This window comes from Paramisgurnus dabryanus, chromosome 3 (genome assembly GCF_030506205.2).
Source record: "Paramisgurnus dabryanus chromosome 3, PD_genome_1.1, whole genome shotgun sequence".
NCBI classification, from domain to species: domain Eukaryota; kingdom Metazoa; phylum Chordata; class Actinopteri; order Cypriniformes; family Cobitidae; genus Paramisgurnus; species Paramisgurnus dabryanus.
The window spans coordinates 5467651-5539739 of NC_133339.1; the positions used below are offsets into that span (position 1 = coordinate 5467651).

General features: G+C 39.3%; 1 protein-coding gene and 2 long non-coding RNA genes across 4 annotated transcripts; 1 reads left to right on the forward strand and 2 right to left on the reverse strand.

Moving 5' to 3' along the window:
- The first annotated feature begins 48262 nt into the window (after positions 1-48262).
- Positions 48263-49836, forward strand: LOC135733836 (uncharacterized). Its single transcript, XR_010527030.2, has 3 exons — positions 48263-48777; positions 49204-49261; positions 49658-49836. It is a non-coding gene; the product is annotated as an uncharacterized lncRNA (long non-coding RNA).
- LOC135733837 (uncharacterized) lies at positions 49703-51004 on the reverse strand. Of its 2 annotated transcripts, XR_012336431.1 has the most exons (5): positions 50978-51004; positions 50368-50461; positions 50137-50269; positions 49954-50054; positions 49703-49843 (listed from the first exon to the last, which is right to left on the reverse strand). It is a non-coding gene; the product is annotated as an uncharacterized lncRNA (long non-coding RNA). The 2 variants fall into 2 exon arrangements; XR_010527031.2 differs by lacking the exon at positions 50978-51004 and having other exon boundaries at positions 50368-50951.
- Positions 51005-51740: 736 nt separating this feature from the next.
- Positions 51741-52142, reverse strand: LOC141281948 (early activation antigen CD69-like). The gene has a single exon (XM_073814090.1). The coding sequence runs from the start codon at positions 52140-52142 to the stop codon at positions 51741-51743; it is 402 nt and encodes a 133-aa protein (XP_073670191.1).
- Positions 52143-72089: the final 19947 nt, after the last annotated feature.

The window sequence follows — 72089 nt, forward strand, 5'->3', positions numbered from 1 at the left end:
TTTTTTTTTGAGCCTTGAACATACTCCACATACATATAAGTATACTTTAGGTGTAAAGAAATAATAAACCCAAACTGAGAGTCTTTTAGTTAGACTTTTATTGTCAAATCTCCAGATTTGTTTTTGGGTTCCTTTCGGTCATATTTTTGAATTATTTGTTTGCTCAGGGAGAAGGACATGTAGGACGAACATATCATGATTTTCTTAAAGCCCTGACTACATTCCGATTTGCATTCCAAGCAATGACAACATCTTATGCAGAGGCGGTTCTGGGATTTCATTCTTAAGTGGCTTAGCCTTCAGTGATGATGTGACAAAAGCATTGTGATGCATTTTTGTTAATTAGGACCAGTATTATTTGTGTATTAAATTCATATACATATATTACTCGCCTCAAAATGCATCACAATGCTTTTGTCACATCATCACTGAAGGCTAAGCCACTTAAGAATGAAATCCCAGAACCGCCTCTGCTGAAGATGTTGTCATTGCTTGGAATGCAAATCGGAATGTAGTCAGGGCTTTAAGAAAATCACTTTGATATGTTCGTCCTACATGTCCTTCTCCCTGAGCAAACAAATAATTCAAAAATATGACCGAAAGGAACCCAAAAACAAATCTGGAGATTTGACAATAAAAGTCTAACGAAAAGACTCTCAATTTGGGTTTGTTATTTCTTTACACCTAAAGTATACTTATATGTATGTGGAGTATGTTCAAGGCTTAAAAGAAAAAAACAACGTTTTTACATATTTTACTATGTTACCTCAACTTAGACGAATTAATACATACCTATCTTTTTTCAATGCGTGCCCTTAATCTTTATACAACGCCTTGTGAATATGTTAGCATTTAGCCTAGCCGCATTCATTCCTATGGCTCCAAACAGGGATGAATTTAGAAGCCACCAAAGACTTCCATGTTTTCCCTATCTAAAGACTGTGACACGAGTAAGTATGGTGGCACAAAATAAAACTTTTGTTTGAAGCCATAGGAATGAATGGGGCTAGGCTAAATGCTAACACATTCAAGAAGTGTTCACATTGTTTCCTCATTCCTTTTTGTTAGGGAACTACTTTCTTCCACCTCGGATTTGAAGGCCAGAATGACAGTTAACCCTTTCGGCTGTTTTGAATCTCATAACAACTCAATAGCCGTTTCTTAATATTACAGTTTCTTGGTCACAAAGTGTAGTTTTAAGATCAGTTAAATCAAGAATATACAATCACCTAAATGATTATTAGGAACACCATAATACTGTGTTTGACTCCTTTTCGCCTTCAAAACTGCCTAAATTCTACGTGGCATTGATTCAACAAGGTGCTGAAAGCATTCTTTAGAAATTTTGGCCCATATTGATAGGATAGCATCTTGCAGTTGATGGAGATTTGTGGGTTGCACATGCAGGACACGAAGCTTCCGTTCCACCACATCCCAAAGATGCTCTATTGGGTTGAGTTCTGGTGACTGTGGGGGCCATTTTAGTACAATGAACCCATTGTCATGTTCAAGAAAACAATTTGAAATGATTTGAGGTTTGTGACATGGTGCATTATCCTGCTGGAAGTAGCCATCAGAGGATGGGAACATGGTGGTCATAAAGGGATGGACATGGTCAGAAACAATGCTCAGGTAGGCCGTGACATTTAATTGATGCCCAATTGGCACTAAGGGGCCTAAAGTGTGCCAAGAAAACATCCCCCACACCATTACACCACCACCAGCAGCCTGCACAATGGTAAAAAGGCATGATGGATCCATGTTCTCATTCTGTTTATGCCAAATTCTGACTCTTATCATCGGAATGTCTCAACAGAAATCGAGACTCATCAGACCAGGCAACATTTTTCAAGTCTTCAACTGTCCAATTTTGGTGAGCTTGTGCAAATTGTAGCCTCTTTTTCATATTTGTAGTGGAGATTAGTGGTACCCGGTGGGGTCTTCTGCTGTTGTAGCCCATCTGCCTTAAGGTTGTGCGTGTTGTGGCTTCACAAATGCTTTGCTGCATACCTCGGTTGTAACAAGTGATTATTTCAGTTGCTCTTCTATCAGCTTGAATCAGTTGGCCCATTCTCCTCTGACCTCTAGCATTAACAAGGTATTTTCTCCCACAGGACTGCCGCATACTGGATGTTTTTCCCTTTTCACACCAGTCTTTGTAAACCCTAGAAATGGTTGTGCATGAAAATCAGTATGAGCAGATTGTGAAATACTCAGACCGGCCTGTCTGGCCCAGGACCACACCCCTAAATGCATTGAAGCAACTGCCATGTGATTGGTTGATTAGATAATTGCATTTATGAGAAATTGAACAGGTGTTCCTAATAATCCTTAGGAACACCTGTTCAAAATGAGTAGACTATTCCTTTAAATCAAATTTTGCATGCAAGTCATGTCAACATGTTACACTAGTTAATATTGGAAGTGGATCAGATTTTTTTTACAGTGTACATTTCTAAAGCAATGATTAAATTAAATTACAAGTTGTCTTTCTAATTTTATGTCACATTAATTTTCATTCTCTATTCACCTTATTCCGCCACACCCCTTTTCAATTCTTCGGTCTTCCGCATTTTGTCAACCGACTTCCGCTGCTAATATGGCACAGTGCATTCGGTAGCTAGTTTGGTGGTTAGAAGATTGTTTGTAGTTCACTATAACTTTAGCGAAATGACAAATATCGCAACTGCTGTAAATGTTTTAAATTAGGAGCACAGAGAAAACTTCATACGACGCTCGGATAGTCTTATAATGTCCCATCAATCGTCTCGTGGTTAGACGATATGAAGCAGCCGCGGCAAGTAACCTATTGGACATATTTAATTATCTCGTCGTGTCAGAAGGAGCAGCATTGAAAATTATTAAAGTACTTATGCCTACAAATATTTACACAGTGATTTCTTCTTTTTTAAAGCAAATGTGCACCTTAGCCAGTCCAATAACTATTTCGTTTTTATGTGGTAATGTACCATGATAGAATTCATTTGCAAACTTGCCAACACTTATTCCTTCAAATCAGGAGACTTAAATCCTTTTAAGTGGAATCTACAAAGCTCACATATGGTTAAAGAAATTCCTTACAGATAATATCCGATCACACTGTAAAGGTTTAATATAAATGCATGACAGGTAACATCTGATCACATTGTAAATATTTTATATAACCGCACAACATCTGATCACATTGTAAAGGTGTAATATAAATGCATGACAGGTAATATCTGATCACATTGTAAAGGTTTAATATAAATGCACAACAGATCACATTTAAATGTTTAATATCACTGCATGACATCTGATCACATATGAAGGTTTAATGTAACTTTACAACAGGTAAAATCAGGTCACATTGTAAAGGTTTATAAAAATAACTATGGACTAAGAAACAACTAACTTTTCAGCAAGACCACCCTGCAATGAATTTAGACGCAGCTTTATCAGAGTCATCAGGAGCTGATCCCAAGTGTTTATCTGGAAGCTGTTGGTGTATGTACTGGTAAAGTGGCGACTGTGTAATGGATGCAATCTCAACCCTGTGTAAAGCTGACAAAGATGGTTGTTTCTCAGCAGAGATATGTACATTTGTGCCAGCTCAACACATGAAGCAGAAGCATTGAAGCAGTTTCTCAGACAGGGTTTACAGGACTAGGCCTTAATTATATTAGGACATTTTAGTTTTTACAGACAAACCACATCTTGTGACAAAACATTGGCACTCATATATGTTGAGGTATGTCAGTACAAGTTGTTTTTAAATTATCGAAGCTCAAATTAGCATTTAGCCTGGGACCAGCATAAGCCCTGTCTGGGAAACCGCAAGGTTGTTTTCCCATATCAGATGTAGGTTGCTTCAGGTTGAGTTGTGATTTTAAAGTGTAGTTGTGTTCAGAGACGGATGGATCCTCTCATTGTGTTTCTGCATCACAGTTTAGGAACATGTTGATTGTATATCATCCTCACAGTTGTCCATTGCATCACTAAACATCATTGCATCTGTGAAAATAATATAACCATAAACATTTTTATGTTAGCATTTAAAATAAACTTGCATCATGAGAATTAATATATAAATGGCACTACTTAAACAGAACAGTGTGTAAGAGAGAGATGCATTAAAAAGAGACAGTAACGTTATACACACAACCTCTAACTTAAGTGTTAAATAATATGTTGTTTAATAGGTCATTATCATCAATATCTGAATGAGAAATTAACTGACCTTCTAGCATCTGAAATATCGGTAACTTGTATGAATCACGTGAGCTACTGTAAGAATGTAATGTATTATAATATATTGTTGTCTTATCTTAAATATAAAAATATAGGTGGGCAATGAAAATCATTCAAAATAATTGCATTTTATAAACTAACGTTACTGATCTTAAGTTTATTCGTAGAACGGACATCACAAATCTAACGTTAGGCAAAAGAGCACATTTAGCTAAGATAGCTTACCTGAAACTGACCACCTTTTCAACACCCGGCATGGCTTCAAGTTACCGGAACATCGTAGTCGAACCATTACTTGGGATTAGGGTGTTCCTCAGTCGGCTTCCCGTCCGTTAAAATTGGTAAGAAACAAACATAAAGGCGCTTGAGTGAGCTTTTTAAGTAGAACGCGTCGCCTTCAGCCACTGCCTCAGCTGCTCATCATATGCAGCCGGAAGTACGTTGACAAAATGAGCGCAATGGCGCCGCCCTTGTTGTCGTGAAAAATAAGGTGAATAGGTGCTGTAGCACATCCTAAAGATCATCTGTTTTCAGAGTTCCTGTTGGGACAAAAGTAGCACTTGTTCCGTTTGTCCCGCTGCTATGGTGACTGCTTTCTCTGTGTTGCAGCATTTATTCAAACATTTCTTAAAGCCATATTTAAGCTTTTCCACATCCTCCTCCTATGAATTCAACATTTTTAATTTATGCATAAAAACTGCTGGATTACTGTTACATTATTTTGAGGAACTATATTATGCTAATTTCGTGTAATTTTCGTATTGTTCACACAGTTAAAACTATATTATAAAATGGACTGACAAAAGTTTTGAACATCTGATTAAACAGAAATTTTTAATGAACATGCAAATCAAATATTTTTGCAAATAGAAAGGAAAAAATATGTGAAGTTACATATTTACAAGGACATAGTCGTGTATATTTACTAAAAACAAGAGTAATCAAAAATTTGGCATGCACTGTTGTTACTTTTGACACGCCTTTGTGTTACTCTCGTCTCTACTGACGGGATTTAGTTGCATTCATTTGCAGCTTATGGTCAAAGTGAAAGTGGACAAAAAAGGAAACAGTAAGTAGTACAGCGCTCAAAATGTTAACAGCATCTGTGCGCTTTTGTAACGGAGTGACTTTCTAAAGGGCGGAACCGAAAGTGGTGGAGAGAATTCTGCCCGGACTATGATTCTCAAACACCAGTCACTTCCTCAAACTCTGGGCAACCCAAATTTGGGTTTTATTAACAGCAGGTGCGCAGATAAGCGTGGCGATTGTTGATTGGGCAATACAATGAAGTGGAGGTGTCACGGAGTAACTAGACGGGGCGGAACCGAAAGGAGAGTGAAGAGGTTCCGCCCGGACCGGTTTGTACAGACACCGGCACTTCCGGGTTTCCCGGGAATCCCCGCAATCGCTGAAACAAGGCACAGCTGTGTGAGCGACGTGGCGAGCGATGATTGGGCTCGCCACGCTATGGAGGAGGATATAAAGAGAGAAAGTAGAAGTTACTTTTGTTGAGTTCGGTTGTGTTGGACGGACGCTGCGAGTGCCTGCTGGGTTGAGTCATTTAGGCGCTGGAGTAAACCACGGTTGACACATTCTGGGTTCTGTGGAGAGAGAGAGAGAACCGTTCAAAGCCAAGTGAGGGTGAGCATTGGAGTTGAACGAACACATTGACACCTTTGTTATTGTTGTGTCTGCATGAAGGACTGGGTGAGCCGCATTGAAGACGTTGTTTACATTGGAGTATGCCCTGGAAAAGGAGGAAATAAGAAGAGAGAGATTGATTAGAGACTTTCCAGCCGTGAGTAACAGCAAATCAGTGATGAATGTTGAATACTTACATTATTAAAGGAGAGTGTAACTTGTTTATGAGCGGCCCCACCAGGTGTGTAGTAGGTGGGCAAGCTGAAAGATGTGCATTGTGCCGACGCTGGACAGCGAGGGTTTCGAACCCGGTTGAGACACCGCACGGCGTAGCAAAGTATGATCACACTCCCCTATTCAGGCATAGTCCCGCCAGGAGAGGAGTACGGACCCTAACCTATTCACTGGAGTGTGTGCTGTGCAACGTGTGAGTGATCTATTTGACGTGAGTACACAAAGCTTTTGTAGTGTTGTGCCGTGTCCTTGTTGTTCGTACTCACCTCAGGAGGGATTGAACCCCTGTGGAGACTATCGGGAGCCCCTACGACGGTGGATGCCCAGCCAAACAAATTACGCCCTGTAACTGTGCCTAGCAGGAGCTCGACGGAACCGGCAAGTAAGGTACTGTGAGGAATCCCGTAGCTACACCGTGCCGCCTAGCAGCAGAGGAAGTGCTAAGGGTGGCTACACGTACGTTGTGTGTGAGACAAATGTATACTAAATACTGCCTTTTCGTCTAGATCTTCGCCTGCCTTAGGGAAGAGGACGTGTGGTCATTGGCCGCCTGAAATACAATCAACGGGACGTTGTTGTGTCAGCCCCAGCCGAGTGCCGGAAAAGGCCCTTCCCGCCCCCCTGCTGAAATAGATGGTGATGGTGACGTATGGGTTTCAGTTTCTGTTGTACTCCTGTGCCTAGTTGACGATTCGCTGACTCACAGCCCTAGAGGGCCCGTATAGAGAGAGATACTTATGTCATCACGAGCTAAAGCTAACTTACCCAGCAACGACTCTCAGCCGTAGAAGGGCTGTATAAAGAAAGATACTTACGTCATCACGAGCTAAAGCTAACTTACCCAGCAACGACTCACAGCCCTAGAAGGCTTGAATAGAAAAAGATACTTACGTCATCACGAGCTAAAGCTAACTTACCCAGCAACGACTCACAGCCCTAGAAGGCCTGAATAGAGAAAGATACTTACGTCATCACGAGTTAAAGCTAACTTACCCAGCAACGACTCTCAGCCCTAGAACGCCTGTGTAGAGAAAGATACTTACGTCATTACGAGCTAAAGCTAACTTACCCAGCAACGACTCACAGCCCTAGAAGGCCTGTATAGAGAAAGATAGGTACGTCATCACGAGCTAAAGCTAACTTACCCAGCAACGACTCACAGCCCTAGAAGGCCTGTATAGAGAAAGAGCTAGAGTTGATTTACGCAGTGACGACTCGAAATCCTAGAAACCTGTAGAGGAAGAAAATACTCACCTGTGTGCGAACCGAAGTTAAAGTCCCTTGACCCGCTCCAGAGGCTTAGTGAGAAAGAGATACGTACCTTGCCTCGAGTCCCGGCCAAATCCACTCCATACAATCCAGGCACCTAGAAGGAAGGAGTTGTTCGAATCTCGTCCAACGTAGAACTTACTTTGTGTTTATTCTGCCCTCAGGAGCAACGAGGCGCGCCACGGGAAGCCTTTCCACGCAGGAGGTGGGCCGTGGACGAAGGAGCTCCGCCAAGCCCTTGCACTGCTATCACCTGGTCCCGCAGAGAAGACTTCTCCCCTCCAACGTCCCTGGCCCCGTAGTGTTCCCCCTGAGGGCGAGAAGTGATATTTTAGATTCCCTTTCCCCACTCCCCATTATCTTTTAAATAATTTAAATAAAGTTTACTGTTTTATTGTACTTATCTCTCGTTGTTTGGTCATTGGGGTGCTTTTGGGACCTCCTCGAGGTGGAACTTGGGAAGGAGCGAGACGCACACAGTCGGTGGTCCGCTCCGACCTGTGACAGAGGCATATAAATAAGTGCAGTGAGAAACCAGAAGGCGTGGTTGACTTGGGGCTAACTTATTTCCGAACGGATTAAATGCATGCCTTCTAAAGAGTCGGAAGGCCCTGTTGATCCGGCGATCACATGGGCTGAAGGAGACGAACGGAAGGAAGTTGTTTTTCCACAGAACACCATGGGTGAGACGGAGTGTTTGGGCGTTTGGACCAGCAAGTGGATATATGCATCTTGTGAATTCGCTAAGCGAACTAGACAATCCGGATACAACTACCTGATCAGGTTTGCAAGTACGAAGTCTTTCAGGAGAAAGTTATACTTACCAGTGTCAGTACCCGATCCGTGCCGGCTGCCCAATCCGCAGAAGCTCAACGTGTTTTACGACAGTTTACAACCCTACCTGATCTGTTCTACGCATGTGCGACAACCGGAGTTTAAAAATAGTGAAGAAATGCGTCATATAACAACACCGGCGAACATATGGAGGCTAAGGTAAGTGACGGAAATGTTCGTTCAAAAGTTTTTAATGCAGATATACAGGCGTCTTTATGCATAAACAAGGTCACTAAGACAAAATATACAGTTGTAGTAACCTGGAGTATCCACTAGGGGTCAGTGTTAGTTTAATCCCAAGAGAAAAACGGAAAATGACATTTGGAAGAGCAAAATGATGATAACTACTTTACGAGGAGAAGAAGAGTCTAAAACACAGGTAGAAGAGTAACCATGGCTATAGGAATGATTGGCTCATTAGTAGCATTTAAATTTGATTCAAGAACAAAGAAGCCAACAGAGACTGTAACTGAGTATGTGGCAGAGTTAAGACGTTTAGCACAAGATTGTAATTACGGCACAACATTAGATCAAATGCTGAGAGACCGCCTTGTTTGTGGCATAGAGGAGGATCGAATTCAAAGACGATTACTTTCAGAGCCTAATCTGACATTTGAAACTGCTTTTAAAATTGCATTAGCCTCCGAAGCAGCTAACAAAATGTGCTAGATTTACAAAGTAAATCCAACATGCAAACATGCAACAGCGTCAGGTTTAAGGCAAGGAAACCAGGTCATGAAATAAGAGAGGAGACAGGTGAACAAAAAGAAACTAAAGCATGCTACAGGTGCCATGGAAAAGGTCACATGCCCAATGAATGTAGATTTAAAAAGGACACATGTTATGTTTGCGGTAAAATTGGTCATATCGCCAGGGCCTGTCGTAATAAAGGTAAACACAGAGGGGACGAGATGTCACCGAAAAGAGAGGAAAAAGTATGTGGCCGTATAAAGCATTTAATGTCAGTGAAAGTAATTAAGAAAGTGACGAAGCAGAGGAAACGTTCACTTTGGCATGTGTTAAAACTGATTCAGGAAAAAAAGTCAAGCCTTTTACTGTTGAATTACAAGTGGAGGACAGACCTGTAAATTTTGAAATTGATACAGGATGCAGCGTAAGTCTGATGAATGAAGGAATGTTCAAAGACATTTGGAAAAACTCAAAAGCTCCTAAACTAAGATCTTCAAAAATCAAGTTAAGAACGTATACAGGAGAAGCACTAGAGATAGTGGGTGTGGCTGATGTTCATGTACAGTATCAAGAGCACAAGAAGAAAATGCCACTTGTTATAGTGAAAGGATCAGGACCATGCTTACTGGGTACAGCCTGGCTGGAAGAAATTCAGCTACCATGGAGTGAGATAAAATTGGTACAGTCTGATGTCACGGCCAGGGGCGGACCCAAATATACTAAAGGTCACACCCCTCTCAACTCTTCCACCTCGAGGAGTTTCCCAAGACCACCCCAATGACCAGACAGACGAGTATACTACGTTTAAAATAAACTTTATTTAAATATTTAAAAAGGGGAAAGGGAAAGGGCAAGGTTAAAAACTAATGGGGCTTCTTCTGCCCTCCAGGGCCACTCGAGACAAGGACCGGGGACAGGGGCTCCTTATGGCACTGGTCCTAGAACCCGTGGCGCACTCCGCTTCTTCCTGGAGGCAGAATCAAGAACAGAAAGGTTATCACAATGTGCTTCGATGCGAATTTTACTGCTGCTCTAATCCCCCGTCTTCTCTCTCTCTCCTCTGGCTTAGGTTCGTTGTTCTGCGGACGCTACTGAAGCAGAGATCGTTAGTGGAGCGTGCAGGGAAACAACTCACAACACTGGGGTTTCTCATTCACAAGGGCATTCGTCGAGACACAGGCACGTGGTTGCTGTAGACACCGGTCAATAACACTTCACAAAGGTAGGTTACTCACAACACTGGAGGTCTTCGTTCACACAGAGCTTTCCTTGAGACACAGGTAAGTGGTTGCTGTAAGCACAGGTCAATAATACTTCACAGAGGTAAGTTACTCACAACACTGGGGATCTTCGTTCACACAGAGCTTTCCTTGAGACACAGGTAAGTGGTTGCTGTAAGCACAGGTCAATAATACTTCACAGAGGTAAGTTACTCACAACACTGGGGATCTTCGTTCACACAGAGCTTTCCTTGAGACACAGGTAAGTGGTTGCTGTAAGCACAGGTCAATAATACTTCACAGAGGTAAGTTACTCACAACACTGGGGATCTTCGTTCACACAGAGCTTTCCTTGAGACACAGGTAAGTGGTTGCTGTAAGCACAGGTCAAAAATACTTCAGAGGTAAGTTACTCACAACACTGGGGATCTTCGTTCACACAGAGCTTTCCTTGAGACACAGGTAAGTGGTTGCTGTAAGCACAGGTCAATAATACTTCACAGAGGTAAGTTACTCACAACACTGGGGATCTTCGTTCACACAGAGCTTTCCTTGAGACACAGGTAAGTGGTTGCTGTAAGCACAGGTCAAAAATACTTCAGAGGTAAGTTACTCACAACACTGGGGATCTTCGTTCACACAGAGCTTTCCTTGAGACACAGGTAAGTGGTTGCTGTAAGCACAGGTCAATAATACTTCACAGAGGTAAGTTACTCACAACACTGGGGATCTTCGTTCACACAGAGCTTTCCTTGAGACACAGGTAAGGGGTTGCTGTAAGCACAGGTCAATAATACTTCACAGAGGTAAGTTACTCACAACACTGGGGATCTTCGTTCACACAGAGCTTTCCTTGAGACACAGGTAAGTGGTTGAAACAGTGGGCTTTCGCTACAACGTCGGTGCACCGTGTTCCTTCACCCGTCCACTCAACTTATCGGGCGTCGTAGGGACTGATGGGTCCAGTGGCACGGAGCCGAACGCTTCCCGAACTCCCCCTCTTGGTTCCACGACCGGGGTCCCGAGTTGGGGCGAACTTTCGTTGAGGCTCCGCCACCACGAGCTTCTGTTGGATAGGTCGAACACACACACAACTATGACCCTCAGTCCACACAGTGTACTTCCAAAAATACTCACTCCTATCCACCACTGGGTTTCACCACTGCCGCTCTGTCGAAGAGTGAAGCTCTCTCAAACACCCGGGGCCAAGGCCGAATTTCACTCTCTCCGTAGGACTCGGGCCACAACAGATGTAAACCTCTCACAATTCGTCCGAGGCCGGGTGGTTTGGTCGCTACAAGCACAGCATACACACAGCAATCACGGCACAGCACCAAGTAATAAGTGTAACTCACCCACGACACTCTTCTACACACTTCACGTGAATATTAAATATGGACTTAGCCACCAGGCTTCGATTCCCTCGAGAGGATAGCGGAGCGTTGTTTTGGTCACCGGTTGAGAGTAGGCTTATAATACTCACAGCCCCGATGTGTTGTTGGTTATTTCTCTGGCTCACCCACGCTTTCTTGTCCCGCAGGGCCACTGAACGATGCGTAGACGGCGCTTCCTATACAAAGGTTTCGTCCGTGTTTCCGTCAACCCACGGCTCGCCCACTCTTCCCTCTCCGGTGGGGCCAGGGACCTCAAACACAAGAAAGACACACACCAAGCAACTCCTCTTCGGAATATCACACGATGAACCCAAAGGTAGTTACTCACTCTTTGTTGTCAATTGCCTCCTGTATCTATAATCCCGTTGGCTCTGTATCTTGTTCACTCACGAGTGTAAAACTCTCCCAATCTTCTTTCGCTAGCTGTCTCTCCTTCCTTTACTTCCCCGAAGGCACGATTAAGTCAGCACAAGCGTCTGCAAAGCAGCAACACAACGCACACAAAGTACATACCAAGCACACGTTTGATGTCTTCAAAGGTCTTTATATTCTCTACCTCTTCTCCTCATCAGCCTATCAGCAACCGCTGTGTAAATTATCCCCACCTGGGCGAAATCAGGCTTGATTTCGTCTTCGGGGAAACCCCGGAATTCCGGTGTTCAGAGTAAAGCGTCCGGGCGGAACCATCGTCTTCCACGCTTTTGGTTCCGCCCTTACAAACCGTCACCTGTGACACTGATGTGAAGACATTACAAGAAGTACTGTCTAAGCATGATGAAGTATTTAAAGAGGAGCTAGGAACTTTAAAGGGTACTACTGCTACACTTCATGTGCCGGCTGATGCTAGCCCAAGATTTTTTAGACCTAGATCTGTACCATACCCCTTAAAAACTAAGGTGGAAGAAGAAATTAAGCGACTGCTGCAAAACAAAATTATCTCACCGGTAAATATGCAGAATGGGCCGCTTCATCTCGTTCCTATCCTAAAACCAGATGGCAATATAAGATTATGTGGTGACTTTAAACTTAAAGTCAATAGAGTGTCAACCTTAGAACAATTTCCTATACCAAGAGTGGAAGATCTGTCTGCTCGATTGGATGGAGGTAAGCAGTTTACAAAGTTGGACATGAGTCACGCATACCAACAAATTGTTATGGATGACAACTCTAAGAAGTATCTGCCTGTAAACACTTTTAACTCCTTATTCCAGTTGTCTTGCCAGATATTTATAACAGATTTCCTTATAATGCACTTAGCTTCAGCTTTGCTTATGGAATCTTTATGTCAACTTCATCCTTATTTAATCCAGTCTTTGCCAGTTTATCCACGATCTCATTTCCCTCAACTCCAACATGAGCTGGTACCCATAAAAAAGTTATATTTTTGTCTAGTGGATTTATTCTGTACAAAATTTGTAATATGTCATGTAAGATATCTTGTCTTGTATCTGACTTTCCACTTTTCAAGCTGCACAAAGCTGAGAATGAATCAGAGCATATAACTATATCCTTAATATTAGAGTCTTCCACCCATATAATTGCTATGAATATTGCCATGAGTTCTGTTGTAAATACTGATATGTCATTAGATAGCCTTTTAACAGTACTCTGCTCAATATGAGGTATATATATGTGACCAGTCACGGAAAGTAGGGACACAAGTCGGATCTGGGCATTTTGAGTTATTCACAGATTCTGAAAGTGCAGTTTCTAAGCTTTCCAACGATGTGTAACACATGGAAATCTGATAAGATTTGGAGAAGTTGTGGCCATTTGAATATAGGAACTAAGAAATACTCAAACCGAGAAAATCGAGACGAAAGGGACTCTTCTTTCCAGCTGGGGGAGACAATAGGGCTCATTTACATCTCATTTAGCTAAGCCATACCCCCTGTAAAGCCGTTTTGAGATGTTCTAGCATCATATGTAGTATTTTATGACCAAATGACAACATGCAAAAATAAACATGACTCTTTTTACCTTTGTGGGGATCACAAGTCGAATCTAGTCTGTTTTAGATTATCCAATGACCATTTTTCTCCACAAATGCGTATAATCCGTGAAATATAGATTGTTTACATCAGATTTCGCATGAATGTCTGGTAATACAATATAATATACAATCTGAAGACTATTTAAATCGTAACATGTAAGGGTATATGAGCTCACACTCCGTTAAACACATGAACCCGCCTTCAAAGTTTGTATTTAAAATAGGGAAGCAGTATAATAGATCATCCAAACAGCGCCGTCGAAAACGTGACAATAGGCTTGTTTGAGATGCAGCTTGCCTCGCCTGAAATATAGGCGAGAGTAGCCGGCTGCAGTGAGGGGAGGAGTAAAAAAAGTGGAGGCAAGCCGGACGCTTCATGAATCTCGCAGTGTTGTTGACTGCAAACGTCAGCAATGGAAGAGATCGCGTTCGCGTATTTTATCGCGGATTAAATAGATGCAACTGAAAAACCAACAAATGCATTTACATTAAGATGTTTATAAGGAGAATCAACAAAGCTGAACTGTTCATTATTGGAAAAGGCTTCTTAGTAAATGTTAGGATGTAATCTAAGTCTAGACGTAATACAAATTCGTTTCTGTGTGAAATATAAACAGCACACTGTACAAATAATACAACACCAATACAAAAGTTTAGAGGAATTTATTAATAATATAAATGTCATAAGTCAAGAACAAGTTGAATAAATATAAAAACTACTGCAGGAAGTGGAGTTTTTAGAATTAAAAAGTCATCAGCTGACATTCCCGGGCAAATCAGCATTAAGCTATGTCGTCAGCAAGTCTTTTCCCATCGTGCTTTTCGTCAACGCAGTCGGTGGAGAGCAACTGCGCTCGGCTGTAGAATCCGACGAGCCCGCCTCTCCATCGCGAGAGTTATTTTGTACACGTCAGCGTGACATCAGAGCAAGTCGGACGTAAGTCGGACACTTTTCTAACCGGAATGCATCTTGCGCTGATCACCGGTGATCGATTCTGCGCAGAATTTGCTCATCTCAAACAAGCCTATCCTTTAGAGAGGTTACCAATGGCTCGCTCGTTCCTCCATCAGCCAATGACTTCATGGAAAATATTGATAGACAAAACATGTAGCCAATTATATGAAGAATACAACTATATCTGTGTAACTTCTGTGTGTTTGGACTCATGCTGCGCTGCAAGAACTGAAATACAGATGACGTCAAAGTACCGCGAGAGCGAGTCGAAATTAAACTACTCCGTAAGATTTCTTGAAAAGCTCTCGCGGTACTTTGACGTCATCCGACTGCGGCGCCGCATAAAGTCAGTGACGCGGCTGACGTACGATGCGGCTGACTGTTATTTGTTCCGCCCCAGCTTCTTTTATTTTTCTTTTGTTTTGTGCGCCCGAGCTTTACAGTCTGGGGAGACGCAGGCTATAAGTTTGAAAAAAAAAAAAAACTTAGCAAACATGTCTGAGGAACAGGGCAGCGCGTCACTACAGTCACGTGACTTCACGCTCGAGCCGGAAGAGAAGACAATGCTGAATAAAGTCGTAATTCTGCTATTTTTGGACCAAACTGTATTTTCGATGCATCAACACAATCTTACTGACCCACTGATGTCACATGGACTACTTTGATGATGTTTTTATTAACTTTCTGGACATGGAAACCATACATAGATTTTCAATGAAGGGGAAAGCTCTCGGACTAAATCTAACGATAAAACATCTTAAACTGTGTTCCGAAGATGAACGGAGGTCTTCCGAGTTTAGAATGACATAAGGGTGAGTCATTAATTACATTATTTTCATTTTTGGGCGAACTATCCTTATTTAGTAGTCACGCTGTTCCCTTTGGGGGCGGAGGCGAAAACAAAAGCTTATACAGTATGTAAATATACACACAGACAATGACGCCCCCCGCTGCACGCTAGAATCTCCGGAAAAACAAGCCTATTTTAGCCGCAAAATGTACGCTTTTAAATATACAAAAACTGCTATCTTAAACATGGAGAGGCTTCTTCGTGATCTCAACTAACAGATTCTGCAATAAAACGAAAATCACAAATTTCGAAAAAAAAACTTTGTTTCTCATTTTCTCGAAACTTGTGCTGCCGACTTGAGTCCCTGGTTTCCGTGACGGGTCACATATTGCTGCTGCTGTATACCCAGATTGAGGATTCTTAGACCCATATGTGAATATCTGAACACTATTGTTATAGTTTTGATTCAAATAATTTGCCACTGTTATATCCATAGGTAGATACCTATCCTTTTCATTCTTTATAATGTTTAATTATAGATCCACTAATGGCATTCCATACAGCCAAGGGGGTAAAATTGGTAGACTTACTGTATGGCTCATGACTATACCATCTATTCCAATATCTTTGGCAACTTGATCAGCCTTCCATCCAAAACTATTTAAACTTGCATACTAATGCTCCCAACATTCTTTTAATACATCTTTTACTGGATGAGCATCTGTATGTCCCTTTACGGAGCACCAATATGCCATTTTCAGCTTAATTTTCCTAATTTCTAACGGCATTTCTGCCATTTCAACCTGCAGAGCAGAAATTGGAGATGTTCTAAATGCCCCACATGCTATTCTCAGTGCCTGGGATTGTACTCCATTTACTTTCTTTAGCATGGAAGGCGCTGCTGAACTGTATACTATGCCACCATAATCAATAATTGGCCTTATCACTGCACAGTAAATTCTCTTTAAAGAATAACGAGTTGCCCCCCAGTCTACTCCTGCCAGACACCTGAGAACATTAACTCCCTTTTTACATTTTTCAACTACTTTCTTGATGTGTGACGCAAAAGTAAGTCTAGAATCCATCCATATCCCAAGGAACCTAAGTTCTAAGACCTGTTCTAATACCTTATCATATAACTTGAGTTTAGTACTTGGTAATTTCTTTTTCTTAGAGGACATATTACTTTTGTTTTTTCCACAGACATTCTTAAGCTCCAGCTATTAGCCTATTTTTCCACTTCTATGATGGCTTTCTGCATACAGCTTGACACATTTCTTCCCCGTTTCCACAATGCACCATCATATTCATACAGAGATTTTCCAATACCTTGTCCAACTTTGGAAAAGATATCATTAATCATGATATTAAACAATACTGGACTTCACAAACTTCCTTGTGGTGTGCCATTATCAATTGAAACAATCCTAGAGTAACTTGTCCCAACCCTTACTTGAATGGTCCTTTTTAGCAGAAAATCCATTATCCAATTATATATTTTTCCTTTAATGCCCATCTTTTCTAATTTAATTAAAAGTCCTCTCTCCATAACATGTCGTAAGCCTTTTCAACATCAAAAAATACTCCAACTAATACTTCTTTATTTACCATTGCCTTTCTGATTTCAGATTCTAAACATATAACTGAATCCATAGTACTACGTCCTTTTCTAAATCCGCTCTGATGTGGGAACACAGAAGATTTCCCTTTTTCTATAACATAATTTAATCTGCCTATTACCATCCTTTCCATTAACTTACACATATTTGATGTCGAAGCAATGGGTCTATAACTAGATGCTAACGAATGATTCTTCCCAGGTTATGCAATTGGAATTATTACACCATGTTTCCATGAAGAGGGAAGTTTACCCATTTCCCATATCTTATTGAACAGTAGTAACATAAAATTCAGGGACACATCTGAAAGATGTTTGATCATTTCATAACATATATCGTCCTTTCATGGGGATGTATGCCTGATCCCTTGTAGTACCTGTTTTAACTCATATAAGGTAAACCCTTCGTCCATTACATCACCATCAGGCACTCTTTGAACCATTATATTGGGATTTTCACTCATGATTTGCTCTTTATACATTCTCATATCATCTGATATGTTACTATCACTGTGAACCTTGACAAAAGCTTCTACAAGCTCCTCTGCCTTTTCTTCATTAAATGGAATATATTTATCATCTTTGATTAACACTGGGACACCTTTATGCATTTGGATCCCTCCCATCTTTCTTATCATATTCCACATTTCACTGATATCTGTACTCTCACCTATTTCATCACAAAAAGTCCTCCAATACCTCCTTTTATTCAGCCTTATTACTTTTTTACATCTCTTATATGCTATCAAGTCATCAAATAAATATGTTTTTTTTTTCACTTTTCTCAACGCTTTGTTCTGAATTTTAATTACTTCACTACATTTGTCTGTCCACCAAGGTACTGCCTTTTTAACCCTAATACCTTTATTTTTTCCTATAACCTCATTAGCTGTATCACACAGAATATTATTCATTGTATTATTCATTTCCTCTATGTCTCCTAAATTTACTTTCATAACTGCCATTTTACTTTCACTTATTTCTTTGAACTCTTCCCAGTTAGCTTTTTTAAATCTCCACCTTTGAATTTACTCCTCATGACACTCATCTACTTCCATCCCAATACTACATTTAATAGGATAATGATCACTACAGTACCCATACTATTTTGATCACATACTTCCCATTTACATTTTCTTGCTAATCCACTAGATACAATTGTTAAATCTAATACCGAATGCCTTCCTCTGACTACATCCATCTTTGTAATGCTGCCATCATTCAGACATACAAGATCATTTTCATCTAAAATTTCTTCTACCACATTCCCGTTTGGATCATTATTTGTGCTTCCCCATAGAGTACTATGTGCATTAAAGTCACCACACCAAACTATCTTACTATTCCCATCACCTCCTACATCTTTATACAACTCTTTATTTAGACTCTTACATGGATTATAAAAATTAACTAGAAAATGCATTTCCGGAGGAACTGCAAAAGTGTGCTTGCTCTGGTGCCACCGATTTAGTGCCACCGATTTAGAACGTTAAAGCGTTCCTGAGGTATAAACTACTTCCTGTTTGGCGGCGTAAAATTAAAAAAAAATGTTCTTTTGATGTTGTGCATCCTCACATTGGAGACCCAAATTCATGTACAAAGTTTGGTTTCAATAAGTGAAAGCGTTCCTGAGATATAAACTACTTCCTGTTTGGCGGCGTAAAATTTTAGAAAAAAAAAATTTCTTTTGATGTTGTGCATCCTCACATTGGAGACCCAAATTCATGTACAAAGTTTGGTTTCAATAAGTGAAAGCTTCCTGAGATATAAACTACTTCCTGTTTGGCGGCGTAAAATTTTAGAAAAAAAAAATGTTCTTTTGATGTTGTGCATCCTCACATTGGAGACCCAAATTCTTGTACAAAGTTTGGTTTCAATAAGTGAAAGCGTTCCTGAGATATAAACTACTACCTGTTTGGCGGCGTAAAATTTTAGAAAAAAAAAATTCTTTTGATGTTGTGCATCCTCACATTGGAGACCCAAATTCATGTACAAAGTTTGGTTTCAATAAGTGAAAGCGTTCCTGAGATATAAACTACTTCCTGTTTGGCGGCGTAAAATTTTAGAAAAAAAAATTTCTTTTGATGTTGTGCATCCTCACATTGGAGACCCAAATTCATGTACAAAGTTTGGTTTCAATAAGTGAAAGCTTCCTGAGATATAAACTACTTCCTGTTTGGCGGCGTAAAATTTTAGAAAAAAAAATGTTCTTTTGATGTTGTGCATCCTCACATTGGAGACCCAAATTCATGTACAAAGTTTGGTTTCAATAAGTGAAAGCGTTCCTGAGATATAAACTACTTCCTGTTTGGCGGCGTAAAATTTTAGAAAAAAAAAATTCTTTTGATGTTGTGCATCCTCACATTGGAGACCCAAATTCATGTACAAAGTTTGGTTTCAATAAGTGAAAGCGTTCCTGAGCTATAAACTACTTCCTGTTTGGCGGCGTAACATTTTAGAAAAAAAAAATTTCTTTTGATGTTGTGCATCCTCACATTGGAGACCCAAATTCATGTACAAAGTTTGGTTTCAATAAGTGAAAGCTTCCTGAGATATAAACTACTTCCTGTTTGGCGGCGTAAAATTTTAGAAAAAAAAATTGTTCTTTTGATGTTGTGCATCCTCACATTGGAGACCCAAATTCATGTACAAAGTTTGGTTTCAATAAGTGAAAGCGTTCCTGAGATATAAACTACTTCCTGTTTGGCGGCGTAACATTTTAGAAAAAAAAAATTCTTTTGATGTTGTGCATCCTCACATTGGAGACCCAAATTCATGTACAAAGTTTGGTTTCAATAAGTGAAAGCTTCCTGAGATATAAACAACTTCCTGTTTGGCGGCGTAAAATTTTAGAAAAAAAAAAATGTTCTTTTGATGTTGTGCATCCTCACATTGGAGACCCAAATTCATGTACAAAGTTTGGTTTCAATAAGTGAAAGCGTTCCTGAGATATAGGAACGCTATATATCTTTTTTTTGTCATTCGTATAAAGGACCAACATGTACCAGTATTTATTTCACTGTCCCTTCGGCAGTACCTACTAATTGGGATGTCGATGTTGCGGTTGACTGGAAGAGAGTCATACGGGTGGCCAACCACTTCGTTGTAGATGGTAAGTTAGTTGAGATAACAATGGACAGACAGACAAACAGACCAATAAATCAATAAATGAATAAATCATCTCTTTTTCAGACAATCATCTTTTGTATACTATTATTTTCTTTTCAGTGTTTTACATCTGCTCTTGGTTGTTTCCATTTAATGAATCTCGCACTGCATACTATTGTTTGCTTTGTGACAAATTAAATGTTATGTTTGTAGATTTGTCCATGCTGATGGCCATGCAGCATAGTTGAAGCAGACCTGTCAGAAATCATCTCTAAGATGCTATGAATCCTATGACTAGTAAGTAGAACCTCAAACTAATACATTGCTGTTCAAAGGTTTAAGGTTGTGGTTTTTTTTATTTAAAATGCACCCATTTCATTGCTAAAAACAACGTTGTCTTGTGTATTTGGTATAATACAATGTGTTTGTGTGGTTTCTGGTAAAGAAAAACATTATTTTCCACCGTACATAATAAGAAACTGTTTTGTACTAAATATCTTTTACCTGCACTGTTCACTTCACTGATTTGCACTATATTTTAGGGATTGTAGTGTTAAGGGATTTTATAGGACACATGATGTGACGTTGCCCCCTTGTGGTTAGGTGGGGGAAGTGGTAAACCTGGCAGAATAATAAAGTCATGCTGAGAGAGCACACGTTGGACCTGTATCTCTTTTTTTATTTGTTAAGTTAGAGACACATAACTCTACATGGTGTCAGAAGATTAAAGTTCCTCAAATCGGGTAAACAAGAGATGTCGTTTTGCCGATTCAACTGGAGAGAACTCAAGTTAACTTTAGTTAGTAAGTCTGAAGTTTAGCTGGATTGACAGACTAATGTGAATCGTAGTTAACGCTCGCGGCGGACAACGAGGAAAGAAAATGGGGCGATTCCAGATTCCACCACCACCCAAGTTTGACTTCACAAAGCCAGAAGAGTGGCCAAAGTGGATTCGAAGGTTTGAGAGAATCCGGATTGCATTGGGTCTGGAACTACAGCCGGATGAAAACCAGGTGAACACTTTAACCCTCAGGGGTCCAAAAACGCAGGGAGGTGTTTTGACGTGTTTTTTCCTGATCTCACTTTATATTGTTACAAATACAATAGATGCTAACATTTGAACAGAAAATGTTTCCTCTTTATTCTTGAGTTAATTGTGCTGATTTATTCCCATTTTTTTATCCACAATACTTTGCCAAAATTATGTTTTGCACCATCCAAATTGTTCATTTACAAATTACAGACATTGTAACAACACAAAGTGGGATGAAATTCTGCCAACTTACCCTATAATAATAATAATTGTCTTTTAACTGAACATAACTTTAAACACATGACTTGAATTATCTTAGAGCTATTGTGAAATTAATATTGTTTTGTTTCCAGAATATTCTCCTTAGTGAGTCACTGTTACCTCGGACTGATTAAGGGATTTTTTGTAATCTTGAAACATGCATTGGTTTTACTATGGTCAAACTGCAGATCTTATTTCAAACCAAGGTTTTGTTACCATGGTTCTACTACAGTAACATTATAGTAATGCTGGAGTGAAACTGTGGTAACCATATTATTTTAAATCATGGTAAAGTTTGTGGTTACTAAAATGCACTACTATATGCTGTTGTAAGAGCATGATTATTTTTTATTCATTAATAAACCATGGTTGGTTTTATATTTACCGTGGTTTTACTGCAAATTATGGTAAAAAATTATAGATAACTTTTGCATGGGTACAGAAAAAAAGTATAAACTGAATGTTTCTATTTGTAAGTCACGTTGGTTAAATGCATCTGATAAATGTAAATGGATTTGTATATTTATTCTGTTTACTGAAAAAAATAAATTTGCAGTTGCTATTGTATTGTTTATTATTGTGTTGAAAGACATTTTGGTTAGAGTGATTAAACGATTATAACCAAGAGCCGCTGTATGTTAGCTGGGACGCGGTTTTGGATAATTGCCAATAAGTCTTCATTTAATGATTATGTTTAAAAAGAGTCTTTATTAACTACACAAAAGTGTAGCCTACAAAAATACGCGGCCAGTTGTTATGCTTAGCCGTAAAGTGTTTCAACGCATGCGTGGTACCAATCGCACAGTGAAATGGTGACGTTTTCTACTACGCAATTATGCGCATGCGCAAAACAGATTGGGCAGGCGGCACGGATCGGGTACTGACAACCAGTTTGTCTGTTATACGAAGGCCACGCATATTGAGGGACCGTGGGAGAAACGAAACCAGGGCGGGGCAACGGCATCATTTGCGGGCACCTGTGAGTAACTGGAAAGAGAAAGAGAGTGAGAGAAGATCAATATCACGAAAACTGTGAGTACGTTGGCCTACCTACACATCATTGTTTAGACATGGAGATGGAATACTAGTGTTTGCGTGAGTGTGTAACAGCGTGTAAAGCGGCCCCATCGTGGAAGAAGAGACGAGTGGGTGAGCCGAAGTCAAGTGGGGTGATTGGATGTTACTTTGCTGTGGCCACGACGTCTAAGTTTGGGCCATTCGCAGTGTCAGCGACCCTAACCTCCCCCAGGACAAATCCCGACTGAGTGTGGAGTACCGACCCTAAATCACTGAAGTGTGTGTCGTGCAGTGGGTGAGTCTGTCCTTGACGTGTGTACACCTGAAGTTTGCAGTGTTGTGCCGTGTCCCTGTCGTCTCCTGTTGAATAAACTTATAACTCCGGCCCCTGTGTTCCTGCCTGAAGAAGGGGAAGTCATGCCCACAGTAAAAGTCCAGTGTGCCCCTCTGTATACTCACCATATGCCCAAAGGAAAGATCCAGGGTGCCCCTCTACATACTCACCTGCACGCCCGGAGCCAAGAGCCCCGTAGACCCAAATGCCCCTTCCCGGTGTGTGCCCGTGACCTCGAAGGACTGAAGATCCCTTTTTTTTGTATTTAATTCTCTCCATATGTTTTTTAAAATATTTAATAAAACTTGTTAAATTTTATTGCTTTGTCTGTCTGGTCATTGGGGTGTTTTGGGACCTCCTCGGGGTGGAAACAGGAGGAGTGTGACCCGCGACAGGGGCGGTCCGCTTCTCGACCTGTGACACTTTTATACAAGTTAAATAATGATTTTTTTTAATTTGGAGTAATTTGAAAATAAAGTTAATTTATATGTTGTTTTAAATGTGCAATGTTTGAGAAGCTGAGGTGTACATATAACATATATCTGGTAGAGAGATATTACAGAGATTTATTTTCTGGTAGAGATTCATTACAGTATCAGATCAGCAGACAGGCCTCAGCATATTTAGTATTAATGACAAATGTGCTCATTCTGAAATCATAATAAATAATCATTCTTTATACTGTACAGTATGTGCATGCAAAAATTAGCTGATTTGTAATTATGTTATTTATTTACAAGTTACCAAAACATATTTAGAGAAATAACCGTGTAGCTTACTGTCAAAAAACTTTATTCATACCCGTGTCAGTAACAGAATGCAGCAGACACATTCACCTTAAAGTTTGTTTATAAATCCATTATCCTGCCTTATTAAAACATAAACATTGTAAAAACACCAAAAGAAACAATTAATTTACGTACACATATCCAAAAAAATGTATCTTGTGTGACTGATACGCTGTAAACCGAGTGAATTTACATCATGATTTTGAATGTAAGTCAACGATGCCCTCTGCCGGTTTGGAATAGACCCCTTCAAGGTTTGTAAACATTGAATGACTATCGGGTGCGCGCGCAGCATGGGGTCAAACTGTTTATACCATTTAGGCTTTTTAGTTCAATCTAACAGGGCTGAAAAATTATGACTTACCTGAAATGAAGTGAGCATTATAAACACAAGCCTCTTTGATATTTGCATTGTCCCAGTCTGCACGTTTAATTGCTTGCACCAACAGATGTTGTATTTTTTGTTTTTGAGATTCTGCAGGAATCCCGAAAAACTTAACGGCAGACCTGGTGTGATTTTCAAAGCCCACAACGCAAGTATGCATTTTTGACGATACCGAATAATATGCAACTCAATCTGCTGTAATGACTTTTCTGACCCCGACATGCGCAGTGGGAACCACTTGTGACGTGAACTGTGAAGGGGTCTATACCAAGATGGCCGCTCAATATCTGTTACGCTGTTATGTTAAGCGCAATGCAGTCATTTATATAGATAGATCAGTGGGTAAAAGTACTAATAAAAACCATTTCTGGTTTAAAATGACCCAAATAATAGGTTGTTTTAACCCAACTGCTGGGTTGTTTTAACATGGTTGATTAACAATAACATAGCAGTTATGCCCCTGAGGCAGGAACCATTTATTGTAAGGTTTTTTTGTTGTCCACTAGATGTCACAGTGTAACCAAATATGATTAGAGCCCAAGAGTAATGAGACACAGGCGTGTTGATAATGAGAAAAGAAGCCATGTCCTTGAGTTTAGTGTATTATGGGGCAGTTTCACAGACATGCATTAGACTAGTCCCAGACAAAAAAAGCATGTTTGAGCTGCCTTAATTTAAAAACACCTTGTACTGATACATCTTAACATTTATCAATGCCATTGTTTTGTATCAGAATGCACGCCTATATTGTTTTTTGTAAGGTATGTTTGTAAACCTAATGTAAATGTCCTAATATAACTAAGGCTTAGACCTGGATTAATCTAAACCCTGTCTGAGAAACCGCCCCTGTATGTACAAACATTATGCCGTGGACTCACTGGGTCTCAACAACTATAGACATAATAAGTACATAGATGAGACATTGGCTGCTGTATTATACATCAACAGTGTCTTTACTCTGGTGTGCACCATAAAACACATACAGGTGAATAGAGAAGCGTTTTGCATATGGGTTTCAGAGAATTTATGGACCGTAGCTTTTTGAGGACTCAACTTGTTCTGCTCCTTTTGTAGCTTTACTCCTCCTCCTTTGTATAGTACAGCACACATAAGCCACATTATTGTAAAGTGTTTCAGAAAATAATATCTTTAAAGAAATGACACTTTCAAACATCTGTTCAAGCTAAACCAATGTTTATTTTATCAGGAAGATAAAGATCAAGGGGTTCTTTTATAAGGCATCGTGGGTGAAAACCATGCACTTCTTTCTGTTAATTTTCTTAGTAGTTTCACCAGAATATAATTTATGCATTTATCTTCAAGTATTCGATTTATTCAAATTGTATCGTTTTCTGAATAATTTTCTTTAAATTTGAATAAAGATGTGATCTGATCTTCATGTCAAGCTTATTGACAAACATTATGAGCTCTATCGGCGCAATGCAGCGCAATGCGCAACGCAAGTGTCTTTTGCGAGTTTCAACCCTGCGCAATTATCATTTTCATGGTTAGCGCCCCGTTGTTTAAATTGTAAATGAATTCGCGCCCATGGGCGTTCTGGTCTGAAAACGAGGTGTGTTCAGGCGCATTGTTGGCGCGTTGCTATTTTGAGGCAACTAAAATAGACTTAGCCATATGTTTTTTGTTATTTAAAGAGCGTAGTAATATGCGCCTATAAACGGGACGACAACGCATGTTTGCTTATCACATACATGCATGCGCAGCAGCACAAAAACGCTTTTTTAATATGAAAGATTAAAGGATTGAATGTAAAAGGAATGCTTTTTAAAAATTCCATGGCGCTGTCCGAGTGCTGAAACGCTTCGGCTCTCCGCACGTTTGTAAATTCTTTATCTCTTGTTTGTATTTTTAGAGTACAAACCCTTTCTTGCATATTTGCAAATTATTTTATGATATTACAATGGTTATGTAGGATATCAATACATTTACAGCAAAAGCCTGCTATATGTACTTTAAAGGTTTTAATCAAAAAAAAAAAAAAAAACTGGTGGTCTTCTTCCTCCTCTTAGTTTTTCAGTTTACAAAGTCTGTCATCTAAATAGGGATAAGACATAGCGCCAGCGCAACTGGCTTTAAAAGGGGATGAGAGATAAGACTTTCAATGGTTTATTTTACATTTTGGTTACGCCCAAAACACACCCATTACTTATTAGGAAATATGAACAACCCGTTTCGACCGTGCGCCTGGCGCACAAACCATTTTCCCCTTCGTAAAATTAGCAAAAGTGGCAACGAACACGTCCATTTAGACTGTGCGCCGTGCGTTTTAGACAATTCGCTTAGGTCATTAAAATAGGGCCCTTTGTGTCTAAAAATAATAACACAAAACAATTCTGATCTTTCATGTCTTTATTGAGAACAACCAACATACCTCATAGTACTTGTGGAAAAAGTATGGGAACCCTCGAGTTAATGACCTTAAAAAAGTTAATTGGAGTCAGGTTTTAGCACACCTGAAGTCTGGTTAAGATAATACGTTTGAAGTGGTGAACTACAGCTTCTTCGACTGATAAAAACCTCTCAAACGTTTGCAGTTTGCTCTGCACAAGAAGAACACGCTTATATGAGCTATGCCTCGCCAAAAAGAGCTTTCAGAGACAAGTATAAAATCAACAAGTAAAACTAATTTTTTTGAGTAGACTATATCAAAAAGTAGCCCTCCAGATTGTTTTATCCATTGTGGTAGCCCTTGTTCACAAAAAGGTTGAAGACCCCTGGTGTAGAAGGTGGGTAATGCAGCAGGACAACGACCCAAAACATCAGAGCAAGTCCACAACAGAATGGGTTAAAAAAAACAAAATCCGCCTTTTGGAGTGGTCAAGTCAGAGCCTAGACTTCAACAGTAGAGATGTTATGGATGGACTTGAAGAGGGTCATACACATGAGATTTCTAAAGAATATGACAGCTAAAGCAGTTCTGCCAGGAAGAATGGGCTAAAATTCGTTCTCAATGATGTGAAGGTCTGATCCACTACGGGAAGCGCCTGGTTGGGGTTATTGCAATTGGCAGTCAACCAGTTATTAATTCTAAGGGTTTATATACTTTTTCCACTGCCATTTTGAATGTTGAATGAGTGTGTTCAATAAAAACAAGAAAGATCAGAATTTTTTGTTATTATTTTTAAACAAATTATATTTGTCAATACACTGTAATGAATTATCTGTAATTATGCAACTGGTTGCCAGTAACTTACTGTAGAAGATAAAGACTGAAAATGTTTTATGTTCATTTAACTTTGAACAAACTGTCGCCAGTAAATAACACAAATGTAAAATCTACAGTAAGTTACTGGCAGCTAGTTGCCAGAATTACCCAGTAATACTGTAATTTCTACAGACATTTTTTACAGTATATCTTTGACTTGATCGGATCACATTTTATGACAAATTTATTCACAAAAACATGAAATTCCAAAAGGTTCACATACTTATCCTTGCCACTATACAGACAAAAAAAAACTTATCAGCAAATTAAAGACAGTTCCCTTTCAGTCGGTCACTACGACGTCACGTCGTGACCGACGAATTGGGAACCGCTTCGCAGGTGACCTATCTACTTCGAGAACTATAAGAAACGCCAATGAACTTGGCATGCAGGTATTTGCATAATGCCGGCGCCGCCCCGCCAGGTGCGTATATAAGGCGCAGGTGCACAATACCAAATTAGCTTTATTGCTTCGAAGCCGGCAGACATCTGCTCACGAGAAGCTATTCTGAAAAAACTGATCTTCGTAGATCCTGTTCTGTGGGAAGAAAAAAGATCTCAGCTTGCCAAAGTTGGTTGGGCGAAGACACCTCAGCGGAGGCTCGCAGTGTTTTTTTCTCCACCCTTTCTCTCTCTCTCTCTGTCTCTTTTTTAGGACTTGAGTTCGAGTGAGTGCGTTGCCTCTCCCTGTGTGTTTCACCAGCTTGCACAAAAGAGTGATTTCCCTAAAAGAGCAGCACGTTTGAGCTTTGTGTCTTTTTAAAGACAGCCACTCATTCGTGTCACGGTCGGGGTCGTCTTTTTAAAGATGGATTTCCGTCCGTGTTCGGTTTCTGGATGCGGTGTGTTCATCGCCCCCCGGGATGGCCACCAGCGTTGTCTTTCGTGTCTGGGGCTCCAGCACGCAGAGGCAGCGTTGCGTGATAGTTCATGCTCCATCTGTGAGGGCATGACTATGGCGGATTTGCGGAGACGGGTGTCGTTTCTCCGGGAACGGCGCCCGCCTTCCAAGTCTGGTGCTGCTAAGAGCGCAGCTACCAGACTTGCGAAGGATGACCTCCGTATAACGGTGCTGGGTCGGTCTGCTGGTTCGTCCAGCAGCTCCCAGCGCCCTGATCCGTTGCCAGCGGAGGTCCCGATGGAGACGAGCGGCCCGTGTTCTACGGTGTCCTCGCGCTCTGTCGAGCCTCCACCCGACGCGGTGTCCACCGTAACATCAGAAGGGGGATAGTCAGCCTCGGACGTCGATCCGGATCCGCTCCCGCCTTCGGGCCAGGTTGCGGCTTCTGTGTTCGACCCCGAGATGGCAGCCATGCTCGCTCGGGCGGCGGAGGCGGTCGGCTTGGAGTTGACTAAACCTCCCCCACCTGAACCGTCCCGCCTCGATGATTGGTTCTTCGGGGGTGCCAGGGCTTCTCAGTCCTCGCCCCCGGTGCCTTTCTTCCCCGAGGTGCATGAAGAGCTGACGCGGTCGTGGAAAACCCCGTTTTCCGCCCGGAACCGACCGTTTCAGCCTTCAGCCCTCATCTCTCTCGAGGGTGGAGATGCCAAGAGGTACACTGGTATCCCGTCAGTGGAGCGGCCGGTCGCGATGCAGTTGTGTCCGGCCGGTGTCGCTTCCTCCTGGCGGGACCAGCCTACTCTGCCCTCACGGGCCTGTAAGCAGTCTTCGGCGCTGTCCGGTGCTGCTTACAAGGCTTGTGGGGAGGCAGCCTCTGCCCTGCATGCCATGGCATTGCTGCAGGTCCACCAGGCTAAGGCTCTGAGGGACCTGCACGCGGGAGGTCACGACTCGGCGGAGTTATCTGAACTACGTGCGGCTACGGATCTGGCGCTTCGTGCGACCAAGGTCACCGCACGCGCCGTCGGGCGTGCGATGTCTACCCTGGTAGTCCAGGAACGCCATCTCTGGCTGTGTCTGGCGGACATGAAGGACGCCGATAAAACCCGGCTCCTGAATGCTCCGGTTTCCCAGACCGGCCTGTTCGGCGAGACGGTCGAGGAGTTTGCGCAGCAATTCTCCGCGGCCAAGAAGCAGACTGAGGCCATCGCTCAGATCATGCCACGTCGGAAGCGTCCTGCGCCTGCCCCATCCACGTCGGCGCCTCAGCATGCTCCTCGCCGAGGGCGTCCTGCGGCGGCCGCCTCCGTTCCTCCCCGGGGCTCTTCTAAGAAGCGAGGAACCGGTCGTCAGCAGCCCGCCCCGCCCGCTCAGCCCGCTTCAAAGGGTGGTAAAAGAAGATCTAAGCGGCCCTGAGACGGGCGACCTAGAGATGGAGGGGATCGCTCTTCGGGAGATGGTGAAGGCACCACTCCCCCCACCGGAGGAGGGCCGGTTGGGGAATCTTTTGTTTCATTTTTCTGTTCCGCCGACTTTTCAGTCGGCACCCACAAATTCACAAAAAGAGCGAATTCCACTTCCATCTCTAGGTCTTCAGATGAGCGCCGGAGACACGAGCGGGCTCATAACCCCCCCTCGTTCTCCGACTCATCAGAGGAGAACGAGAGCGGCGCACGGGCTCATAACCCCACCGCGCTCTCCAACTTCTCAGGCGGTAGGAGACAGCTACGGGCTCATAACCCATCGTCTCCCTCCTCCTTCGCCAGAGGGTGCATCGAGTGGCGAGAGGTGTCTTCAGCAGAGCCTCCCTTACTCAACCACCCAGCAACGGACTCAGGTGAGTGTTATCACACACAACACTGCTGTCGGTGCGGCCGTTACGCACACACCGGCGATCACCTCCGTTGCGCCCGCCGCGGGTACACCGATCGTGCCTTTAGTCCCCCTCGCTCGGTATCTGGGGGCGTGGAAACAGCTCCCCAGCCCGTCGCGTTGGCTTTTACGCACGATTCGTCTCGGCTATGCGATCCAATTTGCCCGGCGTCCCCCCAAATTCTCCGGCGTTCGTTTCACTACGGTGAGAGCTGCCGATGCGCACGTCCTCCGTGCGGAGATCGCTGTCTTATTGGCGAAAGACGCGATCCAGCCGGTCCCTCCAGCCGAGATGAGGTCGGGGTTTTACAGCCCTTACTTTATTGTACCCAAGAAAAGCGGCGGCTTGCGACCGATCCTGGACCTGCGTTCGCTGAACCGTGCACTTCACAGAATGCCGTTCCAAATGCTGACGCCCAAACGCATATTTCCATGCATTCGTCCAAACAATTGGTTCGCATCTATCGACCTGAAGGACGCGTACTTTCATGTATCGATTCTCCCCCGGCACAGGCCGTTTCTCCGCTTTGCGTTCGAGGGGCGAGCATACCAGTACAAAGTCCTCCCATTCGGGCTCTCTCTGTCGCCCCGTGTATTCACCAAAGTAGTGGAGGGGGCTTTAAAACCCCTGAGAGAGAGAGGTGTGCGCATTCTCGCGTATCTGGACGATTGGCTAATAATAGCTCAAACACGTCAGACGCTGTGCGACCACAGAGATTTAACTTTAAAACACCTCGCTCGTTTGGGTCTTCGGGTCAACTGGGAAAAGAGCAAGCTTTGCCCCGTGCAGAGAATCTCTTTTCTCGGTATGGAACTGGACTCGATCGATTTGACAGCTCGTCTAACAGAAGCGCGTGTACAGTCGATTCTGACTTGCCTGAATACATTCAAGAGCAAGAGCGCGGTCCCGCTGAAACAATTTCAGAAGCTTTTGGGGCATATGGCAGCAGCCGCAGCTGTAACTCCGCTCGGACTGCTCCATATGCGACCGCTTCAGCATTGGCTTCACGATCGAGTCCCGAGGAGAGCGTGGCTGCGCGGCATTCACCGTGTTATCATTACACCTGCGTGTCGTCGCACTTTCACTCCGTGGTCAGACCGTGCGTTTCTCCGAGCCGGTGTGCCTCTGAGACAGGTCTCCAGGCATGCAATAGTATGCACAGATGCTTCGGACACGGGGTGGGGGGCCACGTACGATGGGCTTGCGGCTTCGGGGGTCTGGACGGCACCCCAGCTGCATTGGCACATAAATTGCCGAGAAATGTGGGCTGTATATCTTGCGCTCGTCCGTTTCAGCAACGAGTTACAGGGCAAAGATGTATTAGTTCGCACAGACAACACTGCGACCGTGGCGTACATCAATCGTCAAGGCGGTTTACGCTCGCGTCACCTGTCGCATCTCGCCCGTCATCTCCTCACTTGGAGTCAGAAGAATTTGAGGTCTCTTCGTGCCATTTACATCCCGGGCACGCTCAATGTAGAGGCGGATGCGCTCTCTCGGGCTGCGCGTCCCGGCGAATGGCGACTCCACCCCATTGCGGTTCAGCAGATTTGGAGACGTTTCGGCAAAGCGCAGATAGATCTGTTTGCTTCCCCAGAGACGACCCATTGTCGCCTGTTCTATTCACTAGTCGACGACTCGCTCGGCGTGGATGCATTGGCACACAGCTGGCCGCGAAACATGCGCAAATACGCGTTCCCTCCAGTGAGCCTCATTGCGCAAACCCTATGCAAAATCCGGGAGGACGAGGAGAGCGTGCTGTTGGTGGCACCGTATTGGACAACCAGGAGTTGGTTTCCAGAACTCTCTCTCCTCGCGACAGCCCCTCCGTGGAAGATTCCCCTGAGGAAGGACCTTCTTTCTCAACAAGAGGGCACATTATGGCACCCGCGCCCCGACCTGTGGAACCTCCATGTGTGGTCTCTGGACGGGGCACGGAGGATTTGAGTGATTTACCGCAAGAGGTATCTAACACTATTGCTGCAGCGCGAGCGCCGTCTACGAGACAGGCTTACGCGCTTAAATGGAACCTGTTTGTCGACTGGTGTTCTTCCCAAAGTGAAAACCCCCGAGAATGCCCGATTAGTGTTGTGCTTTTATATCTCCAGCGTCGTTTGGAGAATAGGCTGTCACCATCCACTATTAAGGTCGATATCGCTGCGATATCAGCTCACCATTCACCCGTAAACGGTAGAACAGTGGGTCAGCACGACCTGGTCATTAGATTTCTCAGAGGCGCTCGAAGACTGAATCCTTCGCGTCCTCCCTCTATTCCTCCTTGGGACCTGTCCTTGGTGCTGAAATCACTCCAGGAAGCCCCATTTGAGCCTCTGCATAGTGTGAGTGTTAAATTTCTTACTATGAAAACATTAACTCTCCTTGCTTTGGCTTCTGTTAAGAGGATAGGGGATATTCATGCATTTTTGGTCGACGAATCGTGCCTTCAGTTCGGGCCGGCTGCATCCAGCGTAACACTGAGACCACGGCCCGGCTTTGTGCCCAAAGTTCCCACCACTCCTTTCAGAGATCAAGTGGTGAACCTCCAAGCGCTGCCTTTGGAGGAGGCAGACCCAGCCACGGCTTTGTTATGCCCTGTTCGTGCACTACGTGTGTATATAGACAGGACGCAAAGCTTTAGGACCTCAGATCAGCTCTTTGTTTGTTACGGTGGTCAGCAGAAAGGAAAAGCTGTCACCAAGCAGAGGATGTCCCATTGGATTGTGGATACTATAGCCCTTGCATATCAAAAGCAGAATGTGCCTTGTCCGTTTAATTTACGTGCCCACTCTACACGCAGTGTGGCATCATCTTGGGCACTGGGTCGCGGTTCCTCGCTAACAGATATTTGTAGAGCTGCAGGCTGGGCGACACCTAATACGTTCACAAGATTCTATAGTGTTCGTGTCGAACCGGTTTCCACTCGGGTTCTTTCTACTAACTAGTTAAGAATGCCGAGGGTCGGCTCGTGTGTCGGCTTGGAGCCTCTATTTTGGTGCTGCACATCTGCACCAATATGGAAGGCCATCGGGGAAAAAAACGTCTAAAAACTGTTTTTGCCTCTCCTCCACCGCCCTGATAGCCGATGTTGCGGAGCATCCGCTGTCAACCTATCACTGATGTATTCTCTGTAAACCTGTGTAGGCTAGGCGTCCACATTTGTCCCCTACGTGGGGTTCATTTGTGTGTATACTCCGTGGGGTACTAATCCTCCACGTTTTCCTTAGCAGAGCCTGCTCTGCATCTCTCTGCATACTAGGTTTTGTTCAGAGACTTTTTATGAGCAACCTATCGGTTGTTTCATATTTTATGTCATCCATTCAACCTTCTTAGGGGATGGCTTCCACAGTGTTCTAGCTCCGCTCAGTTTAGACGCTTCCCCAGTTCGCTGCTTCACTATCGTGGGTTAAGGAACAGGTAGTGACCGGCCTTCTGCATTTCGCCTTAGGTTCCGCCCCTTACCTGGAGGGCGGAGGGCTTTTCAGACACTGGAAGGGTTCAGCTGCAGTGGCGTTTTGGTAGGGATTCCCAATTCGTCGGTCACGACGTGACGTCGTAGTGACCGACTGAAAGGGAACGTCTCGGTTACGTATGTAACCCTCGTTCCCTGAAGGAAGGGAACGGAGACGTCACGTCCCGTCGCCACAGTTTGCTGTTCCATTGCTGTTTTCAGGCCGGGCACTGCTGCTCGGCTTCTCAGCAATAATATAGCTAATTTGGTATTGTGCACCTGCGCCTTATATACGCACCTGGCGGGGCGGCGCCGGCATTATGCAAATACCTGCATGCCAAGTTCATTGGCGTTTCTTATAGTTCTCGAAGTAGATAGGTCACCTGCGAAGCGGTTCCCAATTCGTCGGTCACGACGTGACGTCTCCGTTCCCTTCCTTCAGGGAACGAGGGTTACATACGTAACCGAGACGTTTTAAACAAAGGTGTAATATTCAGCTGGATTTCTATTATGGAGAGACCAACCCAGTCTCACGGCATTTCGTGATTTGGTCACGTAATTTAATCTATTTATTCATGGCAGGAACACGTTTATTTCGTTATTTTCGTAATTCCAGCACGTTTTTTTAAACTAATGCATTTCAATTGGATGCATCTTTCGTGCATATAGCAAGATTTTTTTCTGCCAGTCGGGCGGCAGTAGGGAAGCTGTTTAATCAACATTATTCACAAGATCTTATCTTGATAAGATTATTCACAAGATCTTATCAAGACTGCAATACATAAGAATAAATAGGAATCGGCAACAATAAACGATCTATGCCAGCGCAAGTCAATATTTATCTGGTCATTTTCAACTGGTTTTTAATGTTAAAAGTCCCTCCCAGTCAACAGCGGTTTGCGGTGAGTTAAAAAAAACGTTCAACTGCAGGTTCAATAGCATTCAGCCATGAGTTTAACAAGCTCAAATATGGGTAAAATAACATTCAGAGAGGAGTTTTATTAAAACAGCGTTCAACTGCAGGTAAGACAACATTAAGAGGTGAGTTTAGCAACGCTCCACGGCGCGTGAGATTAAGTATTTTAATCGTTTTCTGATCATAAGTGCTTTAATTAGACATGATGCATGCTGGGTGGTAAATCATTTTTATCAAATTCTTGTTGATGTTAATAAATATAGATCTAAATATACATTTTACTTGTGTTCGACTAATTAATAAGTTGTTTGATTATTAATTTGTTTATTTAAAATCCTGTAATGACTGTGACTTCATCGAATGCGACGATGCCAAGGTCCATGGGGATTTCAACTCGGTAAGTTGAGATGAAGATAATTCTAACATTTACACAGCAAAATTTTTTTTAATCGTGACAATAAGTTGTGTATGGAACATTATAATGTATACGGTAGCAATCTTATGATGGTAAATAATAAAGTCATTAAAAATAACTTTGTTGCACCGCATATGCAGTAAGCTAATAGCAAAATTAGCTAATTAAATTCATTTTGTCGCAAATAAGGTAACTAATCATGCAAGATTCAGGGCAATGCAAGATTTTCAGTCGTGATATGTTACCTATATTACACTAGCTCGCAACTATTAAGCCAATTTTAGCCAACACGATCAGATGAAGAACAGTGTTGCCAGTTGGTTTGTTTTCCAGTCCAGTAATTATTTAAAATCCACACAAAATTATACAATAAACGGTCAGATATGATCTATAATAAAACAATACAACTTAATACATAACAGCACCATTATTGGGAATCATGTTTTAATATGAAATTATGAATAATTGAATTGCTCTTTCAGAGATTTCATAGGAGCCTGCAATTTACATTGCAACTGTAAAATTATTTTCCATTTCTGTCCTTTCCCTAATAATTTAAAAATTCCACCTGCCCAAACCGTTTTTATTGCACATAGTAGCCTACAACCCAAAAAGCAGAAATGCTGGGTGTATAATTAATTCTGCCTGTATTGCAATAAGTGAAAGTGTTCATATTTTAAATGAAGTGCCCATGTTTTTCACATAACATAAGACTAGCACTAGGGATGCACCGATTCCACTTTTTTGGAATATGAGTACGAGTACGAGTACTTGCATTTCAGTACTTGCCGATACCGAGTACTTAATAAAAAAAACATGATTTAAATTTACAGGTAACAGCTTTAGTCATATAATTTAACAAAAAAACAAGGGACTAGTTTTCCAGTTTGTTGTAAACTCTGCCTCTTTGGACAACACAAGAGGCATTAACCCCTTACACGCCGCTCAAACATAGACATTTCTCAGACCGTGGTATCGATCCCCGGTATCGGGGGACTTTTAACGAGTACTCGTAGAAAATGTGGTATCGAGGCCGATACCCGATACCAGTATTGGTGTGTATTGAAGTGCCGGGTTTAGTTTATTGCTATGGGGAGTCAACCAGTTATTAATTCTAAGGGTTCACTTACTTTTTCCATTGCCATTTGAATGAGTGTGTTCAATAAAGACATAAGAACATAATTGTTTTCTGTTATTATTTTTAGACACTTTATGATTGTCTATACCCTTGACTTGATCATATCACATTTTACTGTATGACAAATTTATTAGCAAAAACAAAGGTGTAATAATTGGCTGGATTTCTTTTATGGAGAGACACCGTTTAAACATGAACAGACTGATGACAGGAGCTCTTGAGCAGATTTAGTTTATAACTGCAGTCAGATCCTCTTCTGATGGCATCGCTCTTGTAAGATGTCGCTGCCTTAACCTGTGCCTCCTCTTGTGTCTCTCTGTCATATAATCTTACATCTTCAAGTATTTTTAATCTAATACATAACTGTTTCTAATCAATATTACATTAACAAGCCTCCCTAACATTTGTTACTCCACACTAGTAGACACCGGCTATATATAGATATACAATATAGCACTTAGAGAAATGTATTATTTCTCAGTTAAAAGCATTCAATAACTGCAAATAATTGCATGTTTAATATTTATCAACAATAGGCTATACAAAATTCAGATCAAATATGCACATATGCACTACTTCTGAGTTGACACAAATTTAAGCTTTTCTAATTTAACCTATTTTTATTTTGAAGATAATAAATAGCTACCTAGACATAACTTCAATTTGTCATATTTTCCCATGCAATCTTCTTAAAGCCTTTGAAAAAGACAAAAGAAAAAACTTATTAAGAAGTATTCGATAACATTATATAATCATATATAGCAAAGACCGAATATTCACACATAAAACATAGATTTATAAAAATACAATTTAATAGAGTATGCTTTAATACTCACCCTTCTCTCTAATAGCACACAAAGTTAAGTTCCTCATTACAGTTTCTGTTCTCCCAGCGCTGAGTTTCCAGGTTTAGAGATCCACAGTAAGTGTAATCGGCAGGACAGGCTGGCAGCTGGGCACTAAGGTCTCCCAGATCCTCATCACTTAACCAGAACCATGAGCCTGCCAGGAACCGTAGACCTGTCCACACACTTGATGTCTCAGCAGTGGCTTGTTTGGCTTGGATGAAATGTAAATATGTTGGCAGACTGGCCAGATCAGTGTGATGAGTCCTGCAGTATTGTAACGCGTCCTCCCAGCTCTTATTCTCTTTAACCACAATCAGTTCAGTGTCCCACTTGTAGCAGATATAAGGGTATGAAGCTGTACATTTCTTGTCATTCAATTTGTCACCTTCCACCACAGCGCAGAAGTCAGTGCCTGGATTGTTTGGTTGATCATCTTTCCAGATAATAAAACTGCTATTGCCTCCATCACTCCACTGCCAGTTGTTTGTATAGCTCTTTGTCAGACCAACCCAGCTGTTTAGGTGTGGACCACTTATCGCTGTAATTTCCTCCTGGCTGTCAAGACTAAACAGATCTACATAGGAGCTTCTGCAGTAACTTTGAGCTTCTGTCCATGTCATGTAATTATCAAAAAAAAAATGTTTTCTTTTCAGAGCTGTTGTCAGCTCACAATGAGCTGAGAGGAGAAGAGCAAACACGACAATCTTCATCTCTTCTGTGAAGGGCGAGTCTGTCAGCCCTCTACTAAAACACACTTTATATAGGCAAACTTTTGTTAGTAATGCATGCAAATGATCAGACAATACAGTGATCTCAGTGTAAGTTTTCATGAATATATGAATCCAGCACTGATCAGTTTTTAGATGCTTTTACAAAAATTAAGAGACTGCTCCAAAAATGTTTCATTTTTTTCTGAATTTAATATTTGTACATGTTTAGGTAAAATATATTTTTGTCATTCCATGAGTTAATGACAATACTTCTCCAAAAATTTCAGATTAAATATTATTTTTACTTGCAAAAAATAGACCAAAAATAAAGTGTGCAATGTTTTCTGACCTTCAACAGTGGAATAAAATTAATATTCACTTTTAAGCAACTGCAAAATGTTATTTTAGATCGATTTTTTTTACCATGATGTAGATTTTTATCCATCATAGAAAAAACAGATAGGTAAGGTGTTAATCTTTAGGTGAATAAATCTCTATTTTTCTATGTGAAAGCTTGTAGTTTTATTTAGGCATGCCAAACCCTTCCTTTCCAAAGTGTCTTAATGTCCTGTGTCCTTCATCTCCTCTATGAAGGGCGAGTCAGTCGGCACTCTCCTAAAACACACTTTATATGTTAAGGCAAACTTTACATTCATTAGTCAGTAATGTATGCAAATGATCACATAAGAAAATCAATGGATAAAAACTCAGAAATAATGTTAAATGTATAAAAGAAGCCAGAACTCATCATCATATGTTTATAGATGCTTTTACTCAGCAATTTCCATAAAATAGTTTGTGTTGCAAAGTTGAGATATTGTTCATATGCAAATTTCATTTTTGCATCTGGTTTCCTCAAGCTGAAATTTTGTTAGATCTCAATTGCCTTAAAAGGAACCTAAAGTGTCATTTTTTCCATTTATACCATGGAAAAAGTTGAATGCTTTATTCTGATTGGCTGAGAAATGTTCCATGGGTGTTGATTATTTTTCAGTAAACACACACCTGACCTGTCAAATGTCTTACAGTTTTTCTCGATTGCTAAGACACATTTCTTGAATGCTGCTCTCCTTTTTTCTAAACTGTGAACACAAAACCTAATTTTCAAGCTACATTCACATAACCTCAGACTGTTCTTGCAAAACCAAACTTTCACCTCAAAACAGTTAAATCTGTGCTCAAAACTGAACTATGTTGTCAAATCGTGCCCCGAGTCAATCAAAATTAAAAACAGTACAGAGCAGTCACTAAACACTACGTAGAAAAATAGAAAACACAATGCTCAGGACATGAAGCTTGAGAAATAAATATTTATTGTTTAATGTAGACTAAATGCATGTTGCAAAAAAAACCTGTGCATTTAGCACTTGAACAAAAAGACAAAACAGAAATGTTGTGCAGAACATGGTCAATAACAGTAGCTCTGATTTCATCAGATATTACTGTTCTTTGTCTTCGCTGACAACCTCGACCTCCTCTCACACAAACTCTTCCTCTCAGATTTCTATCCATTTAGGGCCTTACAAACCAGTGCTCTCTAAACTGGTTCACTGTATATGCCCCCTCACATCATTAGACACAAGTGTGATCAATTTTGAGTTGTTGTGTTCAAGTGGTGACACTTGTGCTGTAATTGTGTTTGACTTTTGTCTCCTGTGCTCACCGTTTTGCAGCACGGGTGCATCACAATGAAAATGTGTTGGGAAGTTGTGTCTAAACAGGTGAAAAGTGCCCATGGTTTTGCCAAAAAAGTGAATGATTCAAACAGTGGGTTCAGACAACTGAGCATTTGGTTCAGACAATAGGGTTTAGTGTTTTAGCAATTGAGAAAAACTGTAAAATAACCACCAGAGCAATGTTTGTGGTAACCGTGGTATAAGCATAATAGTTGACTCCAGATCTTTGATTTATTTGAAAATAAATGCACATCCGCGATTTTATGCCACAAACGGCTTTAATTAGGACTTAAGTTATAAAAACCTTTAAATAACAAGCTGCTGATACGAGACCAGCTACTTTAGTAGTAGTAGTGAGTGGGACTACATGTGAGTCATTCGCTCATCTTTGACTGGAAAAGCTACACACACACACACAGACACACACAGAAGCGCTGTTTTTTCTCTGTGTGTCTCAATAAGTTCCCTAGCTCGTGAATCAGTCTGTGAATCCCAATCGAAAGTGATTATCCAGTCGAAGATCAGCACTCTCTGAGCGTGGCATGGTTGTTGGTGCCAGACAGACGGTCTAAGTATTTCACAATCCGCTCAGTTACTGGGATTTTCACGCACAACCATTTCTAGGGTATACAAAGAATGGTGTGAAAAGGGGAAAACATCCAGTATGTGGTAGTCCTGTGGGCGAAAATGCCTTGTTGATGCTAGAGGTCAGAGGAGAATTGGCAGACTGATTCAAGCTGATAGAAGAGCAACTTTGACTGAAATAAACACTCATTACAACCAAGGTATGCAGCAAAGCATTTGTGAAGCCACAACACGCACAACCTTGAGGCGGATGGACTACAACACTGGGTACCACTCATCTCCACTACAAATAGGAAAAAGAGGCTACAATTTGCACAAGCTCACCAAAATTGGACAGTTGAAGACTGGAAAAATGTTTGATGAGTCTTGATTTCTGTTGAGACATTCAGATGGCGTAAACAGAATGAGAACATGGATCCATAATGCCTTTTTACCACTGTGCAGGCTGGTGGTGGTGTAATGGTGTGGGGGATGTTTTCTTGGCACACTTTAGGCCCCTTAGTGCAAATTGGGCATCAATTAAATGCCACGGCCTACCTGAGCATTGTTTCTGACCATGTCCGTCCCTTTATGACCACCATATACACATCATCTGATGACTACTTCCAGCAGGATAATGCACCATGTCACAAAGTGGTGTTCCTTATAATCCTTTAGGTGAGTGTATATTCTCGATTTAACTAATCTTAAAACTACACTTTGTGACCAAGAAACTGTAATATTAAGAAACGGCTATTCCGTCTATTGAGTTGTTATGAGATTCAAAACAGCCGAAAATGTATGTCATTCTGGCCTTCAAATCCGTGGTGGAAGAAAGTAGTTCCCTAACAAAGAGGAATGAGGAAACAATGTGATTCTTGAATGTGTTAGCATTTAGCCTAGCCCCATTCATTCCTATGGCTCCAAACAAACGTTTTATTTTGTGCCACCATACTTACTCATGTAACAGTCTTTAAATAGGGAAAACATGGAAGTCTTTGGTGGCTTCTAAATTCATCCCTGTTTGGAGCCATAGGAATGAATGCGGCTAGGCTAAATGCTAACATATTCACAAGGCGTTGTATAAAGATTAAGTGCACGCATTGAAAAAAGATAGGTATGTATTAATTCGTCTAAGATGAGGTAAGAACATTGTAAAATATTGAAAAACTGTGATGTTTTTCTTTAAGCCTTGAACATACTCCACATACATATAAGTATACTTTAGGTGTAAAGAAATAACAAACCCAAACTGAGAGTCTTTTAGTTAGACTATTATTGTCAAATCTCCAGATTTGTTTTTGGGTTCCTTTCGGTCATATTTTTGCATGAATTTGTTTGCTCAGGGAGAAGGACATGTAGGACAAACATATCAAAGTGATTTTCTCAAAGCCATGACTACATTCCGATTTGCATTCCAAGCAATGACAACATTGTCAGCAGAGGCGGTTCTGGGATTTCATTCTTAAGTGGCTTAGCCTTCAGTGATGATGTGACAAAAGCATTGTGATGCATTTTTGTTGATTAGGACCAGTATTATTTGTGTATAAAATTCATATACATATATTACTCGCCTATACAGTTCCAAGCCCTTAAGATTTTTGATTTATCTTAAGTAAAAAAATAAAACAATTACACAGTTGTAGTAATGATGACAAAAACTCTTAATTATTGGGTCAAAATTGGTCAAAGTTTACTGTTGGAATACTAACAAAACAGACTGTCTTCTCATTATACATTATATAAATCATATTTTTTTTTACTTTTCAATTAAATCTTAACATACTGTAGCATGCATGCATAGCCCAATTCATAAACTACATCAACCTGCACTGATTCTAAATATGACTGACATAAATCATACAGGACCCCTTTAGTTCCTGATAGGAAAATTAAAAGCTTTTATGTTTTAAAACAACATAAGGGTGAGTAAATAATGGAATGATGTTTATTTTAGGGGCTAACTGCAGTTATGAAAAGCTTTTTGGAGCATGGCAAGTGCACTGTAAAAAAAATGCTGCATGAAGTTAAAACAAATTGGTTTTGCATGCAAGTCATGTCAACATGCTACACTAGTCAACATTGGAAGTGGATCAGAATTTTTTTTACATTGTACATTTCTAAAGCAATGATTTGAATCTAATTACAAGTTGTCTTTTTAATTTTATGTCATATTAATTTTCATTCTCTACGACAGGTTGTTTAGTGCTGTAACACATCCTAAAGTTCATCTGTTCTCAGAGTTCCTGTTGGGACAAAAGTAGCTCTTGTTCCATTTGTCCCGCTGCTATGGTGACATCTTTCTCTTTGTTGCAGCATTTATTCAAACATTTCTCAAAGCCGTAACTTAGCTTTTCCACATCCTCCTCCTATGAATTCAACATTTTTAATTTATGCATAAAAACAGCTAGATTACTGTTGCATTATTTTAAGGAACTATATTATGCTAATTTCGTGTAATTTTCGTATTGTTCACACAGTTAAAACAATATTATAAAATGGACTGACAAAAGTTTTGAACATCTGATTAAACAGAAATTTTAAATGAAAATGCAAATCAATTATTTTTGCAAATAGAAAGGACAAAATATGTGAAGTTTTATATATATTTACAAGGACATAGTCGTGTATATTTACTAAAAACAAGAGTAATAAAAAAACGGCTTTATGCCCAGCTGCACTACTTCCTGAACTTCAGCCAACTCCGTGTTTCCCGTCTGCCATTATTGGACAAACTTATTAATCCAGGTGTGCCTGACCTCAGTAGTCACAACAACAATAATCAGACACACCTGGATTAATCAGTTTGTCCAATAATGGAAGACAGTAAACAAGGAGCTGGCTGAAGTTCAAGAAGTAGTGCAGCTGGGCATAAAGTCTATTTGGCATGCACTGTTGTTACTTTTGACACGCCTTTGTGTTACTCTCGTCTCAACTCACGGGATTCATTTGCATTCATTTGCAGCTTAGGGTCAAAGTGAAAGTGGACAAAAAAGGAAACAGTAAGTAGTACAGCGCTCAAAATGTTAACACCATCTGTGCGCTAACAAAGATTTTTTTCTAATTTGGAGTAATTTGAAAATAAAATTACTTTATATGTTGTTTTAAATGTGCAATGTTTGAGAAGCTGAGGTGTACATATAACATATATCTGGTAGAGAGATATTACAGAGATTTATTTTCTGGTAGAGATTCATTACAGTTTTAGATCAGCAGACAGGCCTCAGCATATTTAGTATTAATGACAAACGTGCTCATTCTGAAATCATAATATATAATCATTCTTTATACTGTACAGTATGTGCATGCAATAATTAGCTGGTTTTGTAATTATGTTATTTTACAAGTTACCATAACTTCTTTAGAGAAATAACCGTGTAGCTTACTGTCAAAAAACTTTATTTATACCTGTGTCATTAACAAATGCAGCAGACACATTCACCTTAAAGTTTGTTTATAAATCCATTATCCTGCCTTATTAAAACATAAACATTGCAAAAACACCAAAAGAAACAATAAATTTACGTACACATATCCTAAAAAAAAATTATCTTGTGTGACTGATACGCTGTAAACCGAGTGAATTTACATCATGATTTTGAATGTAAGTCAACGATGACCTCTGCCAGTTGGAAATGACTATCGGGTGCGCGCGCAGCATGGGGTCAAACTGTTTATACCATTTAGGCTTTTTAGTTTAATCTAACAGGGCTGAAAAATGATGACTTACCTTAAATGAAGTGAGCACTACAAACACAAGCCTCTTTGATCTTTGCATTGTCCCAGTCTGCACGTTTAATTGCTTGCACCAACAGATGTTGTATGTTTTGTTTTTGAGATTCTGCAGGAATCCCGAAAAACTTAACGGCAGACCTGGTGCAATTTTCAAAGCCCACAACGCAAGTAGGCATTTTTGACGATACCGAATAATATGCAACTCAATCTGCTGTAATGACTTTTCTGACCCCGACATGTGCAGTGGGAACCACTTGTGACGTGAACTGTGAAGGGGTCTATACCAAGATGGCCGCTCAATCTCTGTTACGCTGTTACGTTAAAGGTGCCATTTGTAATAATTGAGGTAAAAGATTTTTAAAAATTAGTTACACGCATCAAAAGAATGAGAAGAAATAAGGGCAAAGATGTCATTAAAAAAATGACAAGGTATAGTGCTGCAGAAATATCAATCTGAATTAGCATGCTAAATTACTAGCTACAGCCCGACTGGTGTTGTAATACCAGTTTCGACCATGGGAGGCGGTATGCGGGCCACGCACATAACCGCCAGCCAAACTGCAATACACGAATAAGTGGGAGTACAGCCCTCTACTAGTACCGCTGCGTCCTAAACTAAGGCAGCTGACTTGTTGATTTAAGATTTATGAATGCAGCTCAGAGAAATGCAATTCGGACAGCCATGGATTCGGACATGCCTTGATGCCTTCCTGCCTTGCAATAGGGGTTTCGGACATATTTCAGTTCAGGGAAGAGAGCGGAAGAATGGCTAAAGCAAGAGACATTTACCACTACCACAAACATTTGCTGCAGGGAACAACGCGCTCGGAATCACAAATAAAATATGATAAATAAAGTAACCGAACCAGAGTAAATACTGGCACTGCTTTTCATCGCTGGAGACAACTAATGAACATGAAAGAAATGAGGTTCGACTCCGAAATGACAACTTTTCTTTTCGATTGGTAAGTAAGATGCTGTTAGTATTTCGCTAGAAGTTCACTTATAATAGGCATTGCCATAACCTATGCTCAGCTTGTACATGAACTACGGCTTTGTGCAGTAAATGTGGCTCCATCTGAAAGCAGCTGATGGCGATTCACTTTTAATCATAAACCGGCTTCACTGACGAGAAGCGCAATGACTATCGCATGCAAATTATTGCGCATCCTTAGCTGTTAACGTTTAATAGTTAGCTCTACCCACGGATCCGATCCGGTTTTCACCCGTTATCTACCAAGCTGATGCTAAAATGTAACATTAGCTAAGAAGCTTGAAATGTCTTCGATTATAATGAACACCAAATGGACGCACGAAACGTAGCGGAAAACATTGCAATTTTAATGAGACAGAATGTTTTTTTTGTGACTAATGATAACTTAGTTGCTAATGTAAATCAAACTTGATATATGCTGCTGAATTTGCAGCTGCTAAATTAAAATAGACCAACTCACTTTTCTGGAGGTATACTGCCCCCGTCTGTTTGGCGTGTGGAGTATGAATTGATTTTTTTTTGGGCGGACATGTTAAATGGTCCCTTTAAGCGCAATGCAGTCATTTATATAGATAGATCAGTGGGTAAAAGTACTAATAAAAACCATTTCTGGTTTAAAATGACCCAAATAATGGGTTGTTTTAACCCAAGTGCTGGGTTGTTTTAACATGGTTGATTAACAATAAAATAGCAGTTATGCCTCTGAGGCAGGAACCATTTATTGTAAGTTTTTTTTTTTGTTGTCCACTAGATGTCACAGTGTAACCAAATATAATTAGAGCCCAAGAGTATTGAGACACAAGCATGTTGATAATGAGAAAAGAAGCCATGTCCTTGAGTTTAGTGTATTATGGGGCAGTTTCACAGACATGCATTAGACTAGTCCCAGACTCATTTGCATGTTTGAGCTGCCTTAATTTAAAAACACCTTGTACTGATACATCTCATAATTTATCAATGCCATTGTTTTGTCTCAGAATGCACGCCTATATTGTTTTTTGTTTGTAAACATACTGTAAATGTTCTAATATAACTAAGGCTTAGACCTGGATTAATCTAAACCCTGTCTGAGAACCTGCCTCTATGGGGCGGTTTCCCGGACAGGGATTAGACTAGTCCTAGACTTAAACACTTTTAAGAGCTCTCCAAACTGAAAATAACTTGCACTGACATATCTTAAAATACATCAGTCCCCTTTGTTTTACCTCAAAATGCACACAGGTAATTATTAGTTTTTTTTATAGGTTTTTAGTAAGGCATGTTTGTTAAAACTAGTTATATTTCCTAATTAAACTAAGGCCTAGTCCTGGATTAAGCTAATCCTGGTCCGGGAAACCGCCCTATGTACAAACATTATGCCGTGGACTCACTGGGTCTCAACAACTATAGACATAATAAGTACATAGATGAGACATTGGCTGCTGTATTATACATCAACAGTGTCTTTACTCTGGTGTGCACCATAAAACACATACAGGTGAACAGAAAAGCGTTTTGCATATGTGGTGTTTAGAGAATTTATGGACCGCAGCTTTTTGAGGACTAAACTTGTTCTGCTCTTTTTGTAGCTTTACTCCTCCTCCTTTGTATAGTACAGCACACATAAGCCACATTATTGTAAAGTGTTTCAGAAAATAATATTTTTAAAGAAATGACACTTTCAAACATCTGCTCAAGCTAAACCAATGTTTATTTTATCAGGAAGATAAAGATCAAGGGTTTCTTTTATAAGGCATCGTGGGTGAAAACCATGCACTTCTTTCTGTTCATTTTCTTAGTAGTTTCACCAGATTAAATTTATGCATTTATCTTCAAGTATTCAATTTATTCAAATTTTATCGTTTTCTGAATAATTTTCTTTAAATTTGAATAAAGATGTGATCTGATCTTCATCTAAGTCAAGCTTATTGACAAACATTATGAGCTCTATCATACACCCGGTGCAATGCAGCGCAATGCGCGACGCAAGTGTCTTTTGCTAGTTTCAACCCTGCGCATTTATCATTTTCAAGGTTAGCACCCTGTTGTTTAAAGAGCAAATGAATTTGCGCCCATGGGCGTTCTGGTCTGAAAACGAGGTGTGTTCAGGTGCATTACTGGCGCGTTGCTATTTTGAGGCAACTAAAATAGACTAAAATAGGCGCCATATGTTTTTTTGTTATTTAAAGAGCGCAGAAATATGCGCCTAAACAGGACGACAATGCATGTTTGCTTATCACATGCATGCATGCGCAGCAGCACAAAATGCTTTTTAATATGAAAGATTAAAGGATTGAATGTAAAAGTAATGCTTTTTAAAAATCCAATTGAGGTGTCCGAGTGCTGAAACGCTTCGGCTCTCTGCACGTTTGTAAATTCTTTATCTCTTGTTTGTACTTTTAGAGTACAAACCTTTTCTTGCATATTTGCAAATTATTTTATGAGATTACAATGATTATGTAGGATATCAATACATTTACAGCATTAAAAGCAATATGTACTTCTATGACTGAAAGAAAACGGGTTTTAAAGGTTTTAATCCAAAAAATAAAAAATTTCAATAAAAATGAAAACAACAAATTTTTTAACATTATTCTTAAACTGGTGGTCTTCTTCCTCCTCTTAGTTTTTTAGTTTACAAAGTCCGTCATCTAAATAGGGATGAGAGATAAGACTTTCAATGGTTTATTGCATGTTACGCCCAAAACACACCCATTACTTATTAGGAAATATGAACAACCCTTTTCGACCGTGCGCTTGGCTACAGCTTTTTCGACTGATAAAACCTCTCAAACATTTGCATTTTCTCTGCACAAGAAGAACATTCTTTTGTGAGCCAACCCTCGCCAAAAAGAGCTTTCAGAGACAAGTATAAAATCAACAAGTAAAACAAAAAAGTTTTGAGTAGACTATATCAAAAAGTAGCCCTCCAGATTGTTTTATCCATTGTGGTAGCCCTTGTTCATAAAAAGGTTGGAGACCCCTGGTGTAAAAGGTGGGTGATGCAACAGCACAACGACCCAAAACATCAGAGCAAGTCCACAACAGAATGGCTTCAGAAAAACAAAATCCGCCTTTCGGAGTGGCCAAGTCAGAGCCTAGACTTCAACACAGTGCAGATGTTATGGATTGACTTGAAGAGGGCCATACACATGTGACGTCTAAAGAATATGACAGCTAAAGCAGTTCTGCCAGGAAGAATGGGGTAAAATTCATTCTTAGACACATTATGTTTGCCAATACACTTTAAAAAAATAGCTGTAATTATGCAGCTGGTTGCCAGTAACTTACTGTAGAAAATAAAGACTGAAAATGTTTTATGTTCATTTCACTTTGAACAAACTGTTGCCAGTAAATAACATAAATGTAAAATCTACAGTAAGTTACTGGCAGCTAGTTGCCAGAATTACCCAGTAATACTGTAATTTCTACAGACATTTTTTACAGTATATCTTTGACTTGATCAGATCACATTTTATGACACATTTATTCACAAAAAATGAAATTACAAAAGGTTCACATACTTTTCCTGGCCACTATAAAGACAAAATAAAACTTATCAGCAAATTAAAGACAGTTTTAAACAAAAGTGTAATATTTAGCTGGATTTCTATGATTGAGAGACATAGGTTTAACATTAACAGACTCATGCCAGGAGCTCTGCAGTCAGATCCTCTTCTGATGTCATCGCTCTTGTAAGATGTCGCTGCCTTAACCTGTGTCTCCTCCTGTGTCTCTCTGTCCTACAATCTTACATTTTCAAGTATTTTTAATCTGATACATAACTGTTTTCTAATCAATTTTACATTAACAAGCCTCCCTAACATTGGTTAGTGCACACTAGTAGACACAGGCTATCATATCAGTCATATAGCAAACACAATTTTTTTTCACATAAAACATATATTTATTAACATAACATGTAGCACATGCTTTGACACTTAACCTCCACTCTAATAGCACACAAAGTTGAGTTCCTCCATACAGTTTCTGTTCTCCCAGCTCTGAGTTGTTAGGTTAAGAGATCCACAGTAAGTGTAATTGGCAGGACAGGCTGGCAGGTGGGCACGAAGATATCCCAGATCCTCATCACTTAAAGAGCACCAATTATGCTAATAAATTGGCACGTTAGCACGTTATTGCAATATCCCATAGTACATACATGTTATTAAAACTTGAACTAATGCATTGTGAGTCTTATAAATTGCTTACATACCTCACCGATTTCCCACTGTCTGGAAAACGCTCGGTTTAGTTCCTGTCTCCGCCTCCCAAAATGTCTAGTGTAATCGGATTGGTCAGATGACTACTCAACTGTTATTGGTCAGCTGGGTTCGGCGTGTGTTTGAAAGGTTACGCCCCTGACTACGCGTGGGTTGACACAGATTCTGACTGAGAGTCACAGCCTCAGAGGCAACGTAAACAAGCGTTATATTTCTCTATAAACGATGGTGTCTGTACTGCCTTACCACTTCGAGCTCGATCCAGAGAGTTCAGAAGGCCGTTACGATATAAACGATCTCCGTCAATGAATGCGATTGGATTTAACTTTTTTAGGTGTCCTTAGCTCTGCCAGAATGCTAAACGAAGACGAAAATGTGTTGCAAAGACATCCAAAAGGTAATTATAACGTACTACATAACTATATGGAAACACCAAATGTAGCACATAGAAAGTATTTGTTGAAATGATTATAAAACGATTTCACTTGGTAATTTCTACATTATTTTACTCTAGTAAAATGTATTATAAAAGACTGCTTACATACTGTATTACTGTGCAAACTATATGAAAACACCAAATGTAGCACATAGAAAGTATTTGTTGAAATGATTATAAAACGATTTCACTTGGTAATTTCTACATTATTTTACTATAGTAAACTTAATTATAAAATACTGCTTACATACTATTTTACTGTGCAAACTATATGGAAACACCAAATGTAGCACAAAGAAAGAATTAATTGAAATGAATGTTAGTTCTACATTATTTTACTATGGTAAACTTTATTATGAAAGACTGTGCTATGTTTTTACTTATTAGGTTTTAAGGAGAATGCAACAGGTTCCAGGGCCTCTTACCTGCGTGATTCATCATCCAGGTTTTGCACAAATTGTCTAAATCCCTACACACAGAACATTTATTGTACCGACTATAAGCCTTTGAGGCGCAGGACTAGATTAAGTTTTATTACATTTTTAAACCAATAACACTAAAGTATTATTATAGTAAAAAGGACCCAAAAGAACAAAAGATGTAACTTTAAAGAAAATATAGTAGTCAGTCAAAAGTTTATTTATTACAAATATATATTTAAATGTTAAACAATATACAAATAAACATACTTTAGTAACCATATTGTGCTATTCTTTCAAAAATTGTTCAATTCACTTCTTACAGCTATCTATTCAGATAAATGGCATATCAAAGCTTTGTCAGCTGATGCTATCTAAGATGACACTTTAGGGTTATCATCCTGTCGTGTGTTGTTCTCCAGATATGCTTGGAGCTTCCTGATTGGAATGTTGGCTTCCGACGACCCCTGCACTGAAGATGGCATGCAATCACGTCCTCCTTTGAAGGTTTCTCAAACTGTGATGCCAGGTCCATTGGAATCGGGGTTTCCTTCAGCTTATCTTCAAATACCTCATCAAACACAAGCCTGATCACATCCTCCACATAACTGTAGAAATATTGCAGTCAATAAATCTTTTGTTTTGATCATTTATTTCCCTGCTTCATACATTAAGTTTTTAATTATGAATGTATTTGAAATAAAACATTACTGCTTACGGTATGTCATTTGTGTGTTTTGGGAACATAGCCTTGTACTTTCCCTCTCCTGCTTTTGTTACGGCTTGGTGACATTGTAATGGATGGCTGCAAGGTACAACCTGTAAAAATATAAGCAAGCATAAATTTATTGTAAAAGTAAATACTACTTTATTTAACACAGTTACTAAAATACTTAAATACCTGCATAGCATTCCAATAAATGAGAAAATCAAATTTTTTTGCTGCAAATCTGAAATCTCAGGCTACGGACGGCAAAGGCATCCACTGATGATGGTGATGGAAACATTGTGAAACGATGCTACTGTCTGGGTTCCTATGATTATGCAGAGAAAAAAAACTTTGTCATCATCAGTTATACATTTAAGACTGGTAGTGGTTTCACTAGCTAAATACATCATTTGTGTTACACACCTTTGCTCCTCATATGCCAGTCTGACTCCTTGTACTGTGTGTAATGATGTTGCATGTTTGCATACAGTGTAGAAGGATGTGTCCAGCTGCGAATCTAAGATATAGACAAATAAAACAAACATGTATTCAGTCAAAAAGACATATTATAACAATAGAGTACCATGACTATAAATCGTTAGACTATTCATTAAAACGTTAATGTATTACATATTACATGGCCCAACATTAGCAACACACATTACGTGTTTACTTCGTTTCAAAATCTAAGAAAGCTTCAAGTAAATACAACAGTAAAATACATATAACTTTAAACAAATCATCTGTACTTAGAGTTTCTTGAGTTTGATCATGAGAACAAATTTTACCGGTAACAGTTAAGCTGGTAACTTAGCAAGTTTGTAAACATGTCTTAACCAACATCGATAAAAAAACGATAGTCTGCATAATTCAACATACACGTGTGTAAATATGGTACGTTGTTTATGAAATACAGTATTACAACACAAGACAATTAGCTTGCAAGCTTAGCTCTACACGCACATTATGTTAATCTCCGGTTACCGGTTACGTAATGTACAGTAAAAGGCAAATAATAAACGTGAATACTTACAGCCTGTGATCCAGAAGTGACCAGTAATCCAACTTTCAGGAGGAGACGTCGCGCAAATCCAGCTTCGGTTCATGAGAAGCAGTTATTGTGAAAACTCCGTGAACAACTTCTGACTGATTTTTCCGGAACCGTATTAAACATGATGTCCTCTGTGGAAGTCCATAAAGTGATATTTTGCCCTTGCATCTAAAGAGACAGCGTCTACTCGAGAGATTTAATCGCTTAAACGATGAAACAAGAGTTTGCAAACAGAGTAAAAGCAGGGACTCCCAACCTCCGCCATTTTAGCTCTCTTCTGACTCGGCGCTCCCCACCCTCGTCTTTGAGGGCGTACCCAAGCAAAGCAGAGAGGGCTGAACTATGATAATGTTGGTCTTATCTACGTCACTAATCCCAGGAAGTAAACTGTTGCCTACAATCCGAGTGTTTTTTGTAGTCCTCGAACGTTAGAGACGATAACTCGCGTCATCGTTTTCTTTGAGGTATGTACTTTTTGAATATCGTTAGCATGTACTAATACACACTTACACACAAAATGATGTTTAAAAACGTGTATCCCATAATAGGTGCTCTTTAACCAGAACCATGAGCCTGCCAGGAACCGTAGACCTGTCCACACAGTTGATGTCTCAGCAGTGGTTTGTTTGGCTTGGATGAGATGTAAATCTGTAGGCAGACTGGCCAGATCAGTGTGATGAGTCCTGCAGTATTGTAACGCGTCCTCCCAGCTCTTATTCTCTTTAACCACAATCAGTTCAGGGTCTCACTTGTAGCAGAAGTAAGAGTATGAATCTGTACAATGCCTGTCAAACAGTTCACCATCTTGCACTACAGTGCAGATGTCATTGCCTGATTCGTCTGGTTGTCCATTTTCCCAGTTGACAAAACTTCTGTGGCTTCCATCACTCCACTGCCAATTGTGTGTAGAGATCTTTTTTAGACCAATCCAGCTGTCTGGGTATGAACCAATAAGTCCACTTGCATTGTTTATTGCTGTAATTTCATCCTGGCTGTCAAGACTAGACAGATCTACATAGGAGCTTCTGCAGTGACTTTGAGCTTCTCTCCATGTTGTATCAATATTAAAATAAAAGTGTTTTCTTTTCAGAGCTGTTGTCAGCTCACAATAAGCTGTCAGGAGAAGAGAAAACACGACAATCTTCATCTCTTCTGTGAAGGGCGAGTCAGTCAACACTCTTCTAAAACACACTTTATATTTTAACACCAACTTTACATTTGTTAGTCAGTAACGTATGCAAATGATCACTTGAAAAAAAAACAATAGAGTGATATCAGTGTAACTTTGCACGAATAAATGAATCCAGCACTGATCTGTTTTCAGGTGCTTTTAAGAAAATTAAGAAACTGCTCCAAAATGATTTTCATTTTTTTCCGAATTTACTATTTGTATGTGTTTAGGTATAATTATCTTTTTGTCATTCCATGAGCTACTGACAATATTTATCCAAAATTAAGATAAAATATAATTTTTACTTGCAAAAAATAGACCAAAAATAAAGGGTGCAATGTTTTCTGACCTTCAACACTGCATATAAAATTTATATTCACTTTTAAACAACTGCAAAATGTAATTTTAGACCTAAATAATTTAACTATGATGTAAATTTTTATCCGTTATAGAAAAACAGACAGTGTTATGAGGATGAAGGAATGAACCCAAATGCAGACAGAGATAATGAACACTAAAGACTTTAATGAAGACAAAAACAGAAAATAAAATCCACAAGGGGGCAAAACAATATAAACAGGAAGACTAAAGAACACTAAACTAGGCAGGACTAAACTGTGACACTAAACTGTATACATATAACAATAAACAAGACAAAACACTTGATATATAAACACTTGACTTGACTTGACTTGACTTGACTTGACTTGACTTGACTTGACTTGACTTGACTTGACTTGACTTGACTTGACTTGACTTGACTTGACTTGACTTGACTTGACCCTTAAACAGAGTACTCACAGGTATTGGGAACACAATGCACAAGCACAGGATACTGAATACAAGAGGATTAAATAGGGTGACAAATCAAGAGGGGAACAGGTGATATAAATCAAACAATAATGAGGAGGTGACAAGGGAGCGGAGTAAAAGAGACAAGACACAGGGAACACGTGGTCCAGTAAACCAATACTAAGACCACGTGAACCCACACAAAACATGGGTCTGTCATGATTCTGCCACAAGACTAGATTAAACAAAGGACAAGATGGCAGAACCGTGACAGACAGATTAGGTGTTCATCTTTAGGTGAATAACTCTCTAGTTTTCTATGTGAACGCTCATTGTTTTATTACAGCATGTCAAACCCTTCCTTTCCAAAGTGTCTTAATGTCCTGTGTCCTTCATCTGTTCTGTGAAGGGCGAGTCAGTCGGCACTCTCCTAAAACACACTTTATATGTTAAGGCAAATTTTACATTTGTTAGTCAGCAATGTATGCAAATGATCACATAAGAAAATCAATGGATAAAAACTCAGAAATAGTGTTTAATGTATAAAAGAAGCCAGAACTCATCGTCATCTGTTTTTACATGCTTTTACTTAGCAACTTTCATTAAATAGTTTGTGTTGCAAAGTTAATATTTTTTATATACAAATTTCTTTTTTGCATCTCGATTCCTCAAGCTAAAATTCTATCAGATGTCTATTGCCTTAAAGAAACTTAAGGTTAGCTCAGAAATCTAATTTATTTCCATTTATACCATGGGGCTGTTAAAAGCTTTATTCTGATTGGTTGAGGAATGTTCCACGGGTGTTGATAATTTTTAAATAAACGCACACTTGACCTGTCAAATGTCTTAAAATAACCACCACAGCAATGTTTGTGGTAACCGTGGTCTAAGCAGAATAATTGACCCTGGTCCATCAAAACTCATAACATCATAGGAGATCATCATCTTCCGAACTGGAAATCTCATCAGAGATATCAATCTGCTCCGAATGTAACAAAAAAACCAATGCACATGGGTATGCAGCATTTGCATCTGATTGCTACACCTACTGTAGGCAGTAAGTGCACAGCACATTATTAAACTTTTTGCTTTTGAGCTAAGCAGAGTTTCTTCACTGCTCTCTGTTAAAGGTGTGACAAGAGCTAGATAGATAGATAGATAGATAGATAGATAGATAGATAGATAGATAGATAGATAGATAGATAGATAGATAGATAGATAGATACATACATACATAGATAAAGCTACACATCATGTTGAGATCCAAAAAAATTCTGATAAATTCTGAATAAGTCTGAGTGGACATTAATGACATGTGGAGTCCCGCATGGCTCTATTCTTGTACCGCTTCGGTTTAAATATATATATGCTCCCACTTGGTCAAATAATGACAAAGAACCAAATTGTTTACCACAGTTATGCAGATGACACCCAGATAAACTTAGCCCTGTCACCCATTGACTCCAGCCCTATGACTACTATGTAAGTGCATTGATGAAATTAACTGTTGGATGTGTCAAAACTTCCTGCAGTTAAACAAAGACAAAACAGAAGTCATTGTATTTGGAAATAACGACTCTAGGGGTCTAAAGACACAAATTAAAGTCAGAAATCTTTCTGTAATCTTAGAGTCTGACCTTATTTTCAGTAGTCATGTGAAAGCAATAAGCAAATCAGCTTATACCATCTCAGAAATATTGCCAGAATTACAAGTTCATGACTTAGGACCCAAATACATGACAGATATGCTAATTGAATAGACCTAACAGATTACTCCGAACATTAGGATCAGGTCAGTAAAAAATACCAAGGGTTCACTCAAAACAAGGTGCATCAGAATTGAGTTATTTTGCTTCCAGAAGAGATCAGATGTGCTTCAACTGTAGACACTGTTCACAAATCTAGATTAAAACACATTTCCTGGCCGAATCATACCTGAAATGATAAGTAGTATTTATTGGAACAAAGTTTCATTATCGCTCTTCTTGTGCTTAATACATTTTTTAAATGTCAACCAATTATATCAATTTTAAACAATTATACATATAAGCTTGATTTCACAGACAAGACTTAGCTAAAGCCAGGACTAGGCATTAGTTAAAATAAAACATTTAAAAAATTTTACATTCCTTAGAAAAATACGTTATTGGTTTGTATCTTACAAATCAATGACACTGGTAAAATTTAATATCTGTACCTGCAAGTAATTTTCAGTTGAGATAGCTCAGATATGTGTTTTAGTCTAGGACTTAAGCTTTGAACATATACACATAAGTATACTTTTGTATACTTTATACAAATAAGAAACACTTAAAACTGATGGTCTGACTTTTACGGTCAAATTTGTCTTTGTGTTGTTTGCGGTCATATTTTTCCATGAATTTGTTTGCTCAGGGGAAAAGGACATGTAGGACGAACGTGTCAAAGCGATATTCTCAAAGCCATGACTACATTCCGATTTGCATTCCAAAACATGACAACATGTTTAGCACGCAACTCTTGATGGAGCTGCTAAAAACCTTGTAATTTGGTCATCGTTTACCGCAGTTATAAAAAGATTTTTCCGAGCATGAAAAGTACACTGGAAAAAAATGCAGCATGAAGTTAAAACAACTCAGTTCAATTCAGCACTACACTAGTCAACATTTAAAATGGATCAGAAAAGTTCATCAAAGTTATCAAGAATTTGTATTGGGAAATGGTTTTGAGAAAACTTTTATGAGAGATCCACTTCTAAGGTTGACTTATATATTTTTAAGTTTTGGCTTGTGAAAAAGTTAACATAGCTTTTAAAATCAAGTTGAAATTATTTAACTTTTTTAAGTTAAAGTAACATAAAAATGTTGATTTGACAGAAATGCAGCATATTTTATGCAGTGTACATTCTTCAAGCCATGATTTTAATCTAATTACAAGTCTTTCTAATTTTTTTCACATTAGTTTCATTCTCTACAGGTTGTTTAGTGCAGTAACACATCCAAAAGTTTTTCTGTTCTCAGAGTTGTTCAGTTTAAAAGTAAATCAGGTTTAAAGGAGTTCCTATTGGGACAAAAGTAGAACGTGTTCCTTTTGTCCCGCTGCTAAGGTGACGACTTTCTCTGTGTTGCAGTATTTATTAAAACATTTCTTAAAGCCACATCTTAGCTTTTTCACATCGTCCTATAAATTCAACATTTTTAATTTACGCATAAAAATTATTTTGAGAAACTATATTATGCCAATTTCATTTCATTTTCACATTGTTCATTGAAACAATATTATAAAATGAATTGACAAAACTTTTAAATTATCTGATTAAACTGAAATTGAATTGAAAATGATAATTTTTTGCTCATAGAAAGGACAAAATATGTTTGCAGTTACATATTTACAAGGTCATAGTCAGGTATATTAACTTAAAACAAGAGTAACAAAAAATCCAGCCTGCACTGTTGTTACTTTTGACTCGCCTTTGTGTTACTCTCATTTCAGAGCAAAATCTGTGGTAACCGTTTTATAAGTGGATTACTTGACTCTGGTCCTCTGAATTATTTGGAAATAATTCACACCCACTGTGTAACGGCACCACCTTGGGGGTGCAATGCATGATTTTTGAATAAATGGCCCGTCTATTATTTCTTACTTATTTGTTTAATTGCTAAGTATCTTTGTATATTAAGCTTATTTTTTCCCTGTCACTTTAACTTAAGAATAACTATGAAAAGGGCCAATCTCATGGAAATTCCTGTTATAGTCACCAAGGGCGTAGATTTAGGGTGGGACGCTAGGGACATGTCCCTAGCAATATTCAGGGAAGACTGAATTGTCCCTAGCAATAATTTCGACCAAACAATTAATCTGTATTTATATATAACCACTGATGTCCGTCTTACTCTTGTGTTTTCTATTTTTTACTTATTATAGTTTTTTCAGGAATCATTTAAATGAGATTAGAAATCTTTTGCAATCCCGTTCTGTAAAAATGACGCTCTATGTGGTACACAAACGGTTAACAGCTTTCGTTCTCTGCAATGCCCGCCTCCGTAACTCACATCGCTAATATGATTGGCTTTGCATTTCTTTAGTCCCCCCTCTCTACTCACATTGCTAATATGATTGGATTAGCATTTCTTGAGTCCCGCCTCTTTAAATCACATCACTTTACGTGTGATAGGATGGTTTCACTTTGTACAACGCGCCAAAGTTCACTCAACAAGACGCGCGTGATTATTCGGGCTACAGGTTAGTGAGGAAGAACGTATTATTATATCCACTGTAACTGTTTCATGCACAAAAAAAGTTGTGTCACATAATGATTCAAGGACAGTGTTTTCACCAATACACAACAATCCCATATTAACCTGAGTAGTTGCAAACTTTTGTCAACCTTTTATAAATGGGGTAGCAATGTTATTTGGGGGTCCCTAATCCATGAAAGAAAATAACCACAACATGGTAAAAACATGAATTCATGTCATGATTGCTGAATACTTTACATTACTGCACTGTGGTCATTACTTGCACAGATGTAGACATAATATAAGGTTGCATTTTAAACTTAAAACTTTTTTCACACTGATTAACTGTCTGTTAATGAAAAGAAGATTTAATGTGAACTACAGAAACGTTAATAAACTGTGTTCAGGAAACAGCATGATATACATTCCTACTTCAACACTGGGATTTTTTTGGCAAAATTAAATGAAGAATTAAATATTACTTGCATATTCTTCATTGTTATAAAGTAAATATGGATTCATATATGTTACAATGTGATTTTCTTTTTTTTGACAAAGACTTAAACAGTTACTGTACTGTTTATTAGGCTCTAGGACATAACGAATTGTTTATTATAGTACATTAAATTTGGGATGGCACCGGGGGTGGCGAGTCAGATGTCACTGAGTAAAGTGCATACCGAGTTGTCTGTTGTTTATGTCAAGTAAACGGTGATAAACAGTTTTTGCCATGCGACCATTTTATTTATGTCCCCACCAATGCCAGAATCAAACCTACGCCCTTGATAGTCACACATTTTTTGATGAATGTACTTTTACTCTATTGACACGATTTGACGATTTTCCGCTGTTTTTCGTGCCCCTGGAGCACGAAAGTCTTTTTTTGTGGTACGATGCATGAATTTCTATAAACAGTTTTTCAACTTTCTGTATTGTGTCATTTTATATTTTGTTTTCTCATTGTTTTGTCCTATTTTTTACCATTATCACTTGGGTTGGGGTTAGAATAACTTTCTGCAAAATTCTCCAGGTGAGAGTAGTTTTAAAGCAGATGAAAAACATGTAGAAACCAATGCATAAAATTCAACTCTTTGTCACTAAATGCGTACAAATAACACGCGGTGTGATTATCATGCATTAATTACGTCAAATTCCAATTTTGTGTGCATTTACGCCAGTCCTTCCCGTTGACTTATATGGCGCATCTTTTCATATCGTTTTATTTATTGGTCTCTCATTTGTTTTCTGTTTTTTTTTTTAACCATTTGTCGCTTGTGTTTGGGGTTAGATTTGGGTTTTGCTTTAGGATGTCATAGGTTTCTCTATGTTATGTCTGTTTTTAAACCATGGTCGCTTGGAGTTGGGGTTAGATCTCACAAAAAGTCGTGTTAAAGTCACAAAAAATGTGATTAATTTATTACTGTCCATGGGACGAAATTCTGCTTTTTTCGTGCCCCTGGAGCACGAATGTCTTTTTCGTGGCACACAGCACGAATTTCTATAAACAGTTTTTCATGCCTGTGGCACGACTTTCTGTATCGTGTCATTTTTATCATTGTCTTTAATATTTTTAAATCATTGTCGCTTAGGTTTGGGGTTAGAGCAAGTTTTTTGTTATATAAAATGACATCCTTACCCAAACTTACCTTAACCCTAATTCTAACCCCAACTCCAAGCGACCATGGTTTAAAAATAGACAAAACATGAAGAAACCTATATATTAAATGACATCCTAAAGCAAACCCAAATCTATCCCCAAACCTAAGCAATGGTTTAAAAAACAGAAAACAAATGAAAAACCAATTAATAAAATGACATGAAAAGATGCGGCATATAAGTGAACGGGAAGGACTGCGTATCAAATGCACGCAAAATTGGAATTTGCCGTATATATTGCATGACAATTACACTGCGTGTTATTTTACACATTTGAAATTGACTGTTGCGTGGGAAACACATAGGCACGCTGGAAGGGATTGCACATATATAGACTGCACCATAATGTTTCCCAGACAGGGTTTATATTAATCCAGGTCTAAGCCTGTGTGATATTAGGACATATAAGTTTTAGTTTTTACAAACATACCTTACAAAAAACAATACAGGTGTGCATCTTGAGACATAAAAATGGCACCAATATATAGGATATGTCAGTACAGGGTGTTTTCAAATTAGGGCAGCTTAAACATGCATTTTAGTCTGAGACTAGGTTAAGCCCTGTCTGTGAAGCTGCCCAATAATACACAAGACTCAAGGACATGCTCAGTCACATAGGTACTGTGACTGCTACATGGCTTCTTACCTCATTATCAATATGCCTGTGTCTTAATACTCTTGGGCTCTAATTTATGTGGAAACACTGTGACATCTAGTGGACAACAAGAAACTTTACAATAAATGGTTTCTTTACAGTTTCAGGGGCAGACTTTACTGATGTTGGGTCCCTAGTTAATTCAAATATATGGGGCCCCAACTATGCGCCCTTTTAATAATGCAACCCTTATTTTTCTTTTTCAAAGCACACAACCTTGTTGCATAAATATGATCTTAAATATGACACGCTAAATTGCATGTGCCAGCATGCAACCGCACAAAATTGATAAAATGAAAAGCAATCCAAAATGTACAGGTTGAAAATAGATCAGAATCTATTGTTGTAATAAATGAAAAATAACAAATAATAAACTAAATTAAGTCAGAATCAAGTAAGATGCAAAACATGTGTGCAAAATGCCTAAATACGCAGGGGAATAAAACACAAGCCACAAATAGTTCAATTAGATAACCCCGAGTAGTAATCTATAAATTAAATAAAAGCAAAGAAATTATAAAAATAGCAAAAGTATTGCCAAAATTGCCAACTTTGTCTTTTTAACTCCAGAAACAAAGAGACAACTGCTTTGCAATTGTTTATTAACCTTAAAATGATGCATTTACCATTTAAATAACTGCAGTAATTTTTATAAATTTGTACTAAACTCCACAATAAACCTTAAACTTATTTCAAATAGCAAAGTTTAACATAAATGATTTTTGACAAAAAAAGTTATTTAAAGTAAATATTGATTAATCTTTTTTACGAAGTTACAGAAGTTACTCAGTCAGGAGTAGTGAGTGTTTTTCTTTTCTTTTGTTATTTAATTAACTTTAATGACAGAAACTTCAACAGGTTAGGCTTACTAAAAGACCGATTGGAATAAAATGTTTAAATAGTAACCAATTGGGCAAGTGGAACCGGCTACCCCATCGTTTGAATCAGTTCAAAATTCCTCCTCTGGTGCCTTTGTTTGTGGGGATTGGGGATCAAGTAATTTCAAGAGGTACATCACTTGGAGGGTTCGGTGGATCCTTCATGCAGTGTTTTATGCCTACATATCCATAATCATTGCGTCCCAACACCTCAATGTGAGCTAACATCGTGTATAAAATTAAAGTGAGTTACTAAAATAAACACACACATGCACTCCACCTGCCAGCGTCCGAGGCATGCGCCCTCAGATCATAGACAGCACCTCCTGATGCTTTCTCAAGAAAATACAGGAATGTTATGTGAATTTGGCTTGATGCGAACTTTGATTTGGAACAGTATTTGGGCGGCGACTGATGACGTTTTACAAGTCCACAAGAACGCAGACAAGAACGCATATTGAGATATGGCCTATGTCTATGAGGAACAAAAAAGGGCATTTCCCAATTTTGGGGCATTTTGCAAGTTAAATTTAGCAGGACACCGGCCCTCCTACATGGCAGCAGGAACATGAATATTCTCATTTAAATGAGCTGTGCTCTCCGGATTTTTTTGTGTTTGAAACTCCACGGGTTGCTTGGCCAGGAAGCGGCCTCCTGTTCATCCTCAGAAAGTGCTTATGCTGTAGGCTTATGAAGCCGGAGCCATTTAAATCATTTGAGCTACAAATGACTAAGGTTGGAAATACTGATTTCTTTTATTGTATCTTACTTCACCAACCTCCTGGCCCTGCACAAGAGTTCTTAGATGAGTTTCTGAGTTTTTACAAAGTCTTAATTCTTGGTGATTCTAATCTCTTGTAATATAGCATCTGATTTTTTAACACTCACCGACTCTTTTAACTTAAAACAACATGTTTCTGGTTCTACACACAAAAAAGGCCACACTTTAGACCTAGTCTTCTCCGCCTAGACATAAACTGCCTGAATGTTTTGTGGATGTTCATGTGTCTGTTTTAAATTGTTTTTTCTCTTACTTGTGTGATAGAACATTTCATGTATAGACGGTTTCAGCAGTAACAACATAAACAAGCGGCTGTCGCGGTCCGCACGTAACTTCCGGTAAACTCCGCTAATAATAAATAACAACAAAGTACATTAAAAGTAGTTTATTTATATAACAAGCAAAAAACAACAACACATAGATTACCTAGGAAACCAAAACATTTGTTATTTTTGACAAGGCATTTGTTCAAGAGATCAGTTTAACAACTAGTCAGACCATTCAAAAAATGAAACCGGAAGTAAAGTTTGGATCCAGATGTGTATCACGTGCGTCCAATGAAACGGTCTTTATGTAAATGGTATACTGTCTGAAGCCACCAAATGTGTGTGGTGTTCCCCAGGGCTCTGTCTTAGGTCCACTTTTGTTTTAATGTATATTAGCCCTCTGGAAAAAAATTTAAGAAAGTGTCGTATAATTTTTATGCTGATTACTAACAGTTGTATTGGTTGTTTAATGATTCTGAGTTCCACAAACAAACAGATTTGTTGGATAGTATTTCTCGTGTAAAATTGTGGCTTGCCATTAACTGTCTACAATTGAATTCTGAAAAGACTGAAACCCTAATTGTTGCCCCAGATAACAAAATGCAATTAATCCTCCAATCCACCTTATCTGTCCAGTCAAGCCTCAGAAATCTCGGAGTCTGGTCCAACCAATCAATGTCTTTGGATTACCATTCTTGACCTATGGTCAGAAATAGTTTTTATTATCTAAGAAATATTGCAAAATTAAGGGCAGTTTTTTTTCGGAACTCTGATATTGAGATGGCTATCCATGCTTTTATTTCTTCACGTTTAGATTATTATAATTCTTTTTTACTTATTTCAACAAATCTGCTTTAAATCGTCTTCAAATGGTTCAAAATGCTGCAGCTAGGCTTTTAACAGGATCTGGACATCAAGGACACACAGCACACCCATTTTATCCTCCCTACATTGGCTACTGCTAAAAGTCTTAACTTTTAGAGCTTTAAAAGGTCAGTCCCCACAATACATTGCTGATTTGTTGCTCCGCTACTCCCCAGGCCGTGTCTTTTATTGTTCCCATAGACTAGTTATAAAACCCAGGAAAAACTGTGGAACGCCCTACCCTTTTTTTTAGCATTTTGTTCTTTAATTTTATGATGTATAATGTTAAGTTATGTATAATGTATTAATATTATTGTACTTTTTCGTGTTTTGGAACAGACTTGAGCATCATGCCGGAAATTGCAAGATAAGTTACCGATCAGTGTGCACTGCTCCCTTCCGTCGTCTGTTTGGTCATGAACGAAAGACATTTTTTTGAAACATCAACTAAGGCTGTCACGATTATGAAATTTTGCTGACAATTAATTGTGTAATAAATTGTGACGGTTATGACAATTAATTGCCCGTTTTAGGACTTTGACAATTATGACGATTAATTGTCTGTTTTATTGCTTTGACATGTAATTCTCATTCATGTTTTGTTTGTTCATTAAATAATTTGTACACATTGTTGTGATTATTTAAATTAAATATTTTGCAAGGTTTACCGGGCAGTAAATATTAATACACATAACACATATTTGAAAAGTAATTATTTAATGAATATATCTTTCAAAAAGAATTCTTCAAGAAATAAACACAATAAAGTGTCTCAAAAATAACTGAAAATAAAAATGTAATCAAAATAAACTGACTATACCAGAACAGACCTTAAATAAAGTAACCAATTCTACTAAGGTCATATTAGTACTGGACCACATGTCTGTAGTGCAGGCAAAAAAAATCATTCCTTACAGATCCTTAAGAATAACATCCTTTACTTCCCTAAATTTCAAATTGCTGTTTTGGAAATGTATGTTTTACCTACTGCTTATCAAGGTTTTACACCATTACTTTATATGCATTTTTTTCCAATGTATTGAATAGCTTTGCAATGTATCGCATTACACTGTCAATTAAGGAGTGCCAGCTGATATGGTCTCGGTAATAGAGGCGCTGCAGCTCCCCCTTGTGTTTTAGAGAGATGTGCAATCATTACGGTGATCTGCGACAAGGTCAAACAATCGTGATGAGATGATTATTTAATAATTGTGACAGCCCTAACAGCAACTACAAAAAGATCTGTATTAGCTAAAGAGCAAAAACCCAAATTAACATCGGTGCTGCTTTTCCACAATGGAGATAGCTGCAGGAGACAAAAGGTCTGAAAGGGTCAAATTTTCTATGGATTCGTTGCTTATGTAGTTTGTGTACCTTTTGTTTTTGTACCAGTTGTTTGTGTTTTTTAACTTATACATGACTCTGATGTAATATTGAGTTTTCTACTTTCAGAAGCATTCAATAACGGCAACACATTTTATGCATCATAACTACTTGGATTACAAACTAACACTGGGTAAAATAAAATACAAACACCATAAACAAGATTAAACAGAGTAATTGCCTAATTTTGACATATAATCGTTGCATAATCACCACTTCTATATAAATTGCTCACACTATGTTTTGCTAATTTACCATATGATTATTTTGAATAAATAGCTATCTAGACATAATATATTTCATTTGTCATGTTTTCCCAAGTGGTCTCTCAAAGCCTATGAAAAAAGACAAAAAAACTACATGTAAGTAGAAGATCAACATACTGTTTTTTAAGTCATTGTACAAGAATTGAATAGCATTATATATATCATATATTCAGCAAACATTGAATATCCACACAAGCATAACTTCATGAACGTAACACTTTGATACTCACCCTCCTCTCTAATAGCACACAAAGTTAAGTTCCTCATTACAGTTTCTGTTCTCAAAGCTCTGAGTTTTTAGGTTCAGAGATCCACAGTAAGTGTAATTGGCAGGACAGGCTGGCAGCTGGCCACTAACGTATCCCAGATCCTCATCACTTAACCAGAACCATGAGCCTGCCAGGAACCGTAGACCTGTCCACACACTTGATGTCTCAGCAGTGGCTTGTTTGGCTTGGATGAGATGTAAATCTGTTGGCAGACTGGCCAGATCATTGTGTTGAGTCCTGCAGTATTGTAACGCATCCTCCCAGCTCTTCTTCTCTTTAACCACAATCAGTTCAGGTTCCCACTTGTAGCAGAAGTAAGGGAATGAATAACTACAGTACTCGTCATAAAAATACCATTGTTGCACTGCTGCGCAGATGTCATTGCCTTGTAAATTTGGTTGGTATGATCCCCAGGGGGAAAAACTTCTCTGCCTTCCATCACTCCACTCCCAGTTGTTTGTAGAGTTCAGTTTCAGACCAATCCAGATCTTTCCGCTTAAACCACTAGATCCACTTGGAGTGCTATACGTTGTCAAGTCGTTCCAGCTGTCAAGACTGGACAGGTCTACATAGGAGCCTCTGCAGTGACTTTGAGCTTTTGTCCATGTCGTGGAATTACTAAAATAAAACTGTTGTCTTTTCAGAGCTGTTGTCTGCTCACAATGAGCTGAGAGGAGAAGAGCAAACACGACAATCTTCATCTCTTCTGTGAAGGTGAGTCAGTAAACACTCTCCTAAAACACACCTTATATGTTAACACCAACTTTACATTTGTTAGCAATGTATGCAAATAATTACTTGAAAAAATACAATAGAGTGAGCTCAGTGTAACTTTACACGAATAAATGAAACCAGTGTCACAGGGTGACTAGTATAGGGCGGAACCAAAAGCGCCGAAGATTGGTTCCGCCCGAAGATGGTTTCCGCCCAGACCTCACATTTCAAACACCATTACTTCCTGGTTGCTGTGGCAACACAATCGGGGCTTATGAGCAACAGGTGTGCAGAGTTAAGTGTGGCAGCTAGGATTGGAGGATGTGTTGAAGATGTGACATATAAATATCCCATAGAAAAACAGGGAGAGGAGCGTTGATTTCAGGTGGTTTACTTGGGGCAGAAGCATTTCCGCCTATGGCGATTGAATCCGGGGCGAGCTCCTTTCCACCTAGGGCGAACCAAACCACACACTCCGAGGGAAAAGACTGACGCTCCGTTGATCCGGGGATCGCTAAGCGAGCGGAAAGAGTGCGTGGCCGAAGAAGGCGAGAGAGAGGAGTCGGTGTCGGTTGTTAAAGGAGCACCACGGAAAAAGTGCTTTTCTCTGCTGTTGGTGTGTGTTGTGAGTTCAATGAACAGTTTGCGGCCCCACCATGGAGAGCAGCGTGGGAGAGCCGGGGAGTAATACTAGAAGTCTATACAGAGAGCTAACGCGGTGAAGCATTGACATCGCATGTGAGTAACGCTGTACATTGTACTGAGTAGTATTGAAGAGGGTATATTACCTAAAGTGTGTTGTGAGTTCAATGAACAGTTTGCGGCCCCACCATGGAGAGAAGTGTGGGCGAGCCGGGGAGTAATACTGGAAGTCTATACAGAGAGCTAACGCTGTGAAACATTGACACCGCACGTGAGTAACGCTGTACATTGTACTGAGTAGTATTGAAGAGGGTATATAACCTAACGTGTGTTGTGAGTCTAGCACTCAGAGGTGCGGCCCCACTGTGGAGAGAAGCGTGGGCGAGCCGGAGAGTGATATTGGAAGAGAACATATGAAGTCAGCATTGTGAAGTATTGTCCTTTCACGCGAGTAAACACCATCACTGCAGTACGTGGTATTAAAGAGGATATATAATCTAAAGTGTGTCGTAAGTCGAATGAACAGATCAGCGGCCCCACTGTGAAGAGCAACATGGGTGAGCCGAGGGATTCTACGAGGAGTAAATACAGGAGGTCCGAAGTCCATATTTAGGTGCTTTTCCCCTCTACTGAGAACAACGCCCAACCAGCCACACGACGAACCCGGGACGAGTTGGCCAAGTCCATAGTCACTTAAAGTGTTTGGAGTGTCATGGGTGAGTCTTTGTCTTCATTGTGTGTGTGTAAACTTAAAAGCTTGCAGTGTAGTGCTGTGCTTGTGATGACAGAAGCCGCTTCGAGTCCAGAGGAATCGTGAGGAGATTACAGCACGTTGAGGCTAGAAGAACATGAGCCACAGACCTGAGGAGGAAAAGTTAAATTCCCAGTAACCTGTGAAATTCTTACCTCTGCTTACACCCACGAACACAGATCCAAATGCCCCCCTCCCTTGCTATGAAGGCCCGAGGACTGGGACGTTCTTTTTTAAATGTTTTAATCTCCCTATTACCTTTCAATAAAAGTTGTCAAATTTTAATACTTTGTCTGTTTGGTCATTGGGGTGTTTTGGGACCTCCTCGGGGTGGAACAAGGAGGAGCGTGACCCGCGACCAGGTCCGCTTCTCCGACCTGTATGTGACACCAGCACTGATCGGTTTTTAGATGCTTTTACAAAAATTGCTCCAAAATTATTTTCAGTTTTATTCTGAATTTACTAATTGTACATGTTTAGGTAAAATTATCTTTTTGTCATTCCCTAAACTACTGACAAAATTTCTCCAAAATTTATGATAAAATATTATTTTTACTTCCAAAAATTGACCAAAAATAAAGGGTGCAATGTTTTCTTACCTTCAACATTGCAAAGAAAATTAATATTCACTTTTAAACAACTGCAAAATGCAATTTTTGTCTGCAGCTGTAGTTATTTTTAAGGGTAGATGATTACCGATGGATACCCGGTTCGTCTACCCGTTTTACTGACAATTTGATAATTTAATTATTAGTCTATATTTTACGGATAACTTAAACTATGTTAAAATAAATTTTACTGGAATAATTTGTATAACTGGAGTAATGTTCCATTTGTATAGAACGTGTTGTCTTTATTAACACCGTAATGCACCTTTGCGTGAAGTGAAAAGATCCTTGAGCGATCGATTCCAAATAATTAAGCACCTTCACTTGGGACAGTGCCTTTGTTACATTGAACTTAGAGGCAGCGTGTTAAGAAACTTCCTAAGGGACACTTTGGGGAACACACTTAGGAACATAAACAAATTTGGTAAGATATATCTTTTTGAGTCTAGCAACGTTCTGCCATCTCGGGTGCTCATCACTCACAGCTTTGACCAAAATAATTTAACATTGTTATGTTTTGCAATAAACCTACGTCTTGCCATTGTGTATTGCACGCATTTGTAAGGCTGCTCCACAGCACGCTATCTTTCAGTGTTGCCAGGTCCTCGTTTTTTGTACTTATATACCGTTTTGGTGCTTAACGGTTTATGGCTTTTGGCTCATGAAGCGATCAGGTTTTTGTTGTTATTAAAGTGTGAACATGCCGGTAAGAATAATTTGATCTATGAGATAAAGCATTTGCATTTGTTTTATTTTATTATTGGATTTTTTTTCTTCGCTGTTTTTTCCTGCAAGATCTGGCAACACTGAGCAGCAAACGCTCGTGCCTCTGTCATTTTCTGCACCACGCATACAGAAGACTTTTCCCCTTCTAGGCATTTATTTTTTCAGAAGAAAGACCTGTCATGTTTATGATGCACGTTTAAACACTTTTAACTACTAATTGTTTAGTTTGGTTATGTACACACTATGCAGAGTTTCTGTAAATGCGGTTTTCACTACCTGCATTTTGCAGGAGTTAAGTTGGTTGTAGAATGCGGTTGACAGTCCTGTAAGGGTGAATTCACTACAGTGGTTCAGTCTGTAGGAACGCCGAAATGACTGAGAAATGTTAACAGTAAGATGTTATAAAACTGTGTATTTCTGGTCAATTTTCACCCTTTTGCAACCTATACCAACGACGGAAATAAGTGCAGTTATAATAGCAAAATATGTGGGAGAGCATTGCTAGAATAGAAATATATTGAATTGCAATATGTAGCGTTTAAGTATTAACACTAAATCAAAACTAAACAACAGATTGGTAAATAAAAAGGTTTAATAACAGCACTGACTTAAAGTTACAATTGAAATGGTTACACTATGAATGCATTAAAATGGTACTTAATACAAACAATTGACTGTTTCCAATGTATGTGAGATATTACCTGCTAAGATAGAGAACAGAGAAAGAAATAAAGTTTAGAAGAAAGAGAATCACCATTAAGAACTGGAATCTTGGCCTAAAGGCCTAAACCCAAGAACTCAGGTAAAGAAGAAAAGCAGAGGGCAGAAAGCAAATGGCAAATGCCAAAAGGCAAAAGCCCAGAGCTCATGAAAACCAAGACCTTTATTCTCTATTCCTTGACCATGTGACTAAACCTAACATCATACATTCAAACTGACCAATCAGAAGACCACATCTTTAACCCCCACTGTATTGAACAAACAGCTGTAACAATAGTCTTTGTAAGCACAGGAATGCAGATGGTACAGTATGGAAATGGGGGTTGTGACAAGTTGTGACAAAGTAATCAATTCCTATATTTTTTATATTACAAATCTCTATATTTTCAATCCTACAAATGGGGGTTGTGACAAGTTGTGACAAAGTAATCAATTCCTATATTTTTATATTACAAATCTCTATATTTTCAATCCTACAAATCCGCCCTTGGCACTGTGGGCCACACGTAAGAAGACCCATGGTGACATAGTTCATAAGATTATGCCTTTAGTTGTGTGCAGTGGTCATCTTCAGACTTATTGTCCAAACTTGTTGCTGATTGATGAGACTTGAAGACGTCCTTCTCCTTTCAGCCCTGCATGAAAGGCTTCATCGAATGGAATTGCACCTTTCATAGTTATGCAGATTTCCATCGATACTTCACACCTTCACAAGAAAAGGCCCTGAAGGGGGACTTCACTTTTGTCCTTCTCTTTGAGGCAACACCCAAGATGTGAAACAGCAAGAATTCTGTGATTTAAGCAAATGGCACAACAAACAGCAAAGCATATGGCATTTGTTACTCAAGTTTTAAATGGTCAGATTGGTCTTCAGCCTTAAATCCCTGTCAAATACATTAAAACATGGTCAAGGTGAGAATAAAATAAAAAATAATAAAAGCTCTTACATTGTTTTTGGAAAGATGTAACTACAATGCTTTTTTTTAAACTTAACAAATGTTAGTTTTAACATACCACTTTGTCATAAGAAGCAATAACAACAATATATTCAGTGTAACCACATGATATTTAAAGATCTTAATTTTCCAGTATAACCATTATAAATGAAATGAACAAAAATAAAAACAAAGAACATGATAGTTTTAAATGTCTTACATAAAAAGCTAATTAAATGTCAAAATAATAGCAAAATTAATGAAATTATTAAACATAAAAAACTCTTTATCAAGATTTCAATACTTGAGACATAAAACTTATCAAACTTTATGAAAAGAAACCAAAACAGATGCTTGACATCAGACAGTTTAAAATAATGACTGATGTGAGGCAAATTTTGTTTGCTATGGGATTGAATTTAACTGAGGCTATGTGTGAATACCATGCTGCAACAAAGGTGAGAAAGATAAAATTGTGATGCAAATTTGTTCCTGTTGTTAAAACAGGGAGCCAGTTTGATATTATAAGTATGAGATTGTAATCTGGCTCTGTAAATCTTCTCACACCCGTATTTTTAGTTAGGAAGCATGATAAAAGTGCTACTGGATCCTGTTGTGAGGTAAAACATTTTCATTAATGCAATTATATAACACAATGTAGCCACATGGCATTTTTGTGCTCCTCTTTAGGGTCTTACTGCAGCTATACAAGGAATAGCAGAGTTTACCACTTAGGAGACAAATCTTTCAACATAGAAACACATACAACTTGAAACTGGTAGACAATTTCAAGAGCAACAGGTAATCCATTAACACAAGACAACTGGTCTAGAATACATGTAGCTTCAACAACCTCTCACTTAAATGTTTTGTCTAACACTTACAGTGGAAACAGTCAAGTGTTAAAAGAAATTAACTTCATTAGCCTATGTGTACATACAGTACAACAAACAACTAGAATTTGTGTTCTATAGAAACAACAATGCATTACGAGCAATTACAAATCAGAAAATGCAAACAGGATCATTGCAATGAGAATGTTAAACACATGCTAACTGGCTGCTAAGCCACTAGCAAGTGAGGTTAACAGCTGGAGTCCTTGCATGAACAATGCAGTCAACTCAGTAAGAGTTTTACCTGCAAAACCAGATTGTTTACATCTGCCCTTAGAAAGTGATTTCCTACATTTCAAATAATAAGGTGGAGGTCTGCCCCTGCCCAGTGACCAGCACTTCTCCTCTGTATGGCCTATTTTATGACAGGAACTACAAAGCCTGTTCATTTTGCCACCGGGTTTGTAGCTTGGTTCTCCTTGAGCTTCAGGAGGTCTGTGACTCTCTAATGCTTCTTTCACACAATGCGGTTCTATTCCAGCATGTTGATGCATCACCCCAATCACTGAAATAGGAACACTTTTTTGGGTTCTGGAACATGCATTCTCTTTAGTACAAGTAGCATCTTTTTTAGTCCCATCGCTGTTAAGCGTTTGGGGATACTTAGTCTCTCGCACTATTAGTTTAGCCCTTACATCTGCAATAATGTCTTTATACTTCTCACACTGTTTAGCCAGGGCTAACTGCTCAGATGATAGTTGATCTATCTGAGTTTGAAGATTTTGGATCTTTGCCTCTGACTTTTTTAATTCAGCGTTTTTGGTTCTCAATTCATCACTTTTAGCATTCAGGATTGACTCAAAAATTCCATTATTTTTACGTAGCTGCTTGCACGTCATGAAATTCAAAGCCTCAAGGATTTCAGCATGTTTGGATTTTCTTTGTTCACTACCAACTGTGAGCCACCATGTAAGAATATCATCAGTGGTAGCATTGTAATTCAAACCCTTTTTATATAATTTAGAAAGTGTAGGTTCAACTTTCTCGCTCCATAAAGCAAACAATATATCATTACTTAAATTAATCCCTTCCATCCCTGAGGAGATAATCTGAAATAATCTCTAACTGTACAACAGATAGGATATTTAAGGTCCTTCTTATTTCTGTTTCATACAATTCATGCAAATGGAGATTTCACTAACCATGCCATGAAACAATGAAAACAGACTTACCCACTGTGTGGTCAGAAGGCCTTTAACACATTCACAGGATTAACTGTGATAAAGTCCTCATTCAGTTGATCAAACAAAGTAAAACTCAGAAAACTCACTGCAAGGGATCCCGGGTTTCGGCACCAAAACTGTAAGGGTGGATTCACTACAGTGGTTCAGTCTGTAGGAACGCCGAAATGACTGAGAAATGTTAACAGTAAGATGTTATAAAACTGTGTATTTCTGGTCAATTTTCACCCTTCTGCAACCTATACCAACGACGGAAATAAGTGCAGTTATAATAGCAAAATATGTGGGAGAGCATTGCTAGAATATAAATATATTGAATTGCAATATGTAGCGTTTAAGTATTAACACTAAATCAAAACTAAACAACAGATTGGTAAATAAAAAGGTTTAATAACAGCACTGACTTAAAGTTACAATTGAAATGGTTACACTATAAATGCATGAAATGGTACTTAATACAAACAATTGACTGTTTCCAATGTATGTGAGATATTACCTGCTAAGATAGAGAACAGAGAAAGAAATAAAGTTTAGAAGAAAGAGAATCACCATTAAGAACTGGAATCTTGGCCTAAAGGCCTAAACCCAAGAACTCAGGTAAAGAAGAAAAGCAGAGGGCAGAAAGCAAATGGCAAATGCCAAAAGGCAAAAGCCCAGAGCTCATGAAAACCAAGACCTTTATTCTCTATTCCTTGACCATGTGACTAAACCTAACATCATACATTC

What these genes read in the sequence shown, in the direction of transcription:
- LOC141281948 (XM_073814090.1), bottom strand. Translation starts at nt 52,142, where the DNA reads ATGAAGATTGTCGTGTTTTCTCTTCTCCTGACAGCTTATTGTGAGCTG.